This window comes from Orcinus orca, chromosome 11, assembly GCF_937001465.1.
Source record: "Orcinus orca chromosome 11, mOrcOrc1.1, whole genome shotgun sequence".
Classification (NCBI taxonomy): Eukaryota; Metazoa; Chordata; class Mammalia; order Artiodactyla; family Delphinidae; genus Orcinus; species Orcinus orca.
The window spans coordinates 67,341,980-67,414,068 of NC_064569.1; positions in this window are offsets into that span (position 1 = coordinate 67,341,980).

The following is a 72,089-nucleotide window of genomic DNA, read 5'->3' on the forward strand; positions in this document are numbered from 1 at the left end:
TGGGCTCAATTAAATTTGCTGGCTGTTAATTTAAAATCTGTTCAGTACTATACTATTTCTTAAGAGAGATCTGATATTTTAGCTCATTTTGAGATTTAAGAGAATTAAAAAAGGACTCAGAGCGGCAGAGTCATTTATTGGGTAGCACTTCAAAAACAAAATGCAATTTCTTTTGGTACCCTATTGTTGAGGAGCCCTGGAGACCTGGTGTGTTGTGATGTCGTCTGTCTTCTTTCAAAGACTGATGCTCCACATCTCTCATGATTGAGCAAGAAAGTGACAGCAGGCCTGTTGTAAATTTACAGGTCAAAAGAAGCTCAGTGCTGTAAATTACATTACTTTGAAGTCTACCTCTTTTGCTGATGCCTTTGAAAATCTAAGTTTACTCAATAAATCCCTTCCACCATACAAATATTATTTTCAAGGAAAAGATGGCATGGCTTTAGAAAATAGACCTGACTATATAGTAGGCTATAACAAAGGGAAAAAAAAACTAACTTTATTCTAACTTTGTGTTTATTCAGTGGTTCCCAACAGAGAGTTAATCTATACCCAAATGAGTATATGGATATTTTCCCCACCCTGAATAGGAGGATGAAGACCAGAGCAAGGAACTGTATACAATTAGAGATTCCATTAGAATGTGGAATAGGATTGGTTACTTAGCAATTAGTGTCAAGAAATTACTGATTGAGAATTTTGTATAGACACAGATTATTCTTTTTCCTTTCTCTATGCAATGATTTTCATTTAAAAGTGGTGCAGTGCAGTTCTAATTGATATATATATATATCAATTATATATATATATAGATAGATATATTTTTATATATATATAGATAGATAGATATAAAGATATATATATATATATATATCTCTCTATCTTTGCAGTGAGGGTGTTAGCTGTGTTGACTTCTGATGACGGAAAGGGAGAGGTAGAAGTGTTTGTAGGCCATACTCTCAAAAGTCCCTACTGGTAGTTTTTTTTTTTTTTTTTAATTAATTAATTTATTTATTTAGGGCTGTGTTGGGTCTTCGTTTCTGTGCTAGGGCTTTCTCTAGTTGTGGCAAGCGGGGGCCAGTCTTCATCGCGGTGCGCGGGCCTCTCACTATCGCGGCCTCTTTTGTTGCGGAGCACAGGGTCCGGATGCGCAGGCTCAGTAATTGTGGCTCACGGGCTCAGCCGCTCCGCAGCACGCGGGATCCCCCAGATCCGGCTCGAACCTGTGTCCCCTGCATTAGCAGGCAGACTCTCAACCACTGCGCCACCAGGGAAGCCCCCTACTGGTAGTTCTTGCAAACTGCAGGGAGGGACCCAGCAAGAACGTTTGGGTAGGTTAGGGAATATAGTAGGCAGCTTCTGAGATGTGTCCCAATGAGGCCTGCCTCCTCATTTTCCTGTCCATATATAATCCCCTTGCCTTGACTGTGGGCTGAACCTAGTAACTTGCTTTTGATGAGTAAAATATGGCAAAAACAATGAGAAGTCATTTTAGAGCCTGGGTTACAGAAAGATTCTGTCTCTGTCGTATTTGTCCTTTCTTATTCTCTCATTTGCTTCCTCTGTTGCCAGCTGCTATGTGTGAGCTGCCCTATGGAAAAGTCCATATGACAAGAAACTGAGGGTGGCTTCTCACTAACATATAAGTGAGCTTGGAAGGAGATCCTCTTTTAGTCAAGTCTTAAGATGACTGCACCCTCGTTGCCAGCTGGATGGTAGCCTGTGAGGGACCCTGAGCCAAAGGACCCACCTAAGCTGTACCCAGATAGGTTACCCAAAGAAACTGAGAAATGTTAAATTTTTTTTAGCTGCTAAATTTTGGTATAATTTATTGCACACAATAGATAACTAAAACTGAGACGATCCCTTTTTATTTCTATTTTATGTACCCCATATTTGCACAAATAGGCACCTCATAATTATATATTGAATCAAATTAAGTCCACCGAATGATTGTATCAGTCAAGGGCAAGATGGGAAGTAGATGACATCTCAAAGAGTTTAACTAACAACCATTTAATGAAGGAACTATTTAGAAAGGGATGGAAAAGGTTATGACAACCAACAAAAAAATAGAGAAATACTAAGAAACTAGCCTTAGTGGGAAGCTGTTAACACCACCAACCTAAAAGGGCCAGAAGAGGGAATGGTGTTATTGGAGTCCGGAAGGGACTGGAGTTATGGAAAACTGGCCACCCTCTAGAAGCTCCAGCCTTAGGATGAAGCTGCTGCTAAAGCAACAGCAAAGCTGCAAGAGAATAGGGGAAGGGAATCAGTACATTGACCTCTTTCCTCCTACCTTTAGATCTTCTCTCTCCGTCTCCCACTGGATAAACCCAACCAGAAGCCAGAGGGTAAGCGAACCTAGGGAATGAAGCCCTAAGATCAGTCTCTCAAGGCACAGCTCAGGACAGAGAAGGGTGCATTGTGAATCCCCAGGGGGTGTGAAGAGAGACTAAACTACACAAGTGATAGTCAAAGTTGGAGATTTGCTGTACCCTAACAATAGGAAGATGGTGGTTGCTAAAGAGTTGGTGGAGTGTATTTGGGGGAAGTCGGATGCTACTTTTCAAGAAAATATATGGCCTCTTCATCGTGGGAACAAACTATGCTACTATTCCTATCCTTTTTTGCAATTAGGTATGCCATATTACAGAGTTCTGGCAATGGAAACTGAGTAAACTCAGACCACTTCTAGATCTGGCCTATATAAACCTTGTTAAGTACTTTGTTTTCTACTTCCCTTTCTGCTTCTTGCTGTGTTGCATGGCGCCCCTGCAAGAATACTTTGGAATTCAACTACTGAAGATGGTAGACTGTTCCTAAAGACATGGATCCCTAAATGACTACATGGAACAGAGCTATCAACCAGAACACTCAGAAGAAAGCATGGAATAGATGATTATTTTTTAGACATTATATTTTTGAGGCTTTTTTCCTCTTCCATCCTAGCTGATCTTTACTAACACAAGGGAAAAGGGGTAAATTTTTTTGAATAGGGCTTCCTATTACATATAGGAAGTCGCTGGCCACTTTACCTCCATGTAAGACTGTCTCTACACCTATATATACTTAGTATTAGCTAAGCTGGATTAAGATTCCGAAGATTGAGTCAAAACCCTTCAGTTTAAAATGACCAAACAAACAAACAGAATCCCCAGTATGGCTGATCATATTTTCCAAAAGTGCCTTAAACATTTTGTACAATCCCACAAGCTAATCTCAAAATTTATCTTTAACACAGGTGTAGGGGCTATGGTGTTCCCTATTCTAAAATCTGGAGAGCTTGTGACTATGACACAAATGATGCTATGTGGTTTCCAAGGCTAGGTTATAAAAGGCAACACAGTTTTTTCTTAGTTCTCTTGGGACACTCACTCTTGAAACCCAGTCACCGTGATATAAGGAAGCAGGCTGAGAGAACGACTCAGCTGCCAACATGGGCTGTTTCTTATAGAAAAGGAAGACTTGGAAGGCAAAGTCAAAAGCCCAGAAGGTAGAACCAGGAACTTAGAGGGAAGAGCCAAGAGCCATAGAGAACATCTCTCAGGCAGTAGGACTTAATTTAATCAAGAAATGTGCTAGATTTCAAAATAGCTGTAGGACAGTGCTTGCTGTGTGTCTTCTGTTTTCACCGCTTTTAAACGGGAGTGTCTATAGCAGTTATCCTATGAATGTCCCACCACCGTATGTTGGGTGTGTTTAGGGCAGATAACTTTAGTTTGCAGTTTTTCAGATTGACAGAAATGGTACTGAAAGAGCTGTATCCAAGTAGTCACATGTAAAGAGCCCCATATGTATTTGGACCTGATTTAGATAATAAGACCCTTAACTTTGAGGCTTATGCTATAATTGGATTAGATGTGGGGATTTCAGAGGGAATTAGGAGCACATTTTCCACATGAATATATGAATTTGGGGGCCTAATGGGCAGACAGTGGGAAATTGTGTTTCTCAAAGTTAGTTGCAAATATATTTACCTCCCACGTGCTCTTCTTAAAATGTGCCCTTGACACTCCTCCCATTGAGAAGGAGGGGATCTATTTTCTTTCCTCAGTGAATCTGGGTGCACTTGTGATTGCAGTAGAAGTCACATGCATGTCACTTCTGAGTGTAGGTTACAAACGGCAGGAAAGCCTGGTCCTCTTGGGGTTGATGCTCTTGGAACTCAAACAAAATTGCCCTACCCAAGGTTGGAGCCTGCTGCCTTTATTTCCTATCCTATATGCCTTCAGATGATTTCAGCTTCCAGACATTTTGTTGCCTCTAGCCTTTGAGTTTTCCTAGGTAAAGCACTAGACATTGTGTCTATGTGGAAACAGAAAAAGAAAAAAGCTCTCCTGGCTCTGAATGCCTAACCAAACAGAATCTGTGAGCATAGTACAATGGTTATTTATACCACTAAGTCTGGGGAGGCTTATTTTGCAGCTATAGCCCAATTCTATAATAGGCTGACTTCTGAGTTATCCAAAAGTAAAGAAAGACCTTAGAAGTTTCAGCAACTTCCCAATCCTTTGGTCATTCTTAGCCATCTATCTACTAATGCTGGATTGCAAGGTGACTAGTTACCAAGACCATCATCTTAATTACTTTACTTTTACCTCTTCATCAATTTTTTTTTTTAATAAATAAATTTATTTGGCTGTGTTGGGTCTTCATTTCTGTGTGTGGATTTTCTTTAGTTGCAGCGAGCGGGGCCACTCTTCATCGCGGTGCGCGGGCCTCTCACTATCGCGGCCTCTCTTGTTGCAGAGCACAGGCTCCAGGCGCGCAGGTTCAGTAGCTGTGGCTCACGGGCCCAGTTGCTCTGCAGCATGTGGGATCTTCCCAGACCAGGGCTCGAACCCGTGTCCCCTGCATTGGCAGGCAGGTTCTCAACCACTGCGCCACCAGGGAAGCCCTTCGTCAATTAATTTTGTGGGACTGCTTGACTCTCACGAGCATGTTCATCTTGAGTATACAAGCTAAGTAGGGTAGCCTTGATGAACTCCACATACCTAGGGCTTTATAGATACCACCCATAAAATCATACCATTATTAATCATATCTGTATGTATGTATCTATCTATATATTTATGTGTATGAGAGAGAGAGACTCCATTAAGGAGTGAAGGACAGGGGCTTCCCTGGTGGCACAGTGGTTGGGAATCTGCCTGCCAATGCAAAGCAACACGGGTTCGAGCCCTGGTCTGGGAAGATCCCACATGCCGCGGAGCAACTAAGCCCGTGAGCCACAACTGCTGAGCTTGCGCGTCTGGAGCCTGTGCTCCGCAACGGGAGAGACCACGACAGCGAGAGGCCCACGCACCGCAACTGGAGAAAGCCCTCGCACAGAAACGAAGACCCAACACAGCCATAAATAAATAAATAAATAAATAAACAAATAAATAAATAAATAAATAAAAATTTAAAAAAAAAACAGAAGTGAAGGACACATAAATGAATACCTGTAATAAAAAAATGGTGAGAAACCAGAAGACTTGCATTTAGTTTGTAGTTTGAAGATGTTCAAAGGTACGCAGAAATACTACACAGGTAGTACAAACATTAGATGAGGGTGGTAAATTAACTTTACTTTTAATGACTTTCCCAGCCTGGAGGCTTGTTGTGTAGCATTCTGCTTGATAAAACTAGGATTCATCCCAAACAAGAAATCAGTTTATAAAAATAATGCTGTGTCTTCTCTGAGATCCTGCAAATAGGTCTCTCTGTGCAAAACTCACTGAAGTATTATAGCCTCCATCAGCATAGCGATGCTGAGGGAGGGCAAGGGGAGCCGTGACTCCACACGATGGGCTTATTGCCTGTTGTCCCAGAGTGAAAGAAAGATTTTTGTAACTCAGAAATGTGAGAGTTAAATCATCAAGTCAGCTCTATAAATTATGAGTCATCTCATTTTTCTCCTTGTTCTGTGACAGTGTAAAAATCACAAGATTTTTCTCTAGGTAGCAAATGAAAATAAAGAATGATGAATGCCATTTCATGAAGTGACTCTCACTACTGTATCGTTTTCCTGCATCCTGAGCGATAATTTTTCGTTTGTATTTGCTCCTTTTTGTAGAAGGGGAACATTCTCTTCCTTCCTTAAGGATGCCCTCTATTGGTTAGAGCAACTCTGCATTTTCTTGCCTTGCTGTGAGCTCTGTGCATTTCAAGATGATGATTTATGGGGCAAAGCCTAGTTAGATAATAGTTTTCTCTCAGGGACAAAACTGACGTTGCTAATTCAAAACCTGCACATGAGTATAGGTTATTAATTATGATTCTCTGGACCAAGGGATAGCCTGTAGTTTGTTCAAAGTATAGGTAGGTAACCAGATGTGAGAAGCTCAGTTGTGTCTGTTGCACCTAGATTCAGACTATTTTTCTTCCAAATTCTAGTCCGTGTGCAATGGCTGAACATAAAAAGCCATGCCTCATTTCATCTTATTCTCTAGTGGGAGATCCTGCTTGAGTTTACAGTATTTAAAAGACATGTTGAAATTGTACATGAGGGGCATATTTGCAGGCATGCTGAAGGAACCTCCCAGGAAAGTATCTCATGCTCAAGAAAGACAGAGTCAAGGTGCCCAAGCTTGCTCAGGGCACAGGGAGGGACCACTGTAGAGTGTAGTATCCACTGTGACTCTTTCAATCTCAAATATCAGAAACTCATTTTCAACTAGTCTTCATCTCTCAGCTAAACTCAGTTGTGTGCTGGAGCTGACTGGTATCAGCACATGAGAACTAACTTGAATTTTTAGGAATTTGGTGAACTAGTCGCTAAACTATTGGTAGCTTGAAATTGGCCACCGTGGGAGGTTTTATACCACAGAACTTGCTGAACATACAAATACTCCTTTCCTCCTCCCGTAGCAGGTTGCAAACCTTTACTGAAATACCACTGGTTAGACTTGACTCCTTTCCCAACTTAATTACCACCATAATGGTCATGATGATGATTTTTAAAAATTAGATGATGTAATTCCACTGCTTAACACTGTCCAATAACTTCCCATTATACTCTTGTAGTAGTGTTGCACTGTGTCAACTAAGTTGGGACTGTGACCCCCAGAATTCCTTTCCCTATATGGCTCTGGGCTAGCATTGGCCACAAAACAGTTTGTTTGAGACTTGGAAGAGAGAAGTGAAGCAGCAGCTGTTTTTATGATCCAGAGGTCAATGTAGAGAGAGGTATTGTTGCCACAGCCTGCTCAGTTTGCCCTTGCGGTGTCCAGCTCAATCTTGGTCATCATCGTTAAATCCAATTTGTCCTTTTACAATCTTACTTCATGCCTATCTTTTCCTCTCAAATATTTCTTCTAATAAGCTCAAGCTCAGCCAGACAGAGAAGCAACAGCAAGACAAACTGTTTAACAAGCTCCCACAAATGCACTAAGATCCCTTGTATTGTATCATTCCTAGTGGTTCTGCTTCTCTGATTGGCCCAAACTGAAGCAACTTAGAATGGAACCAAACTTCTCACTCTAGCTTAAAAACTGTACTTCAGCATACCTCTGCAACCATCTCTGACCTTGTGATGGACCACTTTTTCCTTTACCCCCTATTTTGCCAGACTGGCCTTCTTTCTGTTCTTAAAACTCATAGTGATTCTTACAACCTTAGGGCTTTGTATTAGCTTTTGCCTTTGCCTGATCTGGCTGACTCCTTTTCTTGAGCTCTCAGTTCAGATGTCATCTTCCAAGACAGACTTTACTTGTCCATCCAATTTACAGTCTGAGTCAAAGCCTACTGTAATTTTTTTTTTGTTTTTTTTTGCAAAGCCCTGGTCATTCTATAATATTTTTCTTTTATTTATGTGTTATTATCTTTCTTCTCCCAGCAAAATCTAAATGCCCTGGAGGCAAAGATCTTTCTGGCCTGGCCAGTAGTACATGCTCAATGCATGTTAATAAGTTTTATATTTTTGTTTTACATTGTGTGGAAAACATAGTGAAGGTAATTTTTGATGAGCAGAAGTCTTCTTGGAAAACAGTATTTCTTAGTAAAAATGGCTTGATGGCTGTTTGGGGTGAAGGAGGTAAAGAGAGAGATGAGTGAGGGAAGTTGAGAGAAAAGGGAAATAGTGTTATGTTATACATATAGTGTTATGTTATAGGTAGGAATCTCTCAGATTCCTACCTGTGTCTTCATTAAAGATTAACTCATTAAAATTGAAGAAAATTTTTCTTCCTAACTTGAGTTTGAGCTCAGTTTTACATACATGATAACAAAGAAGCAAAACAAGATTTAGAGATGGTAGAGCCCAGAATCAGAGGGAACCACGGGAACCCAAGCCTCTGGGAAATTAAAATTATCTGTAACGGTTTCTAGACCTACAGGGGCACAGCTGGGGATATCGAGGGAATCCTAGTGTACTCTCCTGGGGCAGGGAGACTTCAACTAACAACTATATCTCAGAAGTCAGGAGGAATTTTAGCTAATAATTAAGAGTGTTTTCAGATCCAAATTTGGATCCATATTTTCTCCACCATTTACTGATTCTGTGACCTTAACTATCAAGTTATTAGTACCCTCTATGCCTTCATTTCCCCATCTGGACTTTAGGACTAATAAAAGTACCTACCTCTTAGGTTTATGGTAATGATTAAGTAGATGAAAATATTTCAAGCACTTATAATAGTGCCTAACACATAATGATCAATCATTGTGTTAGTACATTTTAAAATCTGGATTAACAGGCATGTCTTTTTCTCTAATCAGAATACATTTCTTGAAGGTGGATGTATTGTAAGTCTGTGTTCTCCATATCTAACCCAGTTCTGTTTCCATATTGGCCAGGCAGATGTTTATTAAATTGTATGTTTTAAAATCAACTTTACTGGTTTTAGCATGTGATCACTATACCATAGTTTATAATTAGCTATATGTCAACAAACTATTTTCCCATGTATCATGAAGAAACATTTTGTGCATTTGATAAAAGTAAATGGTAATGATTTTGTACCATAAAAAAACTCTTTGCTGGTATGATCTAGACTATTTTTTTCCCAAATTTTAAACACTTTAATTATTATCATTTAAAAAGCGATAGATAATACCTGTATGTGTTATAAAATTCAGAAGATAAGAAAGGTCTTACAGTGAAACATCAACTTTCCTCCCATACTGGTTTTCTATGTCTTGATGTCTTTCTTCTGACTGTACAACCAAAGTTACCTTCTGGAGACAATCTGTGCCTCATAGGAGTATAAAGGCATTTCCCTAATGATTAGCGATGTCAAGCGTCTTTTCATGAGCTTTTTTGCAATTTGTATACCTTCTTTGGAGAAATGACTATTCACGCCCTTGACCTACTTGTTAATTGGGTTATTTGGTTTTTTGTTGTTGTTGTTGAGTTATAGGAGTTCTTTACATGATATAGATATAAATGCTTATCATATATACAACTTGCAAATGTTTTCTCCCATTTTATGATTTATCTTTTCATTCTGTTAAGTGTGTCCTCTGATACACAGAAGTTTAACATTTTGATGTAGTCCAATTTATCTATTTTTCTCTCTTGTTGCTTGTGCTTTGGGTGTCCTATCTAAGAAATTATTGCCAAATTCAGTGTTACGAATTTTTTCCGCTTATGTTTTCATCTAAGAGTTTTGTAGTTTTAGCTCTTACATTTAGGTCTTTTATCCATTTGAGCTAAATTTTGTATATGATTTAATGTAAGTGTCTAACTTCATTTTTTTGCATGTGGATATCCACTTCTCTCACACTGTTTCTTCAAAAGCTGTCCTTTCCTTACTGAATGGTCTTGGCACCCTTGTTGAAAATCATTTGAATATGTATGTGTATGTGTGTGCGTATGTATTTTATATGTATATATATTTATTTCTAGGCTCTCTATTGTGTTCTATTGGTCTATATGTTTGTCTTTATGCTAGTATCACACTGTCTTGATGACTGTAGCTTTGTAATAAGTTTTGAGATCAGGAAGTGTGAGACCTCCAACTTTGCTCTTCTTTTTCTAGATTGCTTTGGCTATTCAGGGTTCCTTTAATCCATATAATTTTAATCCATATAAATTTTAGGATGGATTTTTTTTTTAATTTAATTTCTGCTGAACATGCTGCTGGGATTTTAATAAGGGTTGTGTTAAATCTGTAGATCACTTTGGGTACTATTGACATCTAGAATTTTAAGTCTTCCAACCTATGAACATGAATATCTTTCCATTTATTCATATCTTTAAATTCTTTCAGCAATGTTTTGTAGTTTTCAGTGTACAAGTGTACAAGTCTTTCATCTCCTTGGTTAATTTTATTCCCAAGTATTTTATTCTTTTTGATGGTATTGGAAATATATCTTCTTTTCTTCTCAGTTTCTTTTTTGGTTCATTGTTAGTGTATAGAAATGCAGTTAATTTTTGTATGTTGATTTTGTATCCTTCAAATTTGCCGAATTTATTTATTAATAGTTCACAACTTTTATTTTTATGCACAACCAAAATTTATCTAATAGTTTTTCTAATTTTTAAATAAATATTTTCCAAATAAACATTTTGTTATTGTAAATAATGTTGAAACAAACATCATTGTAAATATATCTCTCACTATATCTTTAGGACAAATTCCTAGAAGTGAAGTTATTTGGGCACATAGTCTGAAAATTTTTATGACTGTTGGTAACTGTAGTCAGCCCTCCATATCTTCCTGGGATTGGTTCCAGTCCCTCCGCAGATACCAACTTCTGCTGGTGCTCAATTCCCTTAAAATGGCCTATAGTTAGCCCTCCATATCCCCAGGTTGGGCATCCATTGATAAAAAAGACTAGCTGTACTGCCAAATAATTTTCCAGAAAGGTTTTTTAATAAATTTTCAGGAAAAGGTAAAATCACAACTTTCACACAGATGTAAAACGAGTACGTATTAAATAATTTATTTATAAGAAATGAGGGAACCAGGCAAATGTTATAACTATTTCAAAGGAAATGTCAAAATAACACAAATGTATATGAAGAAGTAAATGAATCCCTAACTGAACAGCAAATTGAGACAACACTGATTTTTTTTTTTCACAGAGAGGGTGTAAGGCAATTAAAATCACTAGCAGGATAACATTTATGTATCTATATTAGTTATCTACAACTTACATAGAGTTGCAAAATAACTTCAGGACAACAGACAGGGCTAGAAAATGATAATCCATAAGAATGTGCTATAGCAGATACAGTTTTCCACTGAAACACAAAAAATTTTTCTTAAAGGTTATACCAGTTTACACTTCCAATAGCAGTTTATATTAGGTCCTGACTCACCTTCTTATCCTGGCATTAAATATTATCATTTAAAAAATCTGCTCAATTAATGGCAGAAAAAGTGTTATATAATTATTGATTTAATTTATATTTATTTGATGACTGCTAGGAGAGCCATTGAAGATTTACATAGAAAAGAACCTTAAACTAGAAATTAAATTCTGAAACTGCTATTCCAAGCTCCTGTATCTCACTTTCTAAAAGAAAGATAGTAAGATAAATAAATTTAGAAAATATTTTTATTTATTTATTTTTTTAACATCTTTATTGGAGTATAATTCCTTTACATTGTTGTGTTAGTTTCTACTGTATAACAAAGTCTCCCTCCCACCCTCCCTATCCCACCCCTCTAGGTGGTCACAAAACACTGAGCTGATCTCCCTGTGCTATGCAGCTGCTTCCCACTAGCTATCTATTTTACATTTGGTAGTGTATATATGTCCATGCCACTCTCTCACTTCGTCCCAGCTTATCCTTCCCCCTCCCTGTGTCCTCAAATCCATCCTCTACATCTGTGTCTTTATTCCTGTCCTGCTCCTAGGTTCTTGAGAACCATTTTTTTTTTTTTTTTAGATTGCATATATATGTGTTAGCATACAGTATTTGTTTTTCTCTTTCTGACTTACTTCACTCTGTATGACAGAATCTAGGTCCATCCACCTCACTACAAATAACTCAATTTTGTTTCTTTTTATGGCTGAGTAATATTCCATTGTATGTATGTGCCACATCTTCTTTATCTGTTCATCTGTTGATGGACACTTAGGTTGCTTCCATGTCCTGGCGATTGTATATAGGGCTGCAATGAACGTCGTGGTACATGACTCTTTTTCAATTATGATTTAGAAAATAATTTTTTGAAGAGTATGAAACACTTGTTTATAGTTAAGTGGCTGAGAAATTTTTAAAGGTAAAATTAAATATTATAAATCATAAATGTAAAATATTTATTTGCAACCAGAGTTTTTAAAAAACAGTGCAATGCCAGTTTGATTATCCTTGATATTCTCTCTTGATAAAGTATACTCCCTGGAAAGTATACTTTATCCTGGAAAGTATACTCCCTCCAAATAAGGAAAGAATTTCAAATGTTTAGTGAAAGAAAAGCTTTCTAAACCCATTTTTAAGAAATGGCTGTAACAAAAGCCACTTTCATTACTGTGTACTCCTATAATATATTCTAAGTTTGTTAAAGGAGAAGTGCTTTCTCTGGAATTTTAATCTTTTCTCTGCTGTTTTTAAATTATGTGACCTTTGGTGAAGTCACTGGACCTTTCTCTTTATTAGTACAAGTGGTTGCTCTATCTCTATGTAGGACTGTTTGAGAATCAAATTAATCGATGTATATGAAAGCACATTAAAAATGGTGCTTAAAAGAGATATGAGAAAAGATTCTTTAGCACACAGACCTGTTGTCTGGATAAACTTGGTGTCACCTGGTCATGTGGAGATGATGTTGGGATGGCCAGAATCCAGCGTGTCTGAAAGCAGCATCCCAGAGCCCACTCCACATCCCATTGCTGTCCCTAGGAGGGGTCTAGAAATGGCTAGGAGGGTGGGATGCCTGGAAGGAACCTCACAATGTGCTTGTTCCTGATGACTGGAGCTTATGGGCTACAGCAAACATAACTTTTTTAGTTGGGGCCGATGACTTAGCCCAACACCTAGGGTAACAAAGAGCAACTCAGCAGAGGCCAGAAATGGCAGAAAACCATCCTGGGCTAAATGTAGAGATAGTGCATATACAAATGGACAGTGGCCAAACCATATATAAAAATGGAACTCTGACCCACAATCCCTGAGACAGCCCGTCCAGGAAGCCAAACCACGTTCTCCATAGCAATCCGCCCCCAAAGTTTAATACTTGGGTTAACGACTGCCAGCTTCCCAAGTTTTTACACCCCTGTGCTCCCCTAACCAATCACATTGGGTGCCCTGCTTCTAGTTAGCCCACCTCTACCTTCCCTATGCCAACAGTTCCCAATCACAGCACACCTGAAGCCTCCCTTTTTTCTGCTTTAAAGCTTTCCAATTCCCTGTCTGCCTTTGAGTCTCTAACAAGTGTGAGTGATGATGGCTAACTCCCTTGCTAGAGCAAGCCCTGAATAAGTGGCCTTTGCTTGCTCTTATTTGGGTGGTCTTTATTGATTTCCACAATGTACGTCCCCCCTCCTTGGTGCATGAAATTATATGTAAACTTATTCTAAATCTAGATGCCGTCTAGGGAAAAGGCAAGAAGCAGCAGCAGTGGGAGAATCCTAAATTGACTAAAAATTAATTTAGGAAGACTGAGTTTTAAACCAAATGAGACTGATTTTTTTGGTATTTGTAAGACATTTTCTAAAACCAGGCATAAATGGGAGAATATGAGATAAGTTTAGGTAAGAAGACATAAATGTTATATATTTTTGGAATGTTCTGGTGGTATAACATGTAGTATGTTGGAGAAAAATTAATTATGTTGGGCATTATTGCCTTATTTACTTATACGAAACAATAAAGGTATAATATTCATTCTTCATTCATTCATTCTTCATTCATCAAATTATTTTTTTTAATTTACTGTTTTCTGGATACCATTGATACAAAGAATGACAATGTTTAATAGGGTCACTGGTACACATGTAACACAGGAGTAAACAAATGATATATGTTAGTAGTATTATTTATGTCAGAAGGTGCTTACCCCATACCTCAGAGCTATTAGGAGATGTGGGGAGGTCCCCCTGTCCAAAGCGACCACACCAGCTCTGACCTTAAATTCCTTAGCAGCTCCAATATTTAAAACTTTTAGGAAACCAACACTTTTTTCATGAAACCATCTCAGTAGGTACTAGTGCAACAGAATATATGAAATTTGGGGTTCCAAACATCTAATTGGAATAACAACACTTAAGTTGTCTGTTCAGCTAGCAATCTTTTTGACAGTAAATTTAAGATGAAAAGCAATTTAAGGAGTTATATTATTTCCCTACTGTATTTAATCAAAGGTAGCAGTCTAAAATAATTAGGGAACAGAGATGTAATTTACATAAAACCTGCATGTTTTTTAAAAAAGCAGATTTTTTTAATGTGCAATTTATTTCCTAAAGAGCAATGAGATATTTAAATTAAGATTTGGAGATTATACTCCTTCTTACCCGTCACTCAGTCTCATTTCACCAGGTGCTATGGGTTGCGTTTCTCTTAAAACTTTTATTTTCTCCTTGACTAGCCCCATGTCTTTCCCCATGATGTCATTCTTTAGAATAGAAAATTGTGAAAAGATAGGAGATGGCAGATTTCAGTATAAGTCTCATATCCTGTAGGGATTGAGGAAAAATGGTTAAAATAATATAAAATTCTGTATGTTTAAGTGTATTTCAACTGTTCAAGCACCTAATATATACCAAGCACTGAGCCAGATCCTGAGGGAATACAAGTACAAACGACCTAGCCCCTATTCTCAAGGAACTCATAGATAGGAGAGAAAAAAGAACAGTGGTTCTATTTCATCATCTTTAATTTCTTTTAAAGTTTTGCACATATTTCATTAGGTAGTCTTAGGGTCTTGGTGACTTTTGATGCTATGGTTCAAGGTATTATTAAAAATTCCGTTTTCCATTTGTTTATGGTCAGAATATAGAAATACAATTGGGGGCTTCCCTGGTGGCGCAGTGGTTGAGAGTCCGCCTGCCGATGCAGGGGACACGGGTTCGTGCCCTGGTCCGGGAAGATCCCACATGCCGCGGAGCTGCTGGGCCCGTGAGCCATGGCCGCTGAGCCTGTGTGTCCGGAGCCTGTGCTCCAAAACGGGAGAGGTCACAACAGTGAGAGGCCCGCGTACAGGGAAAAAAAAAAAAAAAAAGAAATACAAGTGGTTATTGTATACTGACATTATATACAGAGACCTTGATAAATTCACTTATTCTATAAACTTTTGAAATATAGAAGATGCCTGTAGAATCTTTTGAATCATGTTATCCGTGAATAATGACATTTTATTTCTTTCTAACTGATCCTATGCCTTTTATTTCTTTTTATTGTCTTATTACACTGGTTAAGAATTTAGTTTATATCAAATATAAAATTGATAGTGGTTGGCATCTTTACTAGTTCCCACTCTCAAGGGAAAGTTTGCAATATTTTACCACTGAGCGTATGTTCCTTATAGTTGTTTTTTTCTTTTTGTAAGCATTATTTATCCTATTAAGAACAATTGTTCTTCTCCTAAGCTTGGAGAAGTCTAGATATTTTAAGCAGAAAGGACTGTAATAATGTGCTTACAAAATACTGTGCTTAAGTAATACTGTGTGTTATGAAATTTTTGAAAGTACTGGAGGAGCTGGATTCAGTGGGCTAACACTGGAGGTATTGATTTCCATAACTAATACAATGTATATATATGTGGAAGAACATTTCATACGAAGGAAAATGTAGGGAGTTACTTCCATCCTCGTTTTTATAACTGGTCATGAGCCCATAGTTGAGTTCTGTAACTTTCTTCTCCCTGACTCATTCCACGCACTCTTTGACTAAATTAGCTAATACCTTAGACAGTTTGGTTGTTTTCCTGGTGTGGGGACACATGTCTTTGTTCCTCAGGGAGCTGAGTGATTTTGGATCTGTATTAGATTGCTGTAGTCTCCTGTTAACATTTAATACTGGTCATGGCAAATTTAGGAAATGTCAGATATAAACTGCTCTCCCTTCACCCCTCATTTGTGTCAATAATGATATTTATTTATGATATTCAGAATCAAATTCACCAGCCACTAGAGTCATCTCGTTTTGGTTGTTGGTTTATTGGCATGTGGATCCAAAAATGACCAGGAGGCAGCCTTGAATTCCAGCAGTGGAATAATTGCTGTGTCTCCAGGAGGTAGCCAGGTTTCTAAAACCTAAAATTCAACTGGGCAGGGTCCTGTGGACAGGAAGCAAAATTGTGTGCTGGCCTTATTGGGTGCAATGGTGAGAGGTAGTGTTGTTATTTCTACCTCTTAATTCCAAGTTCTGTGTGTATTCTTGTTATGTCCATAGCTGCACCATAAGTTGATAACTGATGCAGAGCAAATTGCGGTATGTAGGAAAGCACGCAGCCATACAAGGTGCTGTCCCCCAGTTGTTGTAACTGATTCATCAACAAGACCTTGAACTCCAGCTGTTTTGGGGTGTCGAGGTGTATGCTAACATCATGAGTCTTCAGGGCATCATACTATTGGCATACTTATGCTGTCTAATAAGTCTCAAAGTCAGAATGCCATGAAGATGAATAAGGGATTCATAAAGTTCTCAGTTGTTGATGGTGGCAAAGGCATGGCAGGCCTGTTAAGCAAATGCATACCTAGAATATTTCTATTTAAATGAGTACAAGTTGCTATATTCTCTGTGAGTTGTTCCCAAGCCTGGGATATGTCAGCTTTGCCATGATACCTAGGGTACTTTCTGATCATTAGCTCCAATGAGCATGATATTAATGTAGCCAGTCAGGAAAATGGTATTAGTCTCTGAGAAGTAAATTATGACAAAGTTTAAGAGAGTAGATATAGTCCTGAAATAAGACAGTGGAAATGACCTGTGGTTTTTGTCAGGTGAAAGTAAACTGATTCTGATATTCTAGGTTTATTTTTTTATTTTATTTTATTTTAAAAATTTATTTATTTTTGGCTGCGTTGGGTCTTTTTTGCTGTGCGCGGGCTTTCTCTAGTTGCGGTGAGCGGGGGCTACTCTTTGCTGTGGTGCGTGGACTTCTCATTGCAGTGGCTTCTCTTGTTGCGGAGCACGGGCTCTAGGCATGTGGACTTCAGTAGTTCTGGCATGTGGGCTCAGTAGTTGTGGCTCGCGGGCTGTAGAGCACAGGCTCAGTAGTTGTGGCGCACAAGCTTAATTGCTCTGCAGCATGTGGGATCTTCCCGGACCAGGGATCCAACCCCTGTCCCCTGCATTGGCAGGCGGATTCTTAACCACTATACCACCAGGGAAATCCCTCTACGTTTATTGAGGTAGGAAAAAAAAAAAGTTTTTTTTTCTGATCTGTAGTTGCATACCAGGTTCCAAGGAAAGATTTGAGTAAAGAGACTATACCTAGAATAGCAGCAACTGAAACTGGAGTCACTAAATAGTTAAGTTTTTGAAAACTGATTGTAATTCTCAACGATCTGTTCATCCTCTGATAGGGCAAACAAGTGAGTTAAAAAAGGTTATGCTAGAAATCATCTGCATCTTTGAAGTCATTCCTAGTGACACTGTATTTGATTTCCACTGAAGATTATATACATATATATTATATATATGTGTGTGTATTGATATACACACATATTCATATACATACATACGTTTTGGTAGAAAGGGCGCTTTCATGGACTTACATATGGCTCTTCTGATTTTCTGATCACTGCAGCTCTCACTTTCACGGATCAGAGAGTCAATGTGGTAAACCTTCCAATTGCTGAGCACGCTCATCCCAACCATACACTCAGGTATTGGGGAAAAATTATAGGGTAGTTTTTTAGAGTCAGTTAACCTAGTATGAAGATAAATTAATTTCAGAACTGCATCAATCACCTGACCCACATAATTTGCTAGTCTTAGCAACCCATGAATGCCACATTATTTGTGGTAGAGTTACCAAATTCTTTTTTCTGGTTCTAGAATCACTTTCATTTAAGAGAAATACGCAATAACGTGGAAAAAAGATTTGGATAAAGGGCTATGATTTTTCATTGTGTGAAATCAAACAAGGCCTCATTTTCTTAAACCTAGACTTTGTGTTTGTTCAGATCCTACAGCCCTCCCTTACCCCGCCCCCCTTTAAATGCTATCCATCTATTTCAGTGTTAGGAATTCTGTTCTAGTTTTCCTTTATTGCATAACAGATTGCCACATACTTGGCCATTTAAAACAACACACATCTATTATCTTACAATTTCCGTGGGTTAGGGATCTGGGCATGGTTTTGTAGTGTGTTCTGCTCAGGGACTCACAGGGCTGCAGTAAAGATATCAAACAAGCTGTACTCACATCTGGAGGGTCAACCAGGAGAGAATTCACTTCCAAACTCATTCAGATTGTTGGAATTCATTTCCTTGTAGCTCTGTGATTGAGGGCCCCAGATTGTTTTTCTGGCTATCAACTGGAGCTGCCCTTGGTTACTAGAGGAATCCTGTAGTTTCTTGATTTGTGGACTTCAACAACCTGACCATTTGCTTCATCAAAGACCATATAGTGAGTCAGTAGCCTGTCTTCTAGCAAGATGCAATATATATATTTATTTATTTATATTTATATATTTATATAATGGGAGTGGCTGCCCATAACCTTAGCCATATAATGTATAACCACCAAAGAGACATCCATTACCTTCACTATATTGTATCTGTTGGAAGCAAGTCATAGATACCATCCATACTCATGGGCAAGGTATTACACAAAGAAATGAACACCAGGAGGTGGGACTCATTAGGGTTACCCCAGAGTCTGTCTGAAACAGATCCCATGTTGAATTAGCCATCACCAAAGACAGTGCAGATAGTATCCATTTTGTGATCCGTAAAGGCAGAATGGATCCCTTTGCAATTAATAGGTAGGATGTTGAGTCTGATGACATGAAGGTCTGTTCTGCAGAGGACAGTGAACTTCTCAAGGCATGCCTGTGCTTCCCTCCCCTATTAGCTCTCAATGCTTTGATAAGGAAAGTCTTCTGAGCCATCTAGGGGATGCATGACTAGGTCTTATATGGTACATCCCTGTCAACAATCCTATCTTCCTAAGTCTTTGAATTCTTTCATCTACATTTTACCAAAGAAGTTCTAGAACCTCAATTATTAAGCCTAGGCCTTGGGTGAGTTGATTTCATGCAGTCAGTTGAACAAATATCAGAAGTGTGCTCAGTTGCTCTAACACATTCAATCCAGAATTCCTGTTAAGTATAACTGTATAGATAACTTTGGCCTAAATTTATGTTCTTCATTCCCTGGACTAGCATTTTTTAAAAAATCCATTTCTAGGTATTTTATCTACATTTCTATGATTAATATTAGTAAAGTAGTATAGCTGTTTTGGTTTATAAATTTTAGGACAAAATTTGGCTATAGGCTGAGGCAAATACTCTAAGGATTGCATAGTAAATGTAATAATATATTAAATAGCAATATATGTAGGCACAGTGACAATGGGTAGCAGAGGAAGAGTGAGGCCATTGACTTGAACAAAATCAAGTATGTGAAATTTTTCTTTCACTAAAGATCTTAGTGAAGTTCTGAGAAGAGGAATAAATATGCAGCGTTTTCCATACGTTTCAGACATTGGCACCTGTTTCTCCCTTACCAATTTATAAAACCTTGGCAATAACAAAGTAGTGAAAAGAGAAGAGCTTTAGGTGTAAGGAGACCCTAATTTAGCCTTGCTTGGTCACTAAACATCTGATTTTGGGTAAGTCACTCTACCTCAATGTGCTTTGTTTCTTTCATCTATAAATTGAAGAGTGCAGATACATGGATTCTAAAGTGTCCCCTCACCTAAAGTTACATAATTAGAATGTTTCTTAAAGCAGTCAAAAATTATTCATGAGTCTTTTTGATATTCATCTATATTAAGTCTTTTCAGTTAAACATTTTAATAATAATAAGTGAAGAAGGACAGAAAAATCTGACATTTTGTTAAGTTTTGTAGTATATGTAAGGGACAGGAAAACCTTTCCACATTTGCAGATAATTCAATTACAGACAACTGGGGGGAAGCAAAAACCTAAATTATTTTTTCTCAAGCCTTTACTAGCTTAATATTTGACCTGTTTATACTCTTATACAATTTAACCCACATGCTGGAATCAAATACTTAAAATCAGTAAAATGATTTGTAAGAACTGTTTGAAGTCCTAAAGCTCTTTGAACACTCTTTAATCAGCTAAATTTTCTTTCCATTAGATGCTGAAGAGTATGTTTTTATCCAAATTAAATCAATATAACATGTTTCCAGTCACTTGGCTTAAGAAGTAAGATTCTGAAGTGATTCTGAGTAGTCTCTTGGAAGTTCTTTTCTTTTCCTTGTTTGCTAACCAGAGCAGGCATTTCTTTTTATAAACTGCTCAATGAAAGTAGCAGTAAAAACCCTTCTCTGATTAATCTAGAATGAGAGTCTTCAACTTGTTAAAGTACCTAGAGATTGCTGACAGTAATAAACTTATCACTAAAGATAAGGAATGTGAGGTCTAAAGAAAGTAAATGAGGTTCCAGGTCATGTACCTAGTTAGTCAAAAACTTAAAACTAGAATCTAAGTCTCTTTACCATGGTTTTATAAATGCTGCCTATGACGAACAAATAATCCCCTGGCTATTAAAATATCCTGCTTCTACCTAGAATCTCTTTTTCATGTTTAATCAAAAACTAGAGATTTCAACCCAGAAGTTTTTTTTTATTAAGTTTATTTAAGGTTCTATGTTAATGTTTAATAGGAGCGTTTCATTTTTTACATTAGATTGAGTCATGTATTCATGAATTTTAAAAGACAAATCTAATTTCTATAGTTGCCTCCTTCCAAACACTGAAACTTCGCATTTTCTGCATTATGACAGGAACAGTGAAGATATATTTACTATACCTGATGAAATCCTTGATTCTTATTACCAGCTTTGGCTTATATCTAGTATGATCTGAGGGAAAAGAACAATCATTATGAGTGCCCTGAATTCTGACAAAGCTTGACCTCTTCTGAGAAGCACAGTTGTGAAAAGGAAAGGCATGGTAGGCGGGAGTGTTCGTCACCACCTCCCTTGATGTTTGTAAAACACCTATCTTAAGAGCTAGGGTTTATTCAGTAAAGGAAATGGCTCTAACTGGTTTCATAAGTATAAATAAAAGAGTAGACTGAAAGAAATTGCTTAACCTCCAAAGGAGGAGCTTGGAGGGACTTTCTCATAAAACTTTTCTTAAAGTAACTCCATATTTGGTTACTACTCATAATACATTCTTTTTTGTAGCATCTTGTAAATGAGCAAATTGGACCTAGGAGGCATACGGTGGTTTGCACTTGGTCCAATGTGTTCAACAAACAAGCCATCTGATATGGAAATGAGCATTTTAAGAGATAAGCTTTCTGGTTTTATTGGGAGTCAGAATTGGATGATCCAGAGAGAACATTACTCTAAAGATCTTTGTTTGAAACTACATTTTCTGATCTAGTGAGAAGAGGTGTCAGCCCAGGCCAAATGTTACTTTGTTAGTATTAGGACCAAGAAGAGAACATGGATAGTTATATTTTCCATTTATCTTTGGGACTGAATTCGGGCAGAAAAGAGTGTTTGTGGCACTGAGACACCTAGTTGGGAACATGGTGTACCCAAGTACACCACTGTTTCTTTAAGTCTGCTGTGTAATTTTCAAAAGTGATATTGTTTGAATTAAATAAGCTAAATTATAGTTTGAAATATCCAAACTTTTAGTCCCAACACTACCTAAGGTATTTGTTAGAATGCAGATTCCTGAGTTACATGACGAATCTATTTAATCAGAATCTATGGAGTCCAAACCCTAAAATATGTATATGTAGAGAAGACTGTTGGTTTTATTGTACAGATCTTCCTTGACTCATGATATGGTTATGTCTTGATAAACCCATCTTAAGTCAAAAATGTATTTAGGAACTTCCCTGGTGGCGTAGTGGATAGGACTCCACGCTCACAGTGGAGGGGGCCCGGGTTCGATCCCTGGTCGGGGAACTGGATACCGCGTTCATGCTGCGGCTAAGAGTTCGCATGCCACAACTAAGGAGCCCATGTGCTGTGACTAAGACCCTGTGCAACCAAATAAATAAATAAATATTTTTTTAAAAATGCATTTAATACACCTACCCTGCCGAACATCATAGCTTAGCCTTGCCTACTTAAATGTACTCAGAACACTTACATTAGCCTGTAGTTGGGCAAAATTATCTCAGACAAAACCTATTTTATAATTAGGTGTTGAATATCTCATGTAATTTATTGACTATTGTACTGGAAGTGAAAAGCAGAATGGTTGTATGGGTACAGAATGGTTGTGAATGCACTGGTTGTTTACCCACATGACTGACTTGGCGCTGTCAGTCACTGCCTCTGTCTAGCATCACAAGGGAGTATGGTACCATATTTTGCTAGCCTGGGAAAAGGTTGAAATTCAAAATTCAAGTATGATTTCTACTGAATGAACACATATCGATTTTGCACCACCATAAAGTTAGAAAATTGTAAGTTGAACCATCGTAAATAGGGGACTGTCTGTACTTCAAAGTTTGTGAACACTTGCCTGAAGGTCTATTCTGGCATGCTTTTCAGAAAAGCCTTTCGAAAATCCCTCCCTTTCTTTAAGAAATTACTACTTTTTTTAGTTCATATTTTTTTTCCTGAATATGTCATGTTCTCCTTCTATACTGTGATCATGCTTGCATCATGGAAAATTAATTCTAACTTCTCACTTGATGTGTGGAACAGTGATAATGCTATTGATGATGACTATGAATACTTTATGTAAAATTTTACCTGCCACTTTTTTCCTTCTTTTCTGGAGTTTTTGTCTGTAGGAAAGTAGAGATAAAGACCAAGTATGATAATTTGACAAACCAATAGTGCTTTTGAAAATTTTGTTTCAAATAAAAATAGGGAAATAATCATCATGAGAAACTTCATAAGACAACATTTTTTAAAATTCTTTTTAGAACTAGTTCATTTTTAAATAGGTCTTTATCTTTTTTTTTCTTTGAATTAAGGTAGACAAACTCCACAAAATTAAAACTTGTGTCTAAAGTTAGCGTGGCTCTATGGATGTATGAACATCTGTTGAGAAGTATGCAACATTTGAGAAAGTACACATTATATTTGAATTTTGACAAATTAACATGAATTCCTAATACTCTCAAGCTTAACTACAGATAGCTGAGATTTTTTGAGATTAAACTTTGCTTCTATCTGTAGATTCTGAGGACTTTCTTTGCACTGAGAAACTCAGAAAAAGAAAGCTAGAGAGAAGGGGGTTGAGGAGAAACAAAGACATACCCTCTGTGGCTTGAGTACAAGATATTGAAGCATTAATGATAAGTCATTTGTCTTACGGCTGGTGGGTGAGGATTCATCCTGAAGTAAATTGTGCAACTTTTGGTTCTTCACTCTCCATAACAGGTCTGTTAGCAAAAGTAGTCTTTTTAATTGTTGTCATTGATTGGTTGTGGGACCAAAAGATATGGAATTACCTGGCCATTGTCTATTGTTTCCCAATATTGTCTCCCAAACTAGGTTAAGTTCAATCACTGGGGGTACATGTTAAAAAGACATATTTCTAGGTTGCTCACCTTCCAACTCTGATTTGCCTTGTCCATGATGAGACTTTAGGGAATATGGATTTTTTTTTTAATTATGTAAGTTTGGAAACATTTTTCTAGTCTATTTTCTTCTTTGTCAGAATTGTCCCTTTTTTTTAAAAAAAAAAAGGGAAGATTATACTTCAGAATTAACTAATTCTTATAATTCTCATTTCAGCTTTCTACTTCTTCAAGTTATTGCTGTGGGTAAAAAATAAGGAGGTCTGGTTCTATTCCTGCTTCTGCCACTTAATATGAATTAAGACAAATCACATAATTGTTTCCAATTTCCTTAATTTTATTCCTCAAACATCTCCTTACTGTCTCTTACATGCTGGACATTTATGAAAGGAAGGAATTAGGGAAAATGATCTCCTTGGTTCTTTCCAGGTCCAAGATTATATTTATAGAACTTGTTTTTTTCTATCCTAGTATCAGTTCCTAAGATAGAAAGAGCTTCACCTTTTCTTTTCAATTGGCAGGGAATGCCATAATACACTCTTGGCTTTTGATTTGCAGTTTATAATGTTTCAGTGATCTTATGTGTAAATAGTCCAGTAACCTTGAATGGAAGTACTCCTATAAGTAGGTTATCTTTTGGACTGTAAACATTTTGTATATCACAAAATCTCTGGTTGCATACAACAGCTTTAAGAAATCAGTATTTTGGTAGAGTGTTCTTTAGTGGTTGGAAGGATGCTCAGGTATAATCCAGTTTCTGCCAGTGACAGAATAAAGGGTAAAACCTGGAGTCAGAGAATTTTACAGCCCAGACTTTGTTGTACAGTATTTTCATCATTTAAGATAAAGCAACTTGGTCTCAAGATTTGGCCTTCTTGGAACTGACCAAAAAGGAATAATCAGTATACTGCATTTTCAGAAGTTTGCGTCATAAGAAGCAATCCTCTGGTGTGTTTATTAGCAAGAAAATGAAATACTTTTTGATTCTTAAATTTGATTTTTATTCCACAATCTTCCCGATTCAACATACTACCAGATATTTTGAGTGTCTTCTCTGTGCCAAATGTGCTGGGGGTATAAGAAAGTAAAACACAGACGTCCTCCACCTCAACTCCCCATTCTTAAAGGGCTTACATTCTGGTGGGGAAATCAGGCAATACATTAAAAACTAAGGAAACTATATAGTAAGTTATAAGGTATACGGTCTATTAAAGAGAAATAAACAGAAGGGGAGGGGAGGGAGTGCTCAGGGGTAGTTAGGTAAGTTGCTAGTGGCACTGGATATTTTCACTGAAAAAATCTACTCAACAAAGACTTGAAGAAGGTGAGGGTTTGAGCTACAGTGATATACCTGTGGCACGAATGTTCCAGGCAGAGGGAAGAACAAGTGCAAAGTCCTGAGTGGGAGTATACTTGGCAAGTTCTTAGAGCTTCTAGCATTGCAGTGGGACTGGAGATGGAAAAGCAAGGGGTGTGTAGAGGGTACAGGGTCACAGAACTCATGGGGTCAGATCATGTAGGATATTATAGGTTATTGTAAGAATTTCGACATTGACTCTGAGGGACATGGAAACCCACTGGAGGGTTTCATGCAGCTCTCACTCAAGCTTGCTAGTCAGTTAACAAGGTTGAGAGGGCGAGTGTTTGCCCTGGTTCCTCCAGTGTTTCTTTGCCCCAGTCTCTGTTCTCCATGACCCTGTTGTTCCTTGGATAAAATGTGAAGCTGGGTAATGACAAAACTTTACAGGATGGTTCTAGTCATGTCATAATGATAAAGTCGTGTGATAGTGGTGAAACTGGTGACATTAATAAATCAGAGATTTTCCCTTTGCACAAATAACCACTAATGCATTATACACATATGTGTGTGTGTGTGTGTGTGTGTGTGTGTGTGTGTGTATATATATATATATATTTTGTTTTTCGGTACGCGGGCCTCTCACCGCTGCGGCCTCTCCCGTTGCAGAGCACAGGCTCCAGACGCGCAGGCTCAGCGGCCATGGCTCACGGGCCCAGCCGCTCAGCGGCATGTGGGATCCTCCCGGACAGGGGCACGAACCCGTGTCCCCTGCATCGGCAGGCGGACTCTCAACCACTGCGCCACCAGGGAAGCCCCACATATGTATATTTATATACATGTGAATTTATTTTTATTTTAATGACTCTATTAGGTTGCCACTAATAAAGATGTATATTTTTGTACTTATATTTTGCTTTTATTTGGTTACTTTGGGGATTAGGAAATGAGAAGATAAAACAAAAAATGAAAACCTCTAAAATTTATTTTAAAAATAAAAACACTTCTGTATAATGTTTTAAATGTTAAATATTTGAATAGTTTACTATTAGGTTCAGTTTTGAAAGTTTTTAATACCAGATGTTATTAATGGTAGGAAATTCAGTCAGATTAATTTAGAGAATTTTTCATCTTAAATACTAGCAGAAATTTAAGAAGATATTTCATTGCATCCGCAATATTCAAACTAAGGATAAAAATTTAACATTCATTTAACATTGAAGTTTTTTCTTTTATTTGAAAAATACCCTAACCACTACTTTCTTCATTTCTTAGTAAGCATTTGCAAAGTCATATTAAATCTAACATAAGCTACTGGATATATTTTAAAATCGGTAGAACAATAAAACTTTAATATATTTTGCAACATGAAAAGCAAAATCTTATTTCTATATAAAATTTAATACAAAGGATTCTTATATTGCATAGAATAGAATCATTTCATTACCAGGTTTCTTTCATTTTTACTAGGAACATCTTATATAGGTTTGAATAATGACATTTAATTATGAAAAAAAATCTTTGTGAAACCTTGTCTTTATTTATGAGCCATCCTAAGTACTAAAACATATAATAAGGTATATGATACTATTTTTAAATTAAATCAAACATTCAGGGAAACCTAGAAAGTTTATAGGCTTCATTTCTGTTGTTTAGTTTTAAAGAATAGCTTTTCTTTCATCTTTTTTTTTTCCTATGGATATTAATCCCTCTTGTTTTCAGCCTGATCTTTTCCCAAAAATGGATATAGGGCATATAAATTAGTAGAGCCTGTCCGTAAGGTAAACTGATTAAACTATATATACAAAGATATAGTCATTTTCTAGGGATACATCTTGTTGCACAAATATTGTCTGATTCCACCATATGTTTGTTTTAAATGCAAAGCACATTTTCCTGTCTGACATTTCTTAATCTTACTACAACAAAGTCGAATGCTTCCAATTTTTATAGACTTCAGAGAATATTGTTCAGAAACACCCAGTCATTTATTTTTACATTATTTTGCAGTACAGCAAGATTACCTCACAGATGACTTCGTCTCCACACAGTTTGCTGTTATGTCATCAAACACAAAAATACAAAGAAATGCAATAAGAAATGTATATTCTTTTCTCTCATAACATTTATCACAATCAGTATGGTATTGGAGTAATGCTAATGCAGCCGTAGTCCTTTGAGGCTGAGAGTGTTTGTAGTATAGCAGTGGTGCTATGAGCTGGTGCCAGGACATATTCATGGAAACACTTAATGATAATACTGCTTCAGTAGAGGCAGTAATGGTATAAACAGGGCAAAGGAAATACCAAGATTGCAACAGATGCAATTGATTATATGCCTTGGGGAATATTCCACTCATTTATTTTAAGTCCTGTTCATGTAAATCAAAAGACTGATGTTGTCAGGAAGACAAATCACAGATGTCATAATATGCTATGACAGTGCTCCCACTTTACTGACACAGCGGATCAGGCCTTTGGACACGAGAAGCTGTCTGAAGCCTAGCTCTTGCACTGTCAACTGCAGAAAATAATGTGACTTTAAGCATCTGAATCACTGTGAACTGTGATACAGCTTGGTCCAAAAGTAAAAAGTGATATGAGTGCTTTAGGTAAAGTTAACTTATGTATTTGAAACCAGTCTTAAATCTCTCACAAAAAACCCAATAATTTTCAGTAATACTCCTTGTTGTCAATCTATACTAGAGCAATAAATTTTAGGCATCAAAATAGTCGACTATGGAAAATAACTCTAGAATCAGGATTTCAAAAGACATGTTCTCTTGAAGAGATGCTTTCAGTACAGGAGAAGTTGCTTCATGAAGACTAAGTGACTTTTCCTTACTCTTTTCCAATCATTAAGTGAGTACTTTTGGAGTGAAAAATTTATCTCCCTCTTTCAGAGATATAGGTTGTGGCAGACTAAGAAAGTTATGCAACATTTCTCTAATATGATGCTGGGAGAGCACAGAGATTAGGAAAAACAATTTGCATTTCCTTTTCTCTCTTACTGATTGAAAGATCTATCATACCCCAGATTCACCTTGAAAGTAAGAGAATGGCCAAGTGGTTCTTTGAAAGCTGGGACTTAAAGGGAATCGCTGGGCATTTTAATAGATGAAGGAATTGAACATCTTATAATTAATGCTTAATATATGGCCTCACGTCTATGAAATTACAGATTACATGCACATGAATTATGATTATCATTCCTTCAATGAATAGCAAAGGAAATCATAATGATTTGTTACTTATTCTTCAATGCTGTCACACAGTCTTTTGTAAAGAATGGGCTTGACTTTCTCAATAGATAATAAAGGATGCTAAATTTCAGTATTATGACTCCTTTCACTAGATAGTTCATAAAATACACAAGTAGTGTATCATTTAGCTTCAACTCTGCTCCTTTGAAAAAAAAAATCAATGTGGCAATTTAACTTGTGACTTTGAAAAGAAACCTATCATTTTCTTTAAAGTGGAAAATAGAATGCAATCATATCTTTATTACTACCCTTCTACATTTGATCCAAAGACACAACATAAGCTCTCATTCAGTCTTGCAACAACTTGGGAATCATGGAGATAAAAGTTTGGAACTTTTCATATGTGTTATGAGTATGCTTCTCATATGCAGTCATATTGATATTTATATTACATTTTTATAAGTTATGAGTCATCGTCTATAAATTCAGATGAGCAAGAAATGTCATACATACACGCATATACGCATATGATTAAGTCAGACTTGTAAAATTAGTCATTTGATTATTGGGGGCACGCTCTCTTCTTGGTGGTGTACAAAAACCTGGCAAATAGAAGATGGTCCTCAGTCTGTCTGTGTAGCTGCTGATACACTGCTTGTTGAAGCTTGGGGATAATCACATCTGTTGCTTTTATATCAAATGTGGGGACGGGTATCTTTTCCAAGACTATAGTCCATGTGGTAGGTCCAGCTTCCCTAATGCAGTCTCCAGCTGAAGTCCTACCACATAATGGAGTGCTGCCAGAGATAGGAAATGTGTTCCCAACTATTCAGGAAATGTGTTCCCAACTATTCTCAGGATACAGCAACCTCCGTTACCCTTAGTTGTGATGACTCTCAGCATTTTCCCTCTCATTTTTGCTTTTTGCTTTTTCCAACATTTGTCAAAAATATTCTTGTTCCTCTTCACCCTATCATTACCTTCTCATCCTTGAAATCTAGTTTTCAAAACACAAAAGCTGAGAAGGGAATCTGCAGGCAATTAATGCTTTGAGCCCTGTAACCACAAACCTCATTTGAGATAAAGGGGCAAAAAGATCCGGATACCTGACGGGAATGTGGGGATGGAAGAATTCAGTGAGAACAGAATACAAATTAATAACTCAATAAATTACCCTGCCTCATTGCTTGAAAATTCCACATGGAATTTTTAATGTCTCTGTACCCATAGTTCGGTTTGGAATTATACATTGAAAAGAGAACATGGAACACACACAAAGGGAAAAATGTGCATTGGTTCAGTCATTTCCAATCCAGAGGTTTTGTGTCTGATTAATCATAGAGAAATGTCAGCAGGCGAGTGAACTACGTAGGAGGTGTACGTTGTGCTGTTTCTAGTACATGCGTATCTCTAAATGAGCTGTACCTTTCAACAATCCTGATTTTATCAGCAAGTTCGTGGCTATTGAGCCACATATTATTAAATCTAGTAAATAGTCTGCCATCCGCCTTCCATGTTACTCAGACATCTGTTAAAAAAAATTCTTCCTTTGAGACAAATTTGGTTTCACAGAGCATATAAAACTTAGCTGCCAGCTTGATCTGACTTGACTTAATGCTGCCACCCACCACTGTGGCATGATGTTCCTAATATATTTTCACTCCTTAAAATAATATTCAAAGCACAAGATTGAGACTAGACATTGGGGATTGGAATAAATGACTGCCTGAGGGTTCTGTCAGTTCAGTAGAGTTGTGCTAACAATGATGATAATTGCTAACACTTACGTGGTGCTTGCTATGTCCTAAGATGGTTTTAAGAGCTTTATAGGCATTAACTATTTCAGTGCTCCCACAAGTCAATGAGGCCACTATTATCATTATTCCCACTTTACAGGTAAGAGAACTGAGGCAGAGACTCTCAGTGATTGTCTGAATTCACACAGCTGATAGGAAGCTGATTGGGATGGGAGCCCGTAGTTTGACTACTGAATCACTCATCTTACCCACTCCACTCAACACCATAATTTCTTAGGATGGAAAGAGGACACAATCATCTTTATTCCCATCTTTCCCCAACCCAACTGATGTAAAATATATTCATAAACTTCTGTTTCAAAACCAAACTGAGTTAGTAAGCTTATGCTTATCAAGAAAAATAGCACGCAAAAGCATTTAAAAACAATAATTTCTATTTAGTGCTTATATATTAGGTACATCTAATAGCTAATATATATTCATATTGTGTAAAATTAAGATCATCAGTAAGCACAATGCTGAGGTCCACTTTTTCATTTAGCTTTACATCATGAGAATTTTCCTCTTGCAAAGTCCTTAAAATATAAGCTTATATATTATATTATTTATATAAAGTTTTGGATTGTTTCCAACATTTCACAGTTCTAGATAAAAATAGTAAAAAATATTCTTATGATGATTTTCCTGAAACACACTTTCCAAAGTGAATCTATGGGGTAAATCATAGAAACGCTTATAAGGTCTTGGAACTCTTTGCCAGATTGTCTCCCCAAAGTGGTCTTGCTTTATAGTCCCACAGATAGTACACAGGTGCCCTTTGTAATGTAAGCTCAGCAGCACTAGGTATTCCATTAACATGTCTTTGTTCCTCGTAAGGGAAAAAGGCTTTGTAATATGTTACAGCGTTGTTTTAATTTATTCTGTGAATATCTATTTTCCTTGACATAGGAGGTAAACATATTTTTCTTACTTTTTTCCAAGTACAATTTCCATAGTGAGAATAAGCAACCTTTGGCTTTCCCATATGTTACAAATATTTCTTCCTGGTTTGTTGTCTGTATATATTTTGCTTAACATGATTTTTAAATAGGAGTTTTAAAATATAGTTTAAATACATCAAAATTTGCCTTTGTGGTTTTGGTTTCTTTACTTTCATGTTGAGAGTAGCTACCCTAACTTTAATATTGGAGAAATAATTTTCTATCTTTCTACTTATTTTTGGTTTAATCTTTTAATTTTTCATGGTGTAATTGATCTGGAATTTACTCTGGCCAAAGTTAATATGGAATTAATTTGCATATAGTGACATCTTAATATTGTATTTTCTCATCAGTTTATTAATGCTTTCTTTTGTTTCTCACTGAGTTTTCATAGTTTTATTCATATGAAGTCTATAATTTCTTTTAAATTTTATCTTAAGATATGTATCTTGTATGCTATTGTGATAAGGTCTGGTCTTCCAACTTTTTATTTTATTCTAAAATATAAGCAAGATATGAATTATTACATATACTTGGTCAGCTTATTGAAATCCCTAATGAATATTAATGTTTCTTTATTCTACTTTTGTATGTTGTATGAAAGCTGTAGGTTATAATACAAAAAAGATGGTCATAACCATCTAAAAACAGATGTTATTTTCTTCTTTCTAATTGTTAGATGTCATTGTTTTGTTTTTTAGCATATATAGAACTCCTGGAACAATATTACATAGTGATAAAATAGGTATCATTGTCTTGTTTTTTATTTTAATTGTTCACTTTTAAGCAGAATATTGGCTTCTGTTGAAGTAGTTTAGTCAAAAATATTTATTAAGCACCTAATACGGGCCAGGTAAACTTGGAAATTGTAGAGGAAGAGGCAGAGAATAAATAAGATAAATAAGTAGATTTATTAAGTTAGTCAATGGAAAACATTAAGGATAAAAAGTACCCAGGCAGGGCTTCCCTGGTGGCTCAGTGGTTGAGAGTCCGCCTGCCGATGCAGGGGACACGGGTTCGTGCCCCGGTCCGGGAAGATCCCACATGCCGCATAGCGGCTGGGCCCATGAGCCATGGCCTCTGAGCCTGTGCGTCTGGAGCCTGTGCTCCGCAACGGGAGAGGCCACAACAGTGAGAGGCCCGCATACCGCAAAAAAAAAAAAAAAAAAAAAGTACCCAGGCAATGGATTGAGATGTTTGGATGGGTTGATTTTAGATGGGGTAGCCAGGGATGAACTCACTGAGAGTAAAGACCTTGAGGATGTGAAAGAGTAAGTCCTGGGCAAAGATTGTTTCTGGAAGAGGAAACAGCAAATGTAAAGGCCCAGAGATAATAGTTTATCTGGCATATTTAAAGAAGAACATGATCTTCAAAGATCTGAAAGCTAATGGGGCTTCAGACCGTCTAGACTTAAACTTCGTAATAAGCAGTTTAGTTTTTATTTTGAGTGAGGCAGGAAGTTGTTAAGAAGGGGTTTCTTGAAAGAACCTTGATTAAGAGTTTTTTTTTTTTAATTAGGAAGAGGTATTGAATCAACCTTAAAATGAAAGATTTTATTAGGAGGGTTTACACAAAAGGCTCAAGTATTTTCTGTATCTGTCTTAGAGTAAAAAGAAAAATGGAAGTCAATTTTAAGTGGGTTATTTCACCACAACAAAGGGCAGTGCCCTTAAGGGAAAACAGCAATATACTCACCTTAAAGATTATTGTGATATTTAAATGAAATAATATGTACAATATTCAGCTGACTCTTTGGCAAATAAATAGTAAATATCCAAGCATGTTAGCATAATATTATTAAAGTTATTTGAATATGTTATTATATGGCAAGAGCATTGACATAAGAATATATAAAATATGTATAATAAACTTAAATTTGACTTTTGTAATGGAATTAAATTTTATTAATCAAGTCATATACACTATTCCTTTAAATTTTCAATCATGTAGTTTTAGGATTTTTCTCGGTAAGCTTACTTTAACCTCACAGAAAACCTGGGTCTGCCTGGGGATAAATCCCAAGTACTTTTTATTTTTTAATAAAAATTTTTAGAGCAATTTTAGATTCATAACAAAATTGAGTGAAAGGTAGGGAGATTTCCTCTATACCACCTACCCCCACACATACGTAGCCTCTCCCATTACCAGCATCCCTCACCAGAGTGTTATGTTTGTTATATCCGATGAACCTACAATGACACATGATTATCACTCAAAATCCATAGTTTACATTAGGATTCGCCTTTAGTGGTACCTTTTATGGGTTTGGACAAATGTGTAATTGCATCTATCCTTCATTATAGTATCATACAGAGTTAGTTTCACTGCCCCCCAAATCCTCTGTTCTCCACCTCTTCATCTCTACTTTCTCAACCCCTGGCAATCACAATCTTTTTACTGTCTCCATAGTTTTGCCTTTTTCAGAATGTCACATAGTTGAAACCATACAGCATGTAGCCTTCTCAGACTGATTTCTTTCAGTTAGTAATATGTAAGTGAATAGGTCCCTCCATGTCTTTTCATGGCTTGATTGCTCATTTTTTTGGTGTGTGTGTGTTTTCGTTTTGTTTTGTTTTAGTTTAGCATTAAGGAATATTTCATTTTCTGGATATACCACAGTTTAGCCATTCACCTGTTGAAGAACATATTGGTTGCTTCCAAGTTTTAGTAATTACAAATAAAGCTGCTGTAAACATTTGTGTGCAGGTTTTTGTATGGACATAAGTTTTCAACTCCTTTGGTTAAATTCTAAGAAGCACTATTGCTGGACTATGGTAAGAGTAAATTCAGTTTTGAAAGAAACCACCAACTGTCTTTCAAAGTGTTTATGCCATTTTGCATCCCCACCAGCAATGAATGAGAGATTCAGTTGTTCCACATCCTCTTCAGCATTTGGTGTTGTCAGTGTTTTGGATTTTGGTTATTCTAATAGGTATGTAGTGATATCTCATTGTTGTTTTAATTTTCATTTCCCTTACGACATATGACATAGAACATCTTTTCATATGCTTATTTACCATCTGTCTTTCTTCTTTGGTGAGGTGTCTCTTAATGTCTTTGGCCCACTTTTTAACCAGTTGTTTTTCTTATTGTTGAGTTTTAAGAATTCTTTGTATATTTTAAATAAGTCCTTTATCAGATACGTCTTTGGCAAATATTTTCTCACAGTCTGTGGCTTGCCTTTTCATTCTTTTCACAGTATCTTTCACAAAGCAGAAATTTTTAATTTTAATTAAGTCCAGCTTATTAATTCTTTCTTTCACAGATCATGTCTTTGGTATTGCATCTTAAAAGTCATTGCTGAACCCAAGGTGATCTAGATTTTCTCTTACTTTAACTTCTAGAAGTTTTATAATTTTTCATCTTACAAATGGTGTACCATCCATTTCAGATTAATTCTTGTGAAGGATGTAGGTTTGTGCCCACATTCTTTTTTTTTTCTTTTTCTTTTTTTGCATATAGATGTCTAGTTGTCCAGCACTGTTTATTGAAAAGACTATCTTTTCTTCATCATATTGTCTTTGCTCCTTTCTCAAAGATCAGTTGACCATATTTATGGGGTCTGTTTCTGGGTTCTCTATTTTATACCATTAATCTGTCTTTTTCCCCCCCAATACCACACTGTCTTGATTACTGTAGCTTTATGGTAAGTCTTGTAATCAGACAGTGCCAGAACTCCAACTTTGTTCTATTTCAATATTGTGTTGGCCATGCTGGATAATCCTAGTAGGTACTTTTGAATATTAAAATATGGGTAGCGACACTAGTCTTCTTTTTTTTTCTGGGCATTCTTTTTTTTAAAATTAATTTTTATTGGAGTATAGGTGATTCGCAATGTTGTGTTAGCTTCTGCTGTACAGCAAAGTGAATCAGTTATACATATATCCACTCTTTTTTAGATCCCATATAGGTCATTATGGAGTATTGAGTAGAGTTCTCTGTTATACAGTTGGTTCTTACAGTTGGTTCTATTTTATATATAGTAGTGTATGTATGTCAATCCCAATCTCCCAATTTATCCCTCCCCACCCCTTTCCCCCTTGGTAACTATAAGTTTATTTTGTACATCTGTGACTTTATTTCTGTTTTGTAAATAAGTTCATTTGTACCATTTTTTTAGATTCCACATATAAGCAATGTCATATAATATTTGTCTTTCTCTGCCTGACTTTAGTCTTTAGCACTAAAAACTGTGCATGATAAATCAGAGATGTGCTACCTCATTGTTTTTGAAATCTTCCCTTACATTGTATTGGGTTGGCCCATAAGTTTTTTTGTTTTTTTCTGTAAGATGGCTCTAGTAGCGCTAGTTGTCTTTAACTACATTCGAAACAATTTTGTTAGATTGTATTGTGACAGCATCATAACAGCATGAATTTTAAAAAAACTTATCAAAATTGGTGAATTTTTGTGTAGCCATTTTAATATTGAAAATGGCATAAAACAACATTTTCGGCATATTATGCTTTATTATTTCAAGAAAGGTAAAAACGCAACTGAAATGCAAAAAAAGATTTGTGTAGTGTTTGCAGAAGGTGCTATGACTGATTGAACATGTCAAAAGTGGCTGGCGAAGTTTCGTGCTGGAGATTTCACACTGGACAATGCTCCACTGTTGGGTAGACCAGTTAAAGTCGATAGAGATCAAACCGAGACATTAATTAAGAACAGTCAACATTATGCTACGCGGGAGATATCCAACATACTCAAAATATCCAAATCAAGCGTTGAGAATCATTTGCACCAGCTGGGTTATGTTCATCGCTTTGATGTTTGGTTTCCACATAAGTTAAGAGAAAAAAGCCTTTTTGACCGTATTTCACCATGTGATTCTCTACTTAAACATAATGAAAACGTTCCGTTTTTAAAACAAATTTTGACGGGCGATGAAAAGTGGATACTGTACCATAATGTGGAATGGAAGAAATCGTGGGGCAAGTGAAATGAACCACCACCAACCACACCAAAGTCCGATCTTCATCCAAAGAAGGTGATGTTGTGTATGTGGTGGGATTGGAAGGGAGTCCTCTATTGTGAGCTCCTTCCAGAAAACCAAGCGATTAATTCCAACAAGTACTGCTCCCAATTAGACCAACTGAAAGCAGCACTCAATGAAGAGGGTCTGGAATTAGTCAAGAGAAAAGGCATAATCTTCCATCAGGATAACGCAAGACCGCATGTTTATTTGATGACAGGCAAAAACTGTTACAGCTTGTCTGGGAAGTTCTGATTCATCTGCTGTGCTCATCAGACATTGCACCTTCATATTTCCATTTATTTTGGTCTTTACAAAATTCTCTTAATGGAAAAATTTTCAATTCTCTGGAAGACTGTAAAAGACACCTGGATCAGTTCTTTGCTCAAAAAGATAAAAAGCTCAAAAAGATAAAAAGCTTTGGGAAGATGGAGTTATGAAGTTGCCTGAAAAATGGCAGAAGGTAGTGGATCAAAATGGTGAATATGTTGCTCAATAAATCTCTTGGTGAAAATGAAAAATGCGTCTTTTATTTTTACTTAAAAATCAAAGGAACGTTTTGGCCAACCCAATAATACATGGATTCAAAAGAGAGAATATAGCAAGCTTTTACAGGAAAAGTAAGAGATGTTTGTTTTTATTAGCATTTACACAACATAAAATGTGATAAGGGCTACTTGTATTATCTGCTCTCTAGTGTGGAAGGTCTTTTGCTGAAAGTTAGTTTAAGCTGAAACTGACAAGAGGCCTGATCTCTTGATCTCTTATCTTATGCCAGATAAGAAATATCTTTAGTTATGCAGGTGTCCAGAAATTTCTCGCAGTGTTCCCCCAAAGGAAGAAGATCTGAGATAAACAGTGGTCTCTCACTATAAGCCTGAAAGGATAAAGAAGTAGTTATTTTTCCAGTTGTAAAAATACTAAGAAGAGGGCTTCCCTGGTGGCGCAGTGGTTGAGAGTCCGCCTGCCGATGCAAGGGACACGGGTTCGTGCCCCGGTCTGGGAAGATCCCACATGCCGCGGAGCGGCTGGGCCCATGAGCCATGGCCACTAAGCCTGCGCCTCAGGAGCCTGTGCCTCCGGAATGGGAGAGGCCACAACAGTGAGAGGCCCGCTTACGGCAAAAACAAACAAACAAACAAACAAAAAACTAAGAAGAAAATAAGGATACAAAAAAAAAAGAAAAGAAGAGATTATCAGAAACAAAAGTACACTCAGTAAACTTATTTTCATTAATAGGTTCAAGCATTTCAAATATTAATTGTATGTGTTCTTATTAATGCAAAGTGACCAGCCCCATATATGAAAGCCAGGCTCTTGTATCCATAGAACTTGTTCACTGAGCTGTGTTTTAATGTTAATGAAAGTTGGCATCTTGTGAAATTCTGTTGCTCTCTTTGCTTTTTGAATAATTTAAGGTTATGTCCATATGACCACTTAAGGTCGTGGAGTTTAAAGCAGCATGTAAAACATTTTCTTTACACTTTAATCCTATCAACAAAAAAGACTTTCTGAGATATAAGTAAATGACCACATTATTCTCCTTTCACTTTAATTATCAAGGAGCTTAAATACAAAAAAATGAAGCTCAGTTTTATATACCCTGTTATGACTTATATATTGGAATTCTTTTTGAAACTTGACTTTTCTAATAGTTTTTTGGTTTTTTTTTTTTTAACATCTTTATTGGAGTATAATTGCTTTACAATGGTGTGTTAGTTTCTGCTGTATAATAAAGTGAATCGGCTGTACGTATACATATATCGCCATATCCCCTCCCTCTTGCGACTCCCTCCCACCCTCCCTATCCCACCCCTCTAGGTGGTCATAAAGCACTGAGCTGATCTCCCTGTGCTATGTGGCTGCTTCCCACTAGCTATCTATTTTATGTTTGGTAGTGTATATATGTCCATGCCACTCTCTCACTTCACCCCAGCTTACCCTTCCCACTCACCATATCCTCAAGTTCATTCTCTAGTAGATCTGCGTCTTTATTCTCGTCTTGCCCCTAGGTTCTTCATGACCTTTTTTTGTTTGTTTGTTTAGATTCCATACATATGTGTTAGCATATGGTATTTGTTTTTCTCTTTCTGACTTACTTCACTCTGTATGACAGACTCTAGGTCCATCCACCTCACTACAAATAACTCAATTTCGTTTCTTTTTATGGCTGAGTAATATTCCATTGTATATATGTGGCACATCTTCTTTATCTATTCATCTGTTGATGGACACCTAGGTTGCTTCCATGTCCTGGCTATTGTAAATAGAGCTGCAATGAACATTTTGGTACATGGTTCTTTTTGAATTATGGTTTTCTCAGAGTATATACCCAGTAGTGGGATTGCTGGGTCACATGGTAGTTCTAGTTTTAGTTTTTTAAGGAACCTCCATAGTGTTCTCCATAGTGGCTGTATCAACTAGAACAAAAAATTACACAATTTGTATGGAAACACAGAAGACCCCGTATAGCCAAAGCAATCCTGAGAAAGAAAAATGGAGCTGGAGGAATCAGGTTCCCTGACTTCAGACTATACTACAAAGCTACAGTAATCAAGACAGTATGGTACTGGCACAGAAACAGAAATATAGATCAGTGGAACAGGATAGAAAGCCCAGAGATAAGCCCACGCACATATGGTCACCTTATCTTTGATAAAGGAGGCAAGAATACACAGTGGAGAAAAGACAGCCTCTTCAATAAGTGGTGTTGGGAAAACTGGACAGCTACATGTAAAAGAATGAAATTAGTTTTTTGGTTTTGATTCTTTAATTTTATTTCTATATCCTTGTGTGTTAGGTATCTCAAATTTGTGAGTGTGAGTAAAAGTTGTACATAAGTGAATGGATGAATAAATGTTGTGTGCCAAAACTTTCTAACTTCTTTAGAAACTTTTCAAAGCTTTGGTGCTCTTAGTCAATAAGTCTATCACAAAAAATTAAACTTGCTGGAGATAGACTAACGATTAGTCAGAATTCTGAACAAAAAATTAAGTTAGGGTAGTTTGTCTGCCAAGTCAAAGCTGAAGTGTATCAACATTCAAAATCAGTTCACAAAGCAGTTATAACTTGACCAATGATTTGAAAGTTTTTTTTGAAAATTATATTTTCCAGTAAGCTATTGTATGATAAAGAACATAATAATGATTTCCCACAGATTGACACTTGGAAATGCAAAATAACCTCTCGTATAGCCTTTGATTTTTTTTTTTAATGTTAAAGGAATACCTTTATAAATGGTTTTCTATCTTTGGTTTTAAAATAATATTATTTTAACATCAAAAACTTGTATATATTTTAATAATTTCCAAAAGAATATAATTCTATTTTCCCTTCTAAAAATCATTTTTTACAAGATCTTTGAAAGAGAACTTTACCTAAATATTGTGTCCAGTTTAAAATCATACATTTCAGGAAATGAGGAAACAGGGTAGGGAGCATTTAATGTGATTAGAGGGGTGGGGAAATTGTTTTTAGGCTAATAATGTAAAGAAGTTGTCATTATTTATTCTGGAAAGATAAATCAAAAGCGGTAAATGAATAACTGTCTTTGAATACAAAAAAAAAAAAGCTATTTATAAGGTGGCATTCTTTTGCTCACTTGTTCTTCATCTTCCCAGGTGTGGACTGAGAAATAAAATGGACTTTATTTGTTGTGAAGGAGGAATTCACACATAGGGAAGGTGTCTTTGCTGGTACGGTAGATCAAATGCTGACCTAGGTTACCAAGGGTTGTTAGGTTGCTGTGAATTCTTAATTCCTAGGGAATCACTAAATTTGATAGACAACTATATGATTTGAATGATTTAGGTAGTGGTGCCTGGTACTGAATCCCTTGAAGAGATGAAAGTTGTGGTGTTTTTCTCATTTATGCTTCAATGATTTTATTGAATCAGATATTGCTATTCAAATAGGGATAAGTTACTTCTCCCTAAATTAAGCACAGAGACAGATAATACGTTTCTAAGAGTTTTATTTATTACACGGTCATCTGATATCTTCTTAAAAAATTATATTTGCCTTCCAGTGGGCTCCTATACCATTCTGCACATGCATCCATTGAAGTATTTAATATGTTGCATTGGGGTATATATTTATTTCTTTCACTAGATAGTAATTTTCTGACAGTTAAGATCATGGTGAAAATTGTTTGCATTCCTGGAACCTAGCACAATGTTGCACATGATGCCTGCAATTACAATGTGGCAGATGAAAGGAAAAAGGAAGAAAGCAAATAGGAAAGAAGAAATTTCTGGCTCGTGTCTTAAAAAGCTGATCCTGTAATTTTGGCTTGTAGCCATAAGGTGGCAGAAGTGTGCCACCATGAAGAAATTCATTTATTCACTATTTCATCCATTTAATCATGTTACACACTATTAGGAGATGTCCTTTTCTTTTCCTCCAGGGCCATAATCTTTCTGGAGTCTTGATGACTAGAGAAAACAGTGAATAATCTGAAAAGCATCTCATACAATACATATTTGTCAGTTGAACAGCTGAAATCTTAGCAAGGTGAAAGTATATTGATACTAAAATGGAACGTTCTCTGACAAATTTTCTCTCACATTCTTGCTTTTTAGTTTCTATATACACTTTTCTTACTCTGAGAGCCCTAATTTTAATTAATAAGAACATTTCAATTTAGCTGAAAGTATTTCTGCACTTTCAGTGTTTCTCTGCTTTAAAATTTATGCATATTTTCTCTTGATGGGGAGGCAAAAACACCCCTTCCATTATTACAAAACTAGCTATCATTCATTGTGTTCCCATAAGATATCACTACATACATGTACATTATTTTTTCTCTTGCTTTTAAATTTGATTTAATACATTCATTCACTTTTTAAAGATGAGGAAACTGAATAACCAAATATTTAAAGAATTTGCTTTATGTTACACATGAACTTATGGGAAGAACTTGGGATTTGAACCTAGTTTGGCATTCTCATAACTTTGGGCCCACCCATCAGAATTTATTCATGTAGGATATTTTTTAAATTCATGTTTGCTGATGTCACAGATTTCATTTTTGTTTCAATTCACAGTCAATGTAGAGATGACCGAGCTGAGGAATATCTATTAGAATTCTTATCACAGTGTATTGTAATTGGTCATTTACTTGTCTGCTTAATAAAAACGATTGAATTCTCTGAGGGCAAAGTTTGGTCTTCTATCTGTGCATTCCCAGCATCTGGTAAAAAGTATAATATGTAGGAAATACTCCATGTGTACATTAAATAATTTAATAAATAAGGGTTCTTTTACCAAAGCTTAGGTTTCTTTTTCGCCTGCTCCTTTCCTCCATCCAAAGGCTCAGAAATAGTTTTCTTAAAGTGAGAATATTCTTGCAACAGACACTGTTGTTTACAAACCTCACTTTCTCCTATAACGTCAATTTTGTTTAGGTGTCAGGATGCTTAGTGTTTCAGGGGAGTATGACACAGAGAGGGAATCAGTCAAGGTAACTTAATCCCCTTGTCAGCGGTTGAGTTCGGAGTGTGTAAGTGACACAACACAGAATGCAAGAAAGTCTGTTGGGAGCTTACTGCAAGAGTTTTTCTTGCCTTTAAAAAGCAAAGTAAGGAAAAGATTTTTCTTCTTCTGTTGCATGTTTCAGTGTGAGGATATGATGGTTGGGAGCTGCTTCAACCATTTGAAAGACAAAAACCAAAATAATTAGAATGGCAGAAAAGAAAGATGGAAGAGCTTGACTACATTGTAATTTTCTGAATTAATAGCCTTTGAAATTTCCTAATCCCTTCTGTTGGGATAGGTGATTCAGTCAGAGCAATTACCATATCTACCATTTGTTCACCTCAGTTTATTATAAACTTTCCTGTACAGTCAAATGTGGGCACAGCTGTGATAGGGAAGATTCCTTCCCTTAACTGGCAAATATCCAGGGACTTTGGTAGCAGTTAGGAAAGATCTAGATGCCACTCACCTGGAGGGGGTGACTTAGCTCCTCCATACAAGTCCAGAACACACTTTAAAAAGCTACTCACCAGCTATGTTAGGACAAGATAGGGACACAGAATCTTTGGTGTACTGGTAAAAATTTAACAACTGGTTTCCCTACGATAAAACAAAATGGTGCATATTTATTATAAATTTTACATATATAAAGAATGTATAACATATGTTTTACAAATAATAATAAAGTATGCAATACTCTTTATTGTGAGTACAATCTAGCCAGTTGATTCTCACATAATGCTCTGTGTGGTTTTTGCCCAATTTGTATATCCACATTCAAGCTATAGTTGCAACCAATGAATGTCTTTCCAACATGACCGTTGGTTGATATTTTCATTTGCATTAAGAATAAGACAAAATGAAACTACAAAGACGTATGTTGGAATTTCACTCATTTGCTAATGACATTACCCACTTCTTTGCTGAATCAGATAATGGTTTTCAAATACTGGAAGAATATTTCCTCAGTATTGTGTGCTATTCACAATGGAACAGATATGGCCATAGTATAATTTACGTTTACCCTGCAATATTAACATTTTCTCTATTACTTAAGTCTGGGCCATTAATAAATCAATTAATCAAGCCTTGGTTTATAGGGTTTGCCAGTTACTCTAGTGTAAATATTCTTGCAGTGGCTGACTTCAGGCTACCAACATGATGACAAAGCATGAAATTGGGAAGACGAGTGTAGTGGCACACTATATTTTTCTGACATATAGAAATAAGAGAGGTAAATAATATCAAAATCAAAGATAATTGTAAGATACACTAAGATAATTAGGAAGTGATGAGGTTTGAGCATTTAATACATATAAAATTTACTGAATTGTAAATTTATATGATGTAATTTTTAGTAATAGCTGTGTTTAACAACCAGCTTGCAAAATTCCTGAGAATTAATCAGTTTTTGTGAGTTGGTATGGGCCAGCTCAAGCACACTGCTGCACCATGTTTCATCACAGAAATAAGTGATTCATTTTCCTGGTTCAGTTTAGCTAAATTTGAGTAACAAATTGTTTAGAACCCCCTGTTGCTATCAGATGTATTTGTTTTTAGGCAAATAATTCTACTGGCAGACTGTTTTTTTCCTTTTGAGAGTTAATGCCAGTATAGACCAAATAAAGTAGTTGAGGACCAAAATCTAATTATTTTAATATGCTCATGAGTGCCATTTTGCCCAAATTTACCAAAATTTGGTAAATTTTACCCCAATTTACCATAATTTAAACTATTATGACTGCTATTATAAGTAATAATTGAAGTCCCCTTCAAGAAATATGTCAGTCAAAACCTTGGAATTGGGAATTTGTTGTTTTGACGGTTAAAATTTGGTAGATTACTTTCTGTGATAGTGGAATAAATATGTCTTACTTAAATTATGTTATTGTAAGCCTGAAACGTCATATAATTTTACAATTTTTGTTTACAGATCAATTCAGGACTTCTTGTTAAATCTGATGAGTATGTGTGAGTGATTTTCTTTTCATTCAGTCCATTAAGTTTAGTGATTTAAGATGAATATAGCATGGACTTTTCAGGTTTATTTAAGTCAGGGAGCAAAATAAAGGGGTTGGAAAATGATATCAACAGTTTTACAATATTGTCCTATAATTTGTCTTCTTCCAATTTAGGTTCAGAAATAACATCTCATTACGTTCCTATTCCTGTAGAGAATTCCTGATATTTATAAAACTTTCCTTACTGGGGATGTTTTTCAAAGTCTTGATTGTATGCACCACTTCATTTGTTTTGTTTTAAAATACATCAATGGAAAGAAAAGAAACTACAGAAATAATCTTTCCCTCTTTAAATTTCATATTAAATAAAAGAGGGTTTATTTTTGAACCTGATCAACCAGCTGGTGTAGAAGAAAGGATACATAAATTTGGCATTAGATAAAACAATAATTCTGCTCCAAGCTTTTGAGAAACACATGGGAATTAAGTGTCACTGAAACTGAGCCCTCTCTTATCTCAGTAGGGTCAGGAAACAGAGAAATAATTCTTTTTTCCATAGCTCCAGACTGGGATCTAGCTGAATTTGCCCATTCTGGCTTACTGGCTTGTGTTTACAGATACATCGCAGTTGCATGCATGAGCAACTACCTACATGGATTTTTAAATAGGAGAAAAATAGTTTGGCTGTACTGTCATGGATGTATTCCAATTGCTATAGACATAATACTGTTAATCTTGGCCAATTTGACACAAGTGTCTGGGCAATTCAAGAACAATCTTTTCTATTACCTAATTATTCACATAATTGAGGAAAATGAAGTTATTATGCTGACCTCTGTATTTAAACCCACCCTTTCATTTTGTTGGTGTTTGCAGAGAACTAACTTGAGAAATTATTCTTAATATTGATTGTGTACATGTTTTCTCAACTTATGGTCTTTATAAATATACAAAACAGATCTTTTTTCCTAAGAATTTTTCTGCTAATATCTCTGTACTGAAATCATTATGAAATGGTTAGGTATTTCCTCAGTAATAATTTATAAATATCTCAATTTGAGAAACTTTTAAATACAAACTGTAAGATTCAGAAGTTCTATCTTTAAGTATTTCTATTGATTATTAATGCTTAATGAATATGCTTATTTTTTCCAAAAAATATATTAATAATTTTAAAGCCTTTCTCCCCAAAAATGATTCCTCTAGAATATGTCTAGATTAAAAGAATATACATCCTGGACCTATTTTCACTTGTCGGACCAATGATATGTGATGTGCATATAATTTTTGATAATTTCTGAGGCATTTAAAAAGAGAATTTAATTTACCAATACATATTATTTGCCACATAATGAAACAGTAGAATGTGGTACACTGGAGAATCCTCCACACACCAAACATGAAGGAGAAAAAGACATTTTTAGGACTAAATGCTGGAAAGTCTTTTTCTTGCTGATGGGTTGATGCAAAATAAGCCAAAAGCAGAGCTGATGACTTAGGGAAACACTCCAATATATTAGGTTACAGAACCTGCCAAACTGCCTTTCTCCTTTCCTCTCATTAAAAAACCAGAAGGCTGTATAAATGGCTAGATTTTATTTAACACCTTGGTTGTTATTTTTTGTACCCTCAGGATAGCTGCTGTCAATTTTTCCTCTCACTCTGCAACACAGCCATAGTGACTAAGAGCATAGATATGGAATCTGTGACGTTGAATTTCATGTGTCAACTTGACTGGGCTAAGGGATGCCCAGATAGCTGGTAAAACATCATTTCTGGAGGTGTCTGTGAGGGTGTTTCCAGAAGAGATTAGCTTTTGAATCAGTAGACTGAGTAAAGATCTGCCCTCTCCAATGTGGAATCATATCGTTCAATTTGTTGAGGGCCCAAATAGAACAAAAAAGGTGGAGAAAGGGTAAATTCTCTCTCTGTCCTTGAGCTGGGTCATCCATCTTCTCCTGCCCTTGCACATCAGAGCTCTCGGCTTTTAGGCCATTGAACTCTGGTACTTTCACCAGCAGCCCTTCTGGTTCTCACGCCTTTAGTCTTAGACTGAGAGTTACACGATAAGCTCCCCTGGTTCTTTGGATTCAAAATGAATTATATCACCAGCTCTCCTGTTTCTCCAGGAGATTGTGGAACCTCTCAGCCTGCATAACCATGGGAGCCAGTAATGTGAGCCTATAATATATCCCTCTTTAAGAGATCTCTATATATCCTATTGGTTCTGTTTCTCTGGAAATAGCTGACTAATATAGACTTGGACTGCGTGGCTTCATATTTTTACATATTTGCTTTTGTATTTGTTCTTTATTTATATAGTGATTACTATGTGCCAGGCAATATATTAAGCACATTTACAAATATTAACTCATTTGGTCATCATAGCAGCAGAGCCAGTATTCGAAACTAGGCAGTCTATCTCAGAACCACACCCTCAACCTGTTCTCAGCTCTAAGATGTTGGGCAGGTGCTGCAATTTCTGTAAAATGCAGATAAAAATAGTATCTTTCTAATATGTTTTGGGTTTTATTTATTTATTTAATTTATTTATTTTCCTTATTTTTTTTGGCTGCGTCGGGTCTTAGTTGCGGCACACTGGGATCTTTGTTGAGGCATGTGGGATCTTTTGGTTTCGGCGCGCGGTCCGCTTGGGTTTCTCTCTAGTTGTGGTGTGTGGGTTTTGTCTCTCTAGTTGTGGCGTGCAGGCTCCAGGGCACACGGGCTCTGTAGTTGTGGTGCGTGGGCCTAGTTGCCCCACGGCATGTGGGATCTTAGTTCCTCGACCAGGGATCAAACCCTCATCTCTTGCATTGGAAGGCGGATTCTTCACCACTGGACCACCAGGGAAGTCCCTCTAATATGTTTTTGAAGAACAAATGAATTATACTACATGTTAAGCACATATAGGGTGGTGGCTGGCCCTTAGTAAGTAATGTGTCACCATTCCTACCCTCCCCCACCTTCCATCCTTCCTCCAGGTCAGCATCAGAATAGTGACTTGATTACTCTCTGGCCATCATCAACAATTCCATTTCTTTTTTTTAATATGATTTTTTGTTTCTGTCTTTTTGCCTTTTCTAAAACCTATTGGCTCTCTCTCTAAGTCATACATTCAAACTCCCTGAGAAAGAGAATCCCATTGATTTCATTGATCCATCAATCTGTATAAGATTGCTAGCTTTGGGGTCAGCTTTTGAGTGATCTACATAGATTGCTAGCTTTTTAGTCTGATATCCAACCCTGGACCCGTGAGCTGTGGCGAGGGTGGCAGAGTCATGAAACAGCTTTTCTTTAATAGGAACAAATGTATAATATATTCTATCATTCTTCACTATGAAGATATATTGTGTGCTACATTTTTAACTATGCCTGACTTATACTCCTTTCATGATAAATATGCTTTTTCCATCAATTTAACTAATTGTGTTGCTTTCTTGAGATCTGGCCAAAGTATGCTCAGCCAGTGACACTCTGATCTACCTCAACGTATAATTTCCTCATTGCTGCAGATTGCTTTGGCCTGTTTGCAAGGTAGCAAGCCTGATACTATTTTAGATTAGATTCTTGTTTTTTTTAATCGAATAATTTTATTTATTATTTGTATTAGGCAGGTAGAAGGTAACTTTTTATACAATCAAATATTACTCACTATTTATATGCATCAGTCTTGTTACTTAAAGTGATATATGTAAGTAGAGCAGAGTCCTCTCTGAGGCAAAACTGTCATTCGGAGTTGGGAATGGGTGATAAAGTGGTAGGACAAATGGTTTCCAGGCTTTTATTTGGATGCATTGATTTATTTAGAGAAAGAAAACTGGAAAAGGTAAGCTCCTGAAGACAGAGACTGAAGGAGGGTGGGTATTTTCTATCCCAACTCTCAGGTGTGCGTATAAGCCTTATTAAAACAGAGATGGCAAGCAGAAGGTGAAGATTCTAATTTTTATAAGGGATCTGAGGCAGACACACAAACTGTATGGCCTTAATGGACAGATAATGAGAGATGACACAGACCTTCAAAAAACTGGGTATTTTCCCCATATCTGTAGAGGACAAGACAGCTCGGCCCAGTGAGGATGAAGTGCACTCAGTTCCCTTTTTGTCACCTCTTTCTTTGGAACCTCTGGGAACAAATGGGAGACATGAATAAATAATCAGAGTTGTTTCAAAATAGATCAGTGGAAGGAGTTTATGGGAGGCAGCATCCTCAAGCGGTAAATATTAATGAAGGGATTTACTTAGTACATGCAAGTGCACAAACATATGTCTGGAATGAATGCTGAACTGAGGCAAAATAGTGTCAATGAACACATTTGAAATACCCCTAAGGATGAGGCGTATGATAATGTAGGGATGGGAGTAGAGATCAGGGACTAGACAGGTAGTAGCAACATATGATTGAAATTTGAGTTATTATTGTTTATGTGACTTATTTTGAATACAAAGTTTGGTCAAACCTGAGAAAATATTAGTTACATATTGATTTCAAATAGGATATTTCTTAATCACACTGAGAAAAATGTGTAATTCTACAAAAATGAGAGATTATAATCTCAGAGAGCATAAATGGAAACAGTGAAGTAACTTCTGAGGCTGGGTAATATGTAAGTCAACTATTTATTTTTCATTTTACTGTATGCCCCTGTTGGATTTTTCTTTCCTCAATATTGGATGGATTTATAAATCATATAATCAACTTTTTAAGCTTCCTATCGATATTGTTTATTTATAACACATACAGAGTAAAAAGTTAATTCACATATTTAACATTTATTAAATATCTAAATACCTGGTAAAAAAGAGTTTAAGTATAAACTTTTGCATCATGAGGATTATGATTGAAGCTGTTTTGCACATTTGGACTTAGACCCTTCTGATATAGAAAAAAAGAGACAATATTTGATGAGTATCTCTATTTTTGGTATTTTCCAAGATTCACTCCACTTAATGAGTTAAGATGTCCAGGACTTATTCTCATTCTCTCTGTAGCTATGACTCCTGGAGTTTTAAGTTAATGTAAATTAAAGCAGAAACCGGGTGGGTGGAGGAAAGTTTGATGACGATGACGATTATGAAGTTGACCACGATGATGATGATTTAGCCACATTTTATATGGCGCCCTAGAGAAGTTAAGCAGAGATTCATTTAACAAGTTACCATAATTTTTTCAGTCTCCTCCTTCCATAGTAATCACTAGATTCATATGAAAGAGTGAGGGTAGAGGAAACACCTTAGGAATTTGTTGTTTCAGATTTCACCTTGTATCTTAATAGGTTTCAGATCCTTTCTTTTCCAGTTACCGTGTTCACTGTTTTCATTTTCCAAACACAGCATGACTTGGTATCCTATGCCATACCTCTATAACATGAAACACATAGGGAAAAGCATTCTTTACCTCTTCCAGTAACCTATGGGTTTATCCCTACAATATGCAGGCAAGTCAGATCACAGCTTGGAGATAAGATAGCAGTTCTGGGGAGCTTTAAACAAACAAACAAAAAAAACAAACAACAAAAACAGTGTCGTAGGCACAACCCAGATTAATTAAAATTAGCAAAATAGCTAATCTAAAATTAGTTTTAGATCAATGAGCAGCAAGTTAGAGACCCACTCAGCTGTGGTCTGAGTAGTCCTTGAAGGTACCACTTTGCTTTTTGATTTATCTATGATTCCATAGCTGACCAACTCTTCTTCTAATTCAGGCAGACTGTGTTTAGATATGTTAATAGACTTCCTGACTTGGAAGTTATTCAGAATTCTTAAGGTGACTTTGTATATGTCTGTCCGGATTTAATATGAGTTGATTTATAGACTTATCTTAAGGAGGAAACCTTGTTTTCTTTGGGGATAGTTGATGGGGGGAGAAGGGGTGTATTTATGTCATCAGTTGTAGAAAAATGTAGAAAGATAATAACAAAAGTATACCACCACAGGAATTATTTTCAAGTAATATGAAAATGAATGGTACCTAGAACATAGTAGGCTCTCATTAAACTTAATTCCTTTACCTCCTAGCGGTAGAATTGGCTGAGTAGATTTTAGGGAGAAACAAATTTGCCTGATATTTGTCTTAATAGAACTCTTTACATTGCTCTAAAAATACTTGACATTTGCAATTTCACAGGGGAATATTAGGGGTTTCTAGAACTTTCAAAAATTGTGTTGTTTGTGCAAACAGGACAGAACATTTGGGTCAGATTATTTATGATCTCTTTAGCTGGCCATCTTAAAAGACTTAGACCTGTGAAAACAGCTCTGCTACTTGGGTGGGTGGCTATGCAGACATTATTTCTCAACACAGAGGGGAAACTCTGATCCATTTTCTCACTAATGAGGTCTTGAATATCCTTTCTTTGTTCTTGTAACTTTCAGGATTTATTTTTCTTTTCATTCTTTTGGATAATGTAGTCTAATAGAAATTTTTATTAGTAAGTTGGGGAATTAGGAGGAAAAAAGTATAATATTGAATTGTTTGAAAATTCTCTGAAGTTATGGAAAATCCCCCCCCACATTTTAGACAGTTCAAAAGCTATTTAAGCTTCCATTCAATTTCCAAACCTTCTACACAGGGGGCATTTTTATTTTTCTGTGTAATAGACTTCATAGCTTATCTTCAAAGAAAGTTGGCTTTGAGGCACTTTATGTGGCTGCTTCAGAAGTATCCTTTTATATGTGTTGACTTTGATGTTTAATTATTACAAAGCAATTAAACACAATTAAATTGAGTGACATGGACATATATACACTACCAAATGTAAAATAGATAGCTAGTGGGAAGCAGCCGCATAGCACAGGGAGATCAGCTCGGTGCTTTGTGTCCACCTAGAGGGCCGGGATAGGGAAGGTGGAAGAGAGATGCAAGAGGGAGGAGAAATGGGGATATATGTATATGTATAGCTGATTCATTTTGTTATACAGCAGAAACTAACACACCATTGTAAAGCAATTATACTCCAATAAAGATGTTAAAAAAAAGCTATTATAAAAAAATTGTGTGGGTGTTTTCTTGAATTGTTTACCTGCTACTTTCATTGATGTTCATTCTAGTTCAATTATCATATATCAATGTTTAGTTGTATCATATGCTTTTTATGTCTGTTACTGTTATGGGAGGTATATTTTATCACTTAATTGGAAAAGTTTCCAGGTGCTCTTTCAGGCCTTTTAAAATTCTTGGTTTTAATTAGTCAAATGTGTGAGGAATGCAAGAGTTATGCTCTTCGGGGTAATATTAATGGGGCAAATTATCAGTCAACTCATTTCATCCTAGGTTAAATAACAATTAATTTAACTGAAAAACCCAGAGCTTCACTCACTTCAAGCAGGGCTTGATCTAGTGTCTGGTAATATCATTGAAGACCAAATTTCTTTCTGTCACTCTGTCTGTTTTGGATTCAAATTCATTGTAAAATTGCCTCCCTTTGTGGCTCCAAGAGGGTTATCAGCTACTCCTAGGGTTGCATGATTCCTTAAGTATGTCCATAGCATTCTCTGCGATGGCTTAAGATTCACTACGAATGTCCAGTTTAGGTCACATGTCTAATCTAAGCCAGTCACCGTGCATTTAGATATGAAATATACTGATTGCTTGCCTAGGTTGTGAGCCATTGATCTACCCCTGGTTCCAATGATGGTATCAGCTTCCTGGGAACATTACTGTACATGGTATTAGTGATCTATTGCTGTTTTAAAATATAATTCAAACACTGTTTTGAAACAACCACATTTATAATTTCACAGTTTCTGTGAGTCAGGAATATGGGCATGTCTTGACTGGGTTCTCTGTTTCGGGGTCTCTCACAAGCTGGAATTCAGGTGTCAGTGGGGACTATAGTCATCTCAAAGCCCAACTGGGAAAATATCTGCTTCCCAACTCACTTGAGTGGCTGTTGGCAGAAGTCAGTTCCTCATGCATTATTGGCTTGAGGGATCCTTGTTAGCTATTGGATGTATGCAACTCTCAGCTCCTTGCTACATGGGCCTCTGCAACATGTCAGCTTGTTTCATCAAAGCTGCAAATCAAGAAGGCAGTAAAGAATACCAGCAAGAGGGAAGTCATAGGATTTTTACAACCTAATAACAGAAGTGTCATTCCAGCATTTTGGTCATATTCCATTTACTAGAAGAAAATTACTAGGTCCAGCACACATGCACAGGAAGGGTATTACCCAAAGGGATGAATATCAAGAGGCAGGGATCCTTGTGAACCATGTCAAAAGCTGCATACTATATTGCCTAAATTCACCTTGTCTAGATCTTAGCTCTTTTACATATGATTGACAAATAATGTTGAAGTTATGTCCACTCATAAACTCAGTTTATACATACTTGAGTTAAAAATCTCAGCTATGTGATTCCTTTTAAAGTAAAAATATTTATCTCTTTTTCTATCAGGCATGCATAGGTTAAACAGATCAATTGCAACAAGAAGAAAAGTAATCATCAAATTACTGAGGGCAGTAGGCTTGGAAAATAGATTTTATTTCATTCAGTAGTGTCTAAGTTTTAAATTGCGAATTGTGAGTACCTAGAGGCCTTTTAACTGATCCTAGGCAAATATCCTAAAAATTGGACATGTTCTTTTAATTACTTTAGGGTACCCAAATTATAGCAAAATAAGTGATTGATCTATGAAGGGCAGTAACCCTGACATCTATCAGTCATCTCTGATCTGGAGCCAATTCTGGCAATAGAGATATGAAAATGTTTCTTCCTTAGCATTTAATTATCACCAGTAGTTGAGGTTTGAGGTCTGCATGTCTGTTAGAGAAGTGAGGTAGAATATTTGAATTCTAAAGACCTCCCAGCCCATATCAGAGGAAGTATTTTAATGATTTCATAAGTAAATAAAACCACATGCCAATGTTAGCTTCCTGACTCCCCGTGTTCTCTGACTTTTCCTGGGACTGATTTTCAGTGAGGATATTGAGGTATGTGAACTACTCAAATTAAAAACAAAACAACTCTCTATCATGGGAGAGTTCAGAACCACTCTGTTGGAGGCTTAGAAATGGCTTCTTAGAGGTATGGCTGAGTGGATGACGCCATTGGCCTGAATGTGTAGCTCTGATTTCCACCGTGACCGGGTAAAGCATATAGCCTCTCTGCATATACGTTTTCTCATTCATAAAAGAAAGATGCTAAAACATCCACCCTCTTCACCATGACTTATCAAACTTTTCTGAATCAAATATGAGTGTTTAAGGACTGAAAAGGACTTTTCAGTCCTTTCAATGCAGCACTGAGATTTACAAGAACCATTTTTTCTTTTCCAGTTTAATTTCTACCCAAATTTGATACATTTATATTAAATTTTTATGTAGATGAAAATTTCAGCATCTTAATTGCTGGTTACTTTTAGTAATATTTACTAAACATTTATTATGTATATAAGTGTTTTTCGAATTCAGTACATTGGCTTACAGTCTAGTGATGAAGGAAAAAAGCTGTCAAAGAAAGAAAGGCAGTTCAAAGCAGTGAGTCTTAGGTTTATGAAAATAGAAGTCACATTTGTTGCATGACTTGAAGTATAGGTGGATTTTAAAATGTGGAGATGATGGGATGATGGGTCAGAACTTTTATTTCAGAGGGAAAAATAGGAGCTAAATATGGATGGCAGAAATGCACAAGAAGTGAGCACAGCCAACCCTCTCAATCTGACTTGACTTGCACAGGAGGTACATACAGTAAAGTCCTAAAAGTTAAAGTTATTAAGTGGGCTTGGAGTCAGGCTCTGGGTAAGCTTGAAGGCCAGATGATGGAGTTTCCATGTTATTTTGTGAGATGAGAGTGATTAGGGGTTCTGAGTGACACGGTTGAAAGGGGAGAGGCAGAGTTAAGAGGCTGGTGTCATAGTCCATAAGTGGGCTGCTGTACTAAGTATGGTTTTCCATACAGGCAGCTGCTCAGTTAAAAATAAATAAATAATGGAATGACTAGCCCTGAAAATAACTTCCAGCCTTAAGTAGCTGACATCACTTGAAATTATTTTCTCATTAAATTTGTATCTAATAGGTCAATTGCAGCTTTCAAACTATAGTCTTTCCTGTTGGAAAAACTCAATATTTTGAAAGAAAAGGTAATTTTTTGGTTGTTTCCTATGTCTTCCTTGTTCTTGCTACAGGATTTTTTGTTTGTTTGTATAAATAGAGCTGTATTCTTTCAGCCAAAGAAGATTTTCTTTTCTTTTTTTTTTTTCCACCATCAGACAGTGAATTTATTATCCTGTATTTGTGACATTGTGTGTCTGTTTCCATGGGAATGAATGTAATAGAGCATATTTAGCACTATGGACTTGATCCAGCTAAAAATATTTGTTAGAGCCTGAAATATGAGGCAGTATAAAGCCATGGGTTTTGGCTCTGCCTGGGTGTTGATGTCTTCATTGAAAAATGCCAGCTTTTGGTGAAAGTCAGAAAGCAATTAAAATGGCGTAGAAAGGGACAACCCTACAGAGGTGACTGTAGGGACACCTGAACTAGGTTGTTCGGTTTGTTCCTAAGGATGCTTAGGAAGGTATGTATGTTACTAACTATACCCAAGTGAGAAGATCCTTCAAGCTCCCTGTTTCAGAAGTATGATTTTAACTGCAGTAGAAAAAGAAGGAAGGAATATTAGCATGGAGAAGAAGTAGCGTTCACCTTCTGCTAAGAGCCTGTTGCCTTTAAATTCTTGTTCAAGCACACACAAAAGTTACAGAGAGACAGGGTTGCACTGTTTACCAAGAATAACATTCTCTAACATGAAGTGCAAACTAGCCCCAAACTAGGGGGCCAAACTAAACCCCCAAAACTAATTTTTTGGTGATATGGAATACTTACATGGTATACCAATATTTGAACAAGAATAGTATTTCAGTACTTTTATATTTAGTTCAAGTAATTATCCTTGAGAATACATTTAATGATTTTTTTAATGATTTATTTTCCAGATTTATTGAAATATAATTGACATATAACATAGTGTAGGTTTAAGGTGTGCAATGTGATAATTTGATACACTTATTACTGAGAAATTGTTACCATAGTAGGGTTGGTTAGCACCTCCATCACCTCATGTAATTATCGTTTCTTTTTTCTTTCTTTTGTTAAGAACATTAAAGATCTATTCTCGGGCTTCCCTGGTGGCGCAGTGGTTGAGAGTCCGCCTGCCGATGCAGGGGACACGGGTTCGTGCCCCGGTCCGGGAAGATCCCACATGCCGCGGAGCGGCTGGGCCTGTGAGCCATGGCTGCTGAGCCTGTGTGTCCAGAGCCTGTGCTCCACAACGGAAGAGGCCACAACAGTGAGAGGCCTGCGTACCGCAAAAAAAAAAAAAAAAAAAATCTATTCTCTTAGTAACTTTCAAGTATATAATACAGTACTGTAACTATAGTTACCATGCTGTACATTAGATTTCCCAGAACATATTCACATTCTTCTTATAACTGGAAATTTGTACCCTTTGACTGACATCTCCTCATTTCCCCTCCTCCCTGCCCTGGCACCCACCATTCTAATCTCTGTTTCTCTGAGTTTCTTTTTTTTTTTTTTAACAAACACTTATATAGTGATATCATATTGTATTGGTGATATCATATAGTATTGCTTTTCCTCTGTCTGCCTTATTTCACTGCATAATGCCCTCAAAGTCCATCCATGTTATTGCAAATGGCAGTATTTCCTTCTTTTCATGGCTGAATAATACTCCATTGTATCCATCTGTCTGCCTATCTATCTATCTATCTATCTACCTATCTATCTATCATCTGTCTCCCATCTTCTTTATCTGTTCACCTGCAGAGGGACACTTAGGTTGTATCCATGTCCTGGCTATTGCAAATAATGCTGCAGTGAACATGGAAATGCAGATATCTCTTCAAGTTTCTGATTTCAATTATTTTCACTAAATATCCAAAGGTAGATTGCTGGATAGTATGGTAGCTCTACTTTTAATTTTTTTAGGAACGTCCACACCATTTTCCATAGTGACTATACCAATTTACATTCCCATCAAGAGTGCACATGGGTTTCCTTTTATCCATAACCTCTCTGATACTTTTCTATCCCTTTTTGATAATAATCACCTAACAGGTGTGAGGTAACATCTCATTGTGATTTTGAGTTGCACTTCTCTCATGATTATTAATATTGAGCATCTTTCCATGTACCCGTTGACCATTTGTATGTCTTCTTTGGGAAAATGTCTATATAGTTCTTCTGTCCATTTTTAAATCAGATTGTGTGTGTGTGTGTGTGTGTGTGTGTGTGTTTTCTTTATATATTTTGGGCATTAACCCCTCATCAGATATGTGATATGCAAATATTTTCTCCCATTCTGTAGGTTGCATTTTTTATTTTGTAATTTGTTTCTTTTGCTGTGCAGAAGCTTTTTAGTTTGATGTAGTCCCATTTGTTGATTTTTGCTTTAGTTGTTTGTGCTTTTGGTGTCATATCCAAAAAATTACAGCCAAAATCTATATCAATAAATATTTCCCTATGTTTTCTCCTAGGAGTTTTATGCATCTGAGTTTTCTGTTTAAGTCTTTAATACATTTTGAGTTAATTTTTGTGTATGCTGTAAGGTAGGGGTCCAATTCATTCTTCTGCATGTGATTATCCAATTTTCCCAACAGAATTCTTTTTTAATTTTCTAATGGAGTATAGTTGATTTACAGTGTTGTGTTAGTTTCTGCTGTACAGCAAAGTGAATCAGTTGTACATATACATATATCCACTCTTTTTTCAGATTCTCTTCCCATTTAGGTTATTACAGAGTATTGAGTAGAGTTCCCTGTGCTATACACTAGGTCCTTATTAGTTATTTATTTTATTTATATTTTTTGTATTAAAAAATTTCTTTTTCTTTATTTTTACAGTAGGTCCTTGTTGGTTATTTTAAATACAGCAGTGTGTACATACAAATCCCAAACTCCTAATCTATCCCTCCCTCCCCATCCTTCCCCCAATAAGTTCATTCTCCAAGTTTGTGAGTCTGTTTCTCTTTTGTAAGTAAGTTCATTTGTATCATTTTTTTTAAGATTCTACATATAAGTGATATCATATGATATTTGTCTTTCTCTGTCTGACTTAACTTCACTTAGTATGATAATCTCCAGGTCCACCCATATTGCTGCAAATGGCATTATTTCATTCTTTTTAATGGCAGAGTTAATATTCCATTGCATATATGTACCACATCTTCTTTCTGTCACACATCCACATCCGTTCATCTGTCACTGGACATTTAGGTTGCTTCCATGTGTTGGCTGTTGTAAACAGTGCTGCAATGAACATTGGGGTGCATATATCTTTTCAAACATGTTTTTCTCTGGATAAATGCCCAGGAGTGGGATTGCTGGATTATATGGTAGCTCTATTTTTAGCTCTTTAAGGAAACTCCATACTGTTCTCCATAGTGGCTGTACCAATTTACATTCCCACCAACAGTGTAGGAGGGTTCCCTTTCCTCTACAACCTCTCCAGCATTTGTTTATAGATTTTTTTTTTCCTTTGGCTGCACCGTGTGTCTTGCAGGATCTTTGTTCCCCTACCTGAGATCAAATCCATGCCCCTGCAGTGGAAGTGTGGAGTCCTAACCACTGGACTGCCAGGGAATTCCCTATTGTTTATATATTTTTTATCATGGCCATTCTGACTGGTGTGAGGTGATATCTACTGTAGTTTTGATTTGCATTTCTCTAATAGTGATGTTGAGCATCTTTTCATGTGCCTCTTGGCCATCTGTATGTCTTCTTTGGAGAAATGTCCATTTGGGTCTTCTGCCCATTTTTTGATTGGGTTTTTGGTTTTTGGCTATTGAGCTGCATGCGTTGTTTGTAAATTTTGGAGACTAATCCAACTTTCCCAACAGAATTTATTGAAGAGATATGCCTTCCCCATTGAGAATTCTTGGCTCCCTTGTCAAAATAAGTTGACCCTATATGGGAGAACTTACTTCTGGGCTGTTGATTCTGTTCCATTGGTTTATGTTTTTATTTTTATGCTAGTATCATACTGTTTTTATTTGTAGTATAGTTTGAAATTAGGAATTGTGATGCCTCCAGCTTTTTTCTTTCTCAGGATTGCTTTGGCTATTTGGGGTCTTTTGTGGTTCTGCATAAAGTTTAGGATTGTTCTTTTCTATTTCTGTGGAAAAACACCACTGGGATTTTGATAGGGATTGCATTGAATCTATAGATGACTTTGTGTATTATAGGTATTTTAGCAATATTAATTTTTCTGATATATGAACATGGGATATCTTTTCATTTATTTGTATCTTCTTTACTTTCTTTCATGAACATCTTGTATTGTGGTTTTTAGTGTACCAAGATTTCACCTTCTTGGTTAAATTTATTCCTAGAAGGTTAAATTTATTCCTAAGTAATTTATTGTTCTTAATGCTATTGTGAATGGGATTATTTTCTTTATTTTTTTCATATATTTTATTGTTATTGTATAGAAATTAATTTGATTTCTGTATGTTGATTTTGCATCCTGCAACTTTACTGAATTTTTTATTAATTCTAACAGTTTTTTTCGTGGAGTCTTTAAGATTTTCTACATATAATGTCATATCATATGCAGACATATAATTTCACTTCTTCATTTCTAATTTAGATGCATTTTATATCTTTTACTTGCCTAGTTGCTCTGGCTAGGACTTCCAGTATTATGTTGAACAGTAGAGGTGAGAATGGGTACTCTTGTCTTGTTCCTAATCTTATAGGAAAAACTTTAAAACTTTCACCATGGACTGGCCATGTATGGCTTTTATAATGTTGAGGTACCAAATTTGCTGAGAGTTCTTAATCAACAAAGGATGTACTTTTTCTGCAACTTTTGAGATGATCATATGATTTTGATCTTTCATTCTATTAATGTGGTGCATCACATTTATTGATTTATGTACGTTGAAACATCCTTATATACCAGGGATAAATCCTGCTTGATCATGGTCTATAACCCTTTTAATGTGCTGTTGAATTTTTTTTTTTTTTGCTACTATTTTGTTGAAAAATTTTACATCTATATTCATTAGGGACTTTGGCCCATAGTTCTTTTCTTATAGTGTCCTATCTGTCTTTGGTATCAGGGTAATGCTGGGCTCATAAAATGAGTTTAGAAGTATTCCTTCCTCTTCTATTTTTTGGAAGAGTTGGAGAAGGATTGGCAGTATTTTTTAAATGTCTGGTAGAATTCACCAAGGAAACTATCTGGTCCTGGGCTTTTCTTTGTTGGGAGATTTTTGATTACAGATCAACCTTCTTACTTGTTAATGGTCTCTTCAGATTTTCTATTTCTTCATGGTTAAGTCTTGGTAGGTTGTATGTTTCTAGAAATTTATCCATTTCTTGTAGGTTATCCAATTTGTTGGCTTTTAATTGTTCACTGTTGTCTCTTATGATCCTTTGTATTTCCTTTGGTATGTCGTAATGCCTTTTCTTTCATTTCTGATTTCATTTATTTGAGTCTTTCTTTTTTTCTCAGTAAAGATATCTAGCTAAAGGTTTGTCAAATTCGTTTATCTTTAAAAAATTAACTCTTAGTATAATTAATCTTCTGTTGTTTTCTATTCTCAATTTCATTTATTTCTGCTCTGATATTTGCAGTTTCCTTCCTTCTACTGACTTTGGACTTAGTTTGTTCTTCATTTTCTAGTTCCTTGAGGTAAAGTTAGATTGCTTATTTAAAATCTTTTTTTGGTCTTAATGTAGACATTTTCCCCTGTAAACTATCTTCTTAGAACTGCTGTTGCTACAACCCACAAGTTTTGGTATGTTATGTTTTCATTTTCATTTTTTCCCAGATATTTAAATTTTTTCTTTTTTATTCTTCTTTGACCCACTGGTTGTTCAGAACTGTATGTTTGATTTCCACATATTTGTGAATTTTCCAGTTTTCTCCTGTTATAGATTTCTAGTTTCATACGATTGTGGTCAGAAAAGATACTTGGTATAATTCTAGTCTTCTTAAATTTACTAAGACTTGTTTTGTGACCTATCACATGATCTATCGTGGAGAATGTTTAGTGTGCACTTGAGAAGAATGTGTATTCTACTGCTATAGGATGGAATGTTCTATATATGTCTATTAGGTTTATTTGGTCTAAAGTGTAGTTCTAGTCCAATATTTCCTTATTAAGTTTTTTGTGTGTATGATGTATCCATTGTTGAAAGTGGGGTATTAGAGTCCCCTAATACTGTTGTATTGTCTATTTCTCCCATCACATCTGTTAGTATTTGCTTAATATTTGTAGGTACTCTGATGTTTGCTGTATATATATTTATAACTGTTATATTCTCTTTGTGAATTGATGCCTTTATTATTATATAATGACCTTCTTTGATTCTTGTTACAGTTTTTGGCTTAAAGTGTATTTTGTCTGCTATAACTATAGGCATCCTCACTGTCTTTTTGTTTCCACTTGCATGGCATGTCTTTTTACTTCCCTAAACTTTGAGCCTGTGTGCATTTTTAAAGTTAAAGTGAGTGTCTTGTAGGCAGCACATAGTTGGGTCTTTTGAAAATTTTTATCCAGCCACCCTTTGCCTTTTGATTGGAGAATTTAATCCATATACATTTAGAGTAATTTTGTTAAGTAAGGACGTACTAATGTCATCTCAGTGTTTTCTTGTTGTTTTGTAGTTCATTTGTTCCATCCTTCCTCTCTTGCTGCTTTCCTTTGTGAATTGCTGATTGCTATAGGGATAAACTTGATTCCCTTCTCTTTATCATTTGTGTATTTACTGTAGGTTTTTGCTTTGTGGTTACCATGAGGCTTACATAAAACATTTTATAGTTATAACAGTCTTTTTATGCTGATAACAACTTAACTTTGATTACATGCAAATGTTTATCCTTTTATTCCTCCCACATATATTTTTGATGTCTCAGTTTTCTTCTTCTTTATATTGTATATTTATTAACAAATTATTGTAGCTATAGTTATTTTTAATACTCTTGTCCTTGAGCTTTTATGCTGGAGTATATGTGTTTAATATACCACTATATTACATTATCAGAGTATTCTGAATTTGACTATATATTTACCTTTACTGGTTTGTCATATATTTTAATGGCTTTTTGTTAATTTCTTATTGAATAAATTTAACATGTAACATTGTGTAAGTTTAAAGTGTACAGTGTGTTACTTTGATACATTTATATATTATAATATTGCCAGTGTAGAAATATTTATCACATTACATAATTATACCATAATATTATTGTCTATACTCATTATGCTGCTCATTAGAGCTCTCTGGCTTAGTTCCTCCTCATTACAAAGTTGTATCCTTAAACTCCATCAATCTTATCCCCCCGTGGTAAACACCATTTCCTCTCTGTTTTTTACAGGTTTGGCTCTTTTAGATTTCACATATAAGTGATATCATACTGTACTCACTTAAAATAATGTGCTCAAGGTCCATCCACGTTGTTGCAAATGGCAGGATAACCTCCTTTCTCATGGCTGAATAATATTCCAAATAATGGTAATTGTTATTGTTAATAACTCAAAAGCCTGATTACAATGAACATATTAATAACTGTACTGAGTATTGACCACTTAGTGTATATCTGACTCTGTTCTAAGTTCTTGATGTAAACCATCTCTAACTCTCATAATAATCTTCTGAAGAAGTGAGTGTTATAAACCCTACTTTTCAGATGAGGAAATGGAAATTCAGTGAGTTCAAACAGATTGTCCAAAGTAATACAACTACTAAATTGCAAAACCAGCACTGCCCAGGTCATGCCGAAATCAGTGTTACATGCTGAACCATTTGCATGGTTAAAGCTTAAAGAGTACTTGAGGGATAGTGAACTGGAAGGATAGGACCCTATGTTGTCAGTTACATAAGTAAGAGACAACCTCTCATTCACCCCTTTACTTCTGATACAATCCTCGCACAGGTTCCAGAGAGGAGGAGCTCAGTAATCAACTGCTGAATAAGGAAAAGGAACTGGACCACACAGACTGGCAGCTCAGTGCTGTTCCATCACCCTAAACCTTGGAGTTGGCCCCTCATTACTAACCTTACCTCTCAATTTGCTGCCAGCGTTCCAACAGGAGATTTTTTTCTTTTTTAAAAATATTTTCATATATTTTATGTTACTGATTGGTGTCCTTTATTTTCAACTTGAAGAATTCCTTTCAATATTTCTTATAAAGCAGGTCTAGTGGTGATGAACTCCACCAGCTTTTATTTATCTGGGAAGTCTTTATCTCTCCTTCATTTCCAAAGAAAAATTTTGCTGGTATTCTGGTTGGTGGTTTTTTTTTTTTTTTTTTCTTTCAACACATTAAATTTAGCAACCCACTCTCTCCTGGTCTGTAAGGTTTCTGTTGAGAAATATGCTTATAGCTATATGGGGGTGCCCTTGTTAGGTACAAGCTACTTTTGTTGCTTTTAAGATACTTTCTTTGTCTTTGATTTATAGTAACATGTCTTGGAGAAGATCTCTCTCTCTCTTTTTTTTTTTTTGCAGTAAGAAGATCTCTTTAAATTGAGTTTGTTTGGTGACCTATGAGCTTCATGAATTGTGGATACCAAATCTCTCCCCAATTTGGAAAGTTCTCAGCCATTATTTTTTTAAAATAAGTTTTCTTCCCCCTTCTCCCTCTCTTCTCCTTCCTAGGACTACAATAATTTGAAGATTATTACTTTTGATGGTATCCTATAGACCATGTAGTCTTTCTTCACTCTTTTTTATTCTTCTATCTTTATTCTCATCTGATTAGACAACTTCAAAGGTCCTGAACTCTAATTCACAGACTCTTTCTTCTGCTTGATTCTTCTGTTGATGCTCTCTATTACATTTTTTTCCTACTTCAGTCATTGTATTCTTCAGCTCCAGAATTTGTGTTTGGTTCTTTTTCATGATTTCTATCCCTTAATTAAACTTTTCATTTTTTTCATGTATCATTTTCATTATTTTATTGAATTGTTTCTGTGTTTTCTTGTAGCTCATTGACTTTCCTTAAAGCAGATATTTTGAATTCTTGGGTAAACTGCACATCTCCATGTCTTTGTAGTCAATTACTGGAAGATTATTGTGATTTTTGGTGGTGTGTTCTTTCTTTGATTTTTCACTTTTCTTGAAGTCTTGTGTTGCTGTCTTCACATTTGAAGTAGTGATTATCTCTTCTAGTCTCCATTAACTCACTTTGGGAAAGAAATACCTTCTATTTGGGAAAGAAATACCTTCTATCAACTGCTAGAAATTCTGAGGCTTTCTCAGACCTCCTGTGGATATGCCTGCTTGATGTTTCTTGCTCACTCTTTGACAGAATACTTAAGCTTATATACCTTTTCTCAGTTCTGCAAAGCACCAGCCTGGGTGCTGACAGCCTCCCTTTTACTTTCCCAAGGGCAGAGGTAAAGCTCAAGTTTGTTGTTTGTCCCTGGCCCACAGATTCTGGCTGGATTTCTGAAAATGCTCACTAGGTGTCTGTCAAACCTTGCTGTAATTACTGTTGGTAGCATGCATAAGGAGCTGGCTACAGGATGGCGGTATATATGAGTAAAATGTATAGAGCACTGGGGGTACCCATTGCCTGGTTGGGGGATCTATGCACCAGGCATCCCCAGTGGCTCATGAGCAACCTTATTAATAGAGTCTGTAATGTAATTTGTAGGATCCATGTCCATTTAACACCTTCTGAAGGTCCTATCTGCTGCTTTCTCAGTCTTTCTCACTTCCCAGTTATATAACTCATGGATGGGGTGAGAGAGAAACGGGCCTCTTTGGCAAGATCCTGTACAGCTGGGGAAGCCAGGTACTCACTCACACACTTTTACTTTTCCCTGCAGGAGAAATCACAGGCTGAAATGATCTCTCTTGGCACTGAGCAGTGCCATGTCGGGGGAGAGGATAATGCAGATAAAGTCAAACTGTTCCTCTTACTCTCTCTAATGTGTCCAAACTTTTATTTTTTTTCTCCAATGGTTTTCTGAAACTTCTACACTGGAAAGCTATACTTCCACAAAAGCTCTTTGTCTGTGGGTGATTGTCTAAGACAGTGTTCTCCAAAGGCTCCTGGACTGTGGCGGGGAGGGGCTGAAGCCAGTTCATAAGACACTGCAGGGTCCACAGCTAGGACTGAGGTCTGTGTGCCTGTTACCCAGTGCATGGATGGGCAAGTCTCCTTCTGGGTCCTGTGGCATATTGTGTTGAATCCTGTAGCTTCCACAAAGGTACTTTTATCTGTGGATGGGTGCCAAATTATTGTTGGGGAAGGGATACAAGAGGGTGTTTTGTTCAGCTCTGTTGCTGACATCACTCCAAGGAGCTCTTTGATTCTGGATTTTTAAAAAGGAATGTGGAAAGATTATTTAAGGACAGTTGAAACTTTACTACGAAATGAACAACTATTTTATTTGTTACCAGTTAATCATGGTGAACACCTGTGAATCACTGCTTCTTACAGATTTTCCTTGTTTTCTTGTAGCCGTATCTTGAATTCACTCTGGAAAATATCCTTCCCATCTAGTCAGTCATGTAACTTAAGTAAGATTGTGTCCATCCTCAAACCTTTCTGAGGGTTCTCAATAGTAGATCCAAACATATAACCTAGTGATTGCTTCAGGGATAGGTAAGGATGGTAGATTATATTATTTTGACAAGTACTCACACCCTCATACCCACATTCAAGGATTCTTCTGCATATCAGTGATGTTCAGCTTGGTCATGTAATATGTTTTGGCCAATGCCAATGGTATGTGAAGTGATGATCTATGCCGCATCCAAACGATTACTTTAAATGTCCTGTCTGTTAGAGAATGGGTGTATCAGTCAGGATTTAAAAGGGGAACCGTTACTATGAGTTTTATAAAATGAGGAATTTATTTTAAGAATTAGAACTTACATAGTGGAAAGAGATGAAGAATTGAAGATATAGACAGAGATTTTGAGTATCAGAGAAGTCATTAATGAATCTCAGAAGTTAAGTACATCTGGCCATAGAAGGGGAAGTTTGTGGGGAGGTCTTTTGCCATGTGCATCTACAACCAAATATTTACTGGTGAGTCTGACACCACTATTGGTCAACAAGATGACATTCAGAAAGGGTACTTAAATGCAGAGCAAAAAAGAGCAAGAGTAAATTACAGTGCACCCAGTCTATCCATAACTTGTCTATCTGTATTGAGTCCATAAAGTTTTGACTTCCTCATCTATCCATCATGGTGTCTTCCTTTGATGTTCTGCAGAGAGTAATGGCCACAGTTTCACTTCTGCTTTGCAGATATAAAGCAAAATCTTCTTCTGGCCAACTCTAGTATGGAGCTTTAGAGGGAAGTAGATTCTGGAAAACAGTTCTCAGCTTAACAGATGAATAGTACAAGGCACTACAATGGGTATTTGCCAAATTGGGACTACTCCTTCAGCCTGAATCAGAATAAAGAATACGTGGAGTGGAACCACAGCTAAATAGAGCTTCAGACAACCAGCAGCTCTTATGTAACATGAACAAGAAAATTATTAAGTCATTGAGATGTTGAAGTTGTTTGTAATTACAGCACACTTGACTCATAGGGAAACTGATACTGGAAGTGAGGGGCTACCCAAACCCAAAGCCAAAAATATATATCATTTCTTCTATTGTTAGCTAGGGAAGAAACAGGAATCTGGAAAAGAGTGACCTATGTTTTCAATATTTCATAAAATGCACAATGGATAACTTGGAGGACAAATAATGAAATAATAAATTGTCCTAGTCACTCCAGGAATGCAAGGGAAAAAAGAGACATAATTAGAGACTGTCATACAGAATGAAGTAAGTCAGAAAGAGAAAAACAAATACCGTATGCTAACACGTATATATGGAACCTAAAAAAAAAAAAAAAGAAAAAAAATGGTCAGAAGAACCTAGGGGCAAGACGGGAATAAAGATACAGCCCTACTAGAGAATGGACTTGAGGATACGGGGAGGGGGAAGGGTAAGCTGGGACAAAGTGAGAGAGTGGCATGGACATATATACACTACCAAACATAAAATAGATAGCTGGTGGGAAGCAGCCACATAGCACAGGGAGATCAGCTCGGTGCTTTGTGACCACCTAGAGGGGTGGGAGAGGGAGGGTGGGAGGGAGGGAGATGCAAGAGGGGAGAGATATGGGGACATATGTATATGTATAACTGATTCACTTTGTTATAAAGCAGAAACTAACACACCATTGTAAAGCAATTATACTCCAATAAAGATGTTAAAAAAAAAAAGATTGGAATGGAAGAATTAAAACTCTCTATATAAATAGACAATATTATGTAGAACATCACAAGACATTTCTAAAATACTCTTGGAATTAGGTCAAATTAGCAACCCACAGGGTAGAAGGCCATTATGAAAATAATAGTATTTTTAAATACTGCAACTAAGAAATAGAAAATCAAATAAAAATATAGAAGAATTTCCAATAAAATAAAAAGATATAAAATGTGTAAGATTAAACAAAAGATGTTCAAGACCTGTGAACTGAAAACTACTAATCGTTGCTGAGAGAAGTGAAAGAAAACAGAAACAAATGAAGGGATATACCAAATTCATAGATTGGAAACCTCAACATTATCAAGATGTCCATTCTCCCTCAATTCATCTGAAGAGTCAAGGGAATAACAATCAAAATTCTAGCAGATCCTTTTTGTCCTTTTGGTAGAAATTTGAATGATAGTTTTAAATTTACATGAAAATGCCAAGAACGTAGAATAGCTAAAACAATCTTTACAAAGAAAAAAAAAAATGGAGTAGTATTTCTGCTTGACCTATAAGTTGATGGACTAGAAGAGCAATTCCAGAATTAGACCCACACATGGTATATTAACTGATTTTCAACAAAGTTACCAAGGTAGGTCTTTGTAAGAAATGATAATTTTCAGCAAGTGATGCTGAGACAACTGAAGAGCCGAATTAAAAACAAAACCCACAAAAAACCTTGACTTAATGCTTTACAAAGAAGACATTTGCTATGGGCTATAGACATAAATGAAAAAGCAAAATAAATATAGTTCTAAAAAAGAATAGTAGAGATTGTTTATAACCTTGGAGTAGGCAGATTCCTTTGGTCACATAAAACACTAAACATTAAACACTGATAAATTGGGCTTTGGTAGAATTAAACCCATATAGCCTTTAAAAAACACCATTCTACTTATATTACAGCACTCTATATTATTTGTAATATATATGTTATATTCTATTATTTTTAGTAACCAAAACTTAAAAAAATACAAATTTTAATCCATCAAGGATTTGATAAACAAATTGTTATATTTATACAGTGGAATACTACTCAGCAATAATAAGGGGTGAATAATTGAAACAACATAAAGATATGTAACAACACACATGAATCTTTAAGGCAAGCTTAAGGACAGAAGCCAGACACAAAAAGTATGATGAGGATTGGCAACATTTTTCTGTAAAGATTGTAAATACTTTAGGGTTTTAGAGTCACATGTTCTCTATGGAAAGAATTTCTAGAATGCTGTTGACCCCTTCTTCCACCTTGAAGAGGCTGTTTCCTCCTTACATAAGCCCTAGAGGGGCTTCAGAGACAAATGGAAGAATTTCACCTGTGTCTCCAGTTGGCTGAATGAATATAGTTTCATATCTGCACCTGAGAAGGCCCAGATATAAGAGACTGTGGCCAGGGAGCGGCTCTCATAATAGAACAATGAGACATAGTAGCTTTGGGAACACTTGTATGCCCAGAGTTATTCCAGGCCAAGGATGATCCGTTTTCCAGGAAAAATGTAAGCTTTTGTTCAAGAGGAATGAGGTGACCCCCAAATAAAATCTCTTTTATAAAATCTTGAACAAAGGGCATTCACCCACAGGATGAAGAGCCTTGGCTAAGGCAACTGCTAGTGAGAGCCCCCAGCAATGGAAGTGCTTTGAAGAACCCATAAATAAGCTCCTGTAGAAAGAATATTTATATATATATATATATTTTTTGCATTGGCAAGCCTAAGGGAAACCAACACCAAATTCTGTCTGTGCCAGTCAAGGGAGGTGTTTTTTGTCCTTTGCCTCTTTTTCTTCCCCTGTTTCAATCCTGAAGACCTGGATACAGCCTATGGAGTGGGGAAGCAGAAATGAGAGCCTCAGATGGAAAAAAATAAGAAACTGACCACATCACCTTTTCTATTGTGACATCCAGCCTGAAAGCAGGCCCACTTTGAAAATTCAAGATAATTAGACTGTAGACATTTTTAAAAAATGTTATTGAGTTTATGGATTTGTGAACCTCTTGCAAAAACCTTGCCCAGTTCCAAAGATCTGTGGCCTATAGGTTGGGAATCACCTCTTTGAAGAATCTGTATTTTAGTTTAATCCAAAGGGCTAACTTTCTAGTCATTTTTTAAGTAAATCAAAATGCTTTAAGCCCTCTTCCCTCTTCAGCCTTATCTCCTACTCTACCTTGTCATTTCTTGGACATATCAGAATCATTTAAGCCCTCCTATAGCTCTATTCTTCTTTCTCTTGCTATTCTGTTAAATACTTCTTCAGATCCCATTAAGCAGTTCTTTGCTGTTCCCTGTATTCATCTTGTACTTAATTTTTTGCTCTTTTGTCATTCCTTTTGAGGGTCTGTTGAAGTACTCTCTACCTTTTGAAACCCTACCCATCTTTCATGGCCTATTTCAAATGTTACTTCCTTCATAATGATTCTTATTATTCAGTCAGAATTATTCTCTCTCTTCTTTGAAACCTATTACCACATTGCTTGTAGTATTTAACATGTTCTGTGTTGTAGTAGAACTATTTTGGTTTTTTCTTTTTAATTAGTAAACTAACATATGCATGCTTTCTTTAAAATTCCAACAATATAAAAAAATCTACCTTACTTGGGTACTCACCCTCATCCCTATTTCCACTCCACAGTGTAATATTGTGGAAACTTGGATGTTTATCTTCAGGTTCCGTATTTATTAAATAGTCCCACATAGTCACAAGGTTGATAGGAGGACTAATTGAGATAATATATAAAAAAAAATGTAATACAGTACCTAGCATATAGTGATTACTTGATCTTAGTTATTTTTATTATTATGCTTATGTTATTGTTAACATCCTTTCAGATTGTTCCCTATGCATTTATAAATTTTTTAATAACATGCATATCTTTATGTATATGTACATAATGTTTCTTTTTGAAAATATAACAATACAGACAACCTATATATCATGGGCACATTGCCATCCCTTTGTCATCCATTGTCAGACATGGAACTTTACTGTTCTGATGCTTTCCTGTAAAAATGTTGCGTTGAATCTACTTTTATATTTTTCTTTCTGTTTAAGTATTTCTGAAGGATAGATTCTGAGTAAGAATTTGTTATGTCAAAACATGTAAGTATTTTAGATTTTGATAGGTAACGTGAAACGTTACCTGTTGATGCCTATTTCACTATACCTCTACCAGCATTGGGTATTGGTTTTTTAAAATTTTTTTTTTTTTTTTGGACGAATTGGGTGGAAAAATGATATCCCATTACTATTTTAATTTGCAGTTCTCTGATCAGTGGAAAGTCTAAGGATCTTCTATATATTTCTTTTTCTGCAAATTACCTCTCTGTTTAATTTTCCCAGTATTAAATAGGGTTGTTTTCTTTTCCCTGTATCTGGAGTGTTGTCCCACATTATCTAGTACAGCTATGTATCAGCACCATCTTATTAAGTTTTACAAGAAAATCTCCTATGGATTTTAATTATAATTAGATGGATTTATAAAATATATAAAGTATAACGGAGAGAATTAACTTTTTGGTAATATTGAGTCTTGCTATCCAGATTCAGAGATTCTCTATTACTCATCTATTACTTAACGCCATGCCATTGAATATTGCCTAGCATTCTTGATTACCTGAATTGTATGAAGTGCTGTATGTCCTGGCTTCTGTGTGTGTGTGTGTGTGTGTGTGTGTGTGTGTGTGTGTGTGTGTGTGTTTCTAATTTGGAAAATTCAGTTATTTGAGCTCTCCTCTTCTTTTGTTTGAAGGGAAGGAGGATAAGAAGATACTAAATTTTAAATGTTGGAAACAATGCTTTTTTAAGGCTTCTAACTTTCCCTCCAAAATTAGAATGGGGGAAAAGATACATTTGGTGAGAGAACATTATTGGTGTAACAATTTTAACTTTGGCATGATTTTAAATGAAAATATGGCTGTTCCTTTGGCGTCTACATCACTTGTATAATAAAGGTTCAGCTACTCAATATGGCTGTGTAGTATGGAAATATGAAGTTCTGAAATCTCATTTCTCCTTTCCATTGTTTGTGTGTAAAAAACTTATAATAAAATTGAATAAATGTGATAATGTTCTGTATATAAAAACTATTTCAATAACCCTGTTACATTATGAAAGCATGAATATCATTTTAGTGACATCTAAATATTTTGAAGCCTCCTCTCCTTAAGTTTTGATGACTAGTTGAGGAAACAACTGTAATGGTAATAGTCAGATGTTTTCCATCTTTTTAGTAGAAGGTGAAAGATCTAATCTCAAGACATAGCACAAATGACTTTGAATTGACAAATTGAGGAATTTCCTTGCCAATGAAAGGATGATTTTCATGAAGGTGTTTCTGAGCACCTCTGCTCCTGGCAAAAGAGCTTGCAAATATACTATTTGGAAGCACAAGTTTTCTTTGACTAATTTTATGGGGATCCCCATAAAGCAAACAATTAGATCAGAGCAGAAGGATGAATCTTTTCATAAAAACCTTCACAATTTGGGAATGTTTGATAACTGGCCCTTCTTTTTCAGATCACCAACTTTAACAAAACTTGGATAGTTACAGGATGGGAAATTTCATAAATAAATAAAAGCTGCATCACACTAACCTACAGTCTGGAATGGTTTAAAATATTTCCTTTGATATGATTCCCAAATTCTATATAAAAGTAAAGTAATAGTGCAGAAATAAAACATAATGGGCCATGTCTAGAACTTTTATAACTAGCCTGACTTTGAAACTGAGTGAAATGAGTAAGAGATCAAAGCTTTAATGATTTTAGTTTTTCTCTTATTTTTTTTTCTTTTGAAAAGTCTGATGTTCTATGGGGAAATTAGAACAATCTACACTTCAAAATAAAATCGTATCTTTAGTCAAGTATATAATATTGATCCTTCTCATAGTAAAGATTCATAGGTACTATGAGATGGATTTTTATTTTTATTTTTTATAGCATTAGTCAAAGTAGTTTAGAAACAGTTGGCTAGGCCTGTGCTGAAAAAACAAAGTCTAGGAGAGGAGCAATTCTGAATATAATAATAATAAAAGATATATTTTTTAACATCTTTATTGGAGTATAATTGCTTTACAATGATGTGTTAGTTTCTGCTTTAAAACAAAGTGAATCAGCTATACATATACATATATCTCCATATCTATTCCCTCTTGCATCACCCTCCCACTCTCCCTATCCTACCCCTCTAGGCCACAGAGCACCAAGCTGATCTCCCTGTGCTGTGCAGCTGCTTCCCACTAGCTATCTGTTTTACATTTGGTAGTGTATATAAGTCCATGCCACTCTCTTACTTCGTCCCAGCTTACCCTTCCCCCTCCCCATGTCCTCAAGTCCATTCTCTACATCTACCTCTTTATTCCAGTCCTTCCCCTAGGTTCTTCAGAACCATTTTTTTTTTGATTCCATATATATGTGTTAGCGTATGGTATTTGTTTTTCTCTTTCTGACTGACTTCACTCTGTATGACAGACCCTAGGTCCATCCACCTCACTACAAATAACTCAATTTTATTTCTTTCTATGGCTGAGTAATATTCCATTGTACATATGTGCCACATCTCCTTTATCCATTCATCTGTCGATGGACACTTAGGCTGCTTCCATGTCCTGGCTATTGTAAATAATGCAGCAATGAACATTGTGGTACATGACATTTTTTGAATTATGATTTTCTCAGGGCATATGCCCAGGAGTGATATTGCTGGGTCGTATGGTAGTTCTATTTTTAGTTTTTAAAGGAATATCCATAGTGTTCTCCATAGTGGCTGTATCAATTTACTTTCCCACCAACAGTGCAAGAGGGATCCCTTTCTCCACACCCTCTCCAGCATTTATTGTTTGTAGATTTTTTGATGATGGCCATTCTGACCGGTGTGAGGTGATACCTCATTGTACTTTTGAGTTGCATTTCTCTAATGATTAGTGATGTTGAGCATGGGCTTGTTGGCAAACTGTATATCTTCTCTAGAGAGCTGTCTATTTAGGTCTTCTGCCCATTTTTGGATTGGGTTGTTTGTTCATTTGATCTTGCAGTGCATGAGCGGCTTGTATATTTTGGAGATTAATGCTTTGTCAGTTGCTTCATTTGTAAATATCTTCTCCCATTCTGAGGATTGTCTTTTCATCTTGTTTAAGTTTTCCTTTGCTGTGCAAAAGCTTTTAAGTTTCATTAGGTCCCATTTGTTTATTTTTATTTTGATTTCTCTAGGAGGTGTGTCAGAAAGGATCTTGCTGTGATTTATGTCAAAGAGTGTTCTGCCTATGTTTTCCTCTAAGAGTTTTATAGTGTCTGGCCTTACATTTAGGTCTTTAATCCATTTTGAGTTTATTTTTGTGTATGGTGGTAGGGAGTGTTCTAATTTCATTCTTTTCCATGTAGCTGTCCAGTTTTCCCAGCACCACTTGTCTATTCTCCATTGTATACTCTTGCCTCCTTTATCAAAGATAAGGTAACCATATGTGCATGGGTTTATCTCTGGGCTTCCTATTCTGTTCCATTGAACTATGTTTCTGTTTTTGTGCCACTACTGTACTGTCTTATTTACTGTAGCTTTGTAGTATTGTCTGAAGCCATGAAGCCTGATTCCTCCAGCTCCGTTTTTCTTTCTCAAGATTGCTCTGGCTATTCGGGGTCTTTTGTGTTTCCACACAAATTGTGAAATTTTTTGTTCCTGTTCTGTGAAAA